Below are 69,927 nucleotides of genomic sequence, written 5' to 3'. Positions count from 1 at the left end.
AGGATGGAGCTGGCGGTGGGAAGAGAAGGGGGCTCTGGGCGGCGGGCCAGGGGGCCAGAGGCCGCCTTCCCCATGCCGTGGTGTTTCCTGTTGAACTCCAAAGAGTCCAGGAGCTCCAAAGTCACACTGGGCCTTCCAGATTCTTACGACAGACAGACTATTTATCAAAGTTGGAGGATACAACAGATTTCATCTAAGGGCCTGTTAGCGTTTAGTTCCCCAGAATTCAGACACACGCAGGTGAACCTCCATCTGTCCTCTTGCCCCAGGCCCTGCATTGTTGGGGTGGCCCTGGTTTCCAAAGCCCCTCTCGTGGCCCCTCCCACCTGCTTGGTCACCACAGCAAGCCCGTGAGCTGGGTCTGATCATCTTCACTTACAAGTGAAGATTCGGAGGCGCGGAGGTCTGGGACCCTGGAGAGCGTCTGCCACGCTGGGAGGTGGCCCCTCCAGCTCCATGTCTGGCTCTTCCTCCTCCCCCTTCCCGCACAGGGAGCGTTAGGAAGTGGTGCTGCGCTCCGCTGTGGGTGGGGTACAGTGGTCAGCCGGGCGGAAGGGGGCACCCGCAGGCTGGTGATGTAATAGGACAGACTCACCCTGGGAAGAAGAGGCTCTAAACTGGGGTCAACCAAGAAGAGCGCCTACTTAGAAGAAAGAAAGTGAGAGCCTGTCGCCCTTCAGATTGGCAGTTCCTGACAGCTCCTATTTCAAAACCATAACCTCATCAGATTCCCCCCACCAGCCCCCCTAAAGGCTCCCCTCTCCCAACTTAGAGTTTTCCATTGTAGAGAAGGGAAGAAATGCGGCTCTAATCCTCTTTGTTCCATGATTTCATCTCCCTCTCTGTCTTCCCAGGGGACTCCGGCAAACGGAGGAGGGAAGGTGGGGCAGGGAGGATAGCCAACACTCTTTCATGGTCTGGGGGGTGTCCTCCCAGACGTGCAGGGAGGGGGGTGGCGGTGGTGGGTTGGAGCAGGAGGGAGGGGAGCAGGAGGGGATAATCTACTCCTCCTCCAACAGCCAACAGGAGCTGGAAACCTGGGAGGCTTCCTTAGGCCACCCTCCCCTTCCCTCCACTGCAGCTCACACACCACTGATTTCACCTCCTCGACTCTGTCCCCAATGATCCATCACGAGTACGCTCGCTGCCTGAGTGCAGGCGTCATCATTTCTCACCGGATTTTGCAACAGCTGCCTAAGTCGTCTCCCGGACTCCAGTGCTGTCAGCCTTGGGCCCGTCCTCCACCCAGCTGCCCAAAGGAGCCACCAGGCCACCGCTCAGTGGCTCCCCATCAGCCCAAGCTCCCGCAGGGTGCTCCCGGTCCTCCCGTCCTCTCCTCGGCTCCTCTCCCACCGCGGTTGTCCCGGGGTCCTCTTGGCACCGTGCTAGTCAGGAACCCGGGAGCCCTTATGGTGCTGTCCTTCACCTCTGAAATGTGGCTCCTGCTGCTCTTCCTCCCCCAGGATGCCTACACACACACACACACACACACACACACACACACACACACACGCACACGCACACAATCTCTCTCTGGCTGCACCAGTCCACTCATGGGCCTCCCGTAACCCTGAGCTTGTGTCTATCATGTACACTGACCACTGGGAAAAAAAATCGTGCCCTTATCTCTCACCCACTAAGCACCTTGCGGGGAGGATCTCCTTGTTTTTTCATATTTTGGCTTTCCCAGGCCCTAGCAGAGCCCTCGGCCGATCAGCCCTCCCCCCACTCATGTGCTTCAGGGAAGCCAGGCAAGCAGTCCACTCCCTAACCCTCCGCCTCTGGTTTACCTCATTCAGTCTCTCCTGCTGCCTGATGCGACCCCACCGTAGAGCCCTTCTTTTCACCTTGGAAAGAGGGCAGATGAGGGGCGCCTGGCCGGTTCAGTCGGTGGAGCATATGACTCTTGATTGGGGGGTCGTAAGTTCGAGTCCTATTCTGGGTGTAGAGATTACTTAAATAAAATAAAATAAAATAAAATAAAATAAAATAAAATAAAATAAAATAAAATAAAATAAAACAAGGCAGATGAATGTGCACACGTCAACTTTTGCTCCCTCCCAAACCAAAATCACAGTAAAACAACAACAAATTTTTTTTGAAGGCATAAACCCACAAGAACAAAGAGACCAGGAGAGGAAAAAACCCACAACCGAAGAAAGCTCAATCTTACACCAGCCATGGAGAAAACTGAGAACCAATCTGATTTTCATTGCCCGGATTTTAGCAGGGGGCAGGGGGACCGTGACACTGGGAAGTCCTGGAACTTCTGGGGAATGAGTGAGGACTCGACTAAGGGAGATTGGTTGGCAACCTGAGAAACAGTGTCAGAGCCCTGCCACACTCTGAACAGCTGGTGGCGCAGGACTTCTCAGGGCCTTTAATAAGCTGCCGTGCAGTGTCTCTTGAGACTGTCCCAAAAGGGGATTCACTAGGCCGTGTGTTATAACATTTGGACCCTCGAAACATTTTGTCTTCTACCTTTTAATGTCTTGAGGGACACAGCTTGGGCAATGCTGTAAAAACTAGGTTGTGGCTGGGAGGGGGGTGGGAACTCCTCTCAGACGTTAGTCCAAGTCACCATTTGAGTCATCTCTTTACTCAGGTCAGCTAAATCCAATAATTGCTTCATTCATTCATTCCAGCCTCCATTCATTCCTTCATCAATGTTCATTAAATACCAGGTTGGGCATGTTTTGGATACAAAGATGAAAATGACACTGTTCCCACCCTCAGGGGGCTGACCCCCTGGTGGGGAAGTCATTCACTGTCTGCTCGCATAGGGTCCCATTCAGGCAACAGAAGGATCTAGCCTTTTACTTTCCTCTCTCTAGAACCACCTTCTTCTAGAATATTCAGGGCAAGCACTCTGCCTCTGTAGGCTCTGGGGTCATTTAGCCGCCTTCTTCTTCTTCTTCTTCTTTCTTCTTCTTCTTCTTCTTCTTCTTCTTCTTCTTCTTCTTCTTCTTCTTCTTCTTTTTCACTGTTTAAGGAATTTTTATTAAGACAAGAATTTTATAATCCAAATTACGTTTCCTTGCTCAGTTATCAATTCTGTTATTTAAAACAGAAGTGGCATTCTGAGCTAAGCCACAGTAAAGAATTACAAAATTAAAGAAAAGAATGCTTTAAATTTTTGTTCTTTGCTGAAAATTCTTTTTCCCAGGGTCTATAAAACATTAATTTGTTTTTATATTTTACTATTTTTTTGTGGGTTTTTTTTTTGTTGTTTTTAAATCAATAAGTAATCTAGGACTAGCATTATGTTTGCTAGACCTGGCATTTGCTCGGTACATAAGGTTCAAAGTTTCCCTTTTTTATTTATTTTATATTTTGCAATGTTTTTTCTCCATAATGTTTAAGTTTTTCGATGTTTAGGTATTTTTCTTCGGTGAAGCATGAGTTTCTTCTCCTGGTCCCTGATCGATTTTAAACAGCTGGAACGCCAGTGGCACCGTTCACTGCTTTCTGGGCAGCCTCTTTAGCTTGGTGGGCTCGTAGTGCGGCTACAGCTTCGTCAGCTTTAGGACGGAGAGACTCTGGAGACTCAAGCATATGAAGAAGTTCTGAATTCTCAGTCTCCAGCATGCCAGTGATTTCACCAGCAAGAGTAGGGTGCACGGCTTGAATTAGAGGAAAGAGCCGTTCACCCAACATTCGCTTTTGCTCTTGAGAGGGGCAGATGCCAACATGGAAGCAGTCAGAGGCTCCGGACCTTGTACGTGAACAGCAGGCTGCTTCACTTAGCCTTCTGTGTGCTTTCCCTCTGCAGCTCCTCGCGCGCTCCCCCTCCCTGAACCTGCCCACTTCCGTCTGGAGCCTCTCCCACGGTGCTGTGGTCCTCCTGAGCTCTGCTAACAGAGCCGGTGTGTCTTTTAAAGACTTTCACTGGAGGCTTGAGATAATACGGGGTTTCCAGACAGGAAGCCGCTTGAAATTGAAAATCATCCATTGCTAAATCAGGGGTCAACACACTTTTTCTGTAAAGCGCCAAGTAGTAAACATGTCAGGCTTTGTGGACCAAAAGCCACAAACAAGCATATTAGGTATGTACTTCTATAACAATAGAGCCAATTTCCACAAATTTTTGATTAATGAAATGCAAAGCATAATAATAGCAGTAAATTTCTTTGCAGTACAGGTTTACTAATGAGAGCAATGGAATTATTTTTGGGGGGGTGGGGAGTAAAACATTTTGCTTAATCAGTGTTCAAAGCCAGTGTTCCCTATCACCAAACCGATTGCAAAATGATCATCCATAAAAACCATTTTTAGCTCACAGGCCTTCCAGAACAGGTGGTAGGTGGGTTTGGCCTGTGGACCACGGGCTGTGAGCTCTGGCTTAGACGTTCATCAGCCGTGCCCTTCCTCCCCAACTAGCTCTCAAGCCGGTCTGTCATCAAATTGTCTTCTTCCGGCTTTTCTTCCCATCTTTCCTCCATCTACCCCTCCCCCACCCCGCCCTCTGTCTTTATTATGCAGAGCATTTAAATCTGGTGAGGCTAAACATTTCCTGTCTAGGGCAGGGGTCTGCAAGGTACTGTCTGTGTACAGTCTGTGAGCTAAGAATATTTCCTTTTAAAACAGCTATGATACCATTCACATGCCATATAATTAACCCATTTAAAGTGTGCACGTCAATGGTTGTTAATAACTGCACAGATACACGCCACCATCACCACGGTCAGTTCTAGGATATTTTCATCGCTCCAAAGAGAAACCCTGTACCCTTTCCCAGACACCTCACTGTTTCTCTAGTCTCCCAGTCTTCAGCCATTACTGGTCTACTTTTTGTTTCTATCAGGAATAGTTCTTATTTATTTATTTATTATGATTATTATTTTTAATAGCGCAACCTTCAATCTTTTTATTTGAAAGATGTTATTTATTTGACAGAGAGAGAGAGAGAACAGAGCGCACAAGCAGAGGGAGCAGCAGGCAGAGGGAGAAGCAGGCTCCCCGCTGAGCAAGGAGCCCGATGCGGGACTTGATGCCAGGACCCTGGGATCATGACCTGAGCTGAAGACAGATACTTAACCTACTGAGCCAGTCAGGGGCCCCAAGAATAGTTTTTATATTTGTAAGTGATTTTTTTATTTATTATTGTTATTTTTAAAGGTAATACACATTTTATTATTTTTTCTTTTAAGATTTTTTTATTCATTTGAGAGAGAGAGACAGAGCACAAGCACGGGGAGAGGCAGAGGGAGAGGGAGAAGCAGGCTCCCTGCTGAGCTGAGAGCCCCATGTGGGGCTTGATCCTAGGACCTGGAGATCATGGCCTGAGCGGAAGGCAGACACTTAACCATCTGAGCCACCCAGGTGCCCGTTTAAGTGGTTTTTTAAGAAAATCAAAAGAAGACTATTTTGTGACATGTGAAAATTATATGAAATTCAAATTTCAATCTCCATACAAATAAAGTTTTTTTTTAAAGATTTTATTTATTTATTCAACAGAGATAGAGACAGCCAGCGAGAGAGGGAACACAAGCAGGGGGAGTGGGGGAGGAAGAAGCAGGCTCCTAGCGGAGGAGCCTGATGTGGGGCTCGATCCCAGAACGCCGGGATCACGCCCTGAGTTGAAGGCAGTCGCTTAACCGCTGTGCCACCCAGGCGCCCCCATACAAATAAAGTTTTATTGGCACACAGCCACACCCATTCATTTACATATTGCTGAGTACTTGTTCCAGTTGCAAGCCAAAAAGTATTGACTCTCTGGCCCTCTACAGAACTTTTCTGATGGCTAATCCAGATTTACGCCCTGGGTGGGGTGAGGGAGGGGGGAAGCTTTTCTCTCCTAGCCTAACGGGCCCATTAGAAGAGCACTTCTCATCTGTAGAGGAATTGACCTGCTCTCCAGGGCCAGTGGCTCTAAGACTTCCTGTGGGGAGCTTGGCTCCAGTGCTGACTCGTGGGCCCCGGTCCCGGAAGCTCTGCTTCTGATAGGTCCAGGGTGGGGCCCCGGAAGCTGTCTTTCAACCAGCACCTGATGCTTCTGAGGCAGTTGGACCCCAGAGACACTGGGGTATGCTGTCCCCGGCCCGTGTGCTCAGACACTCAGACACCAGCTCCTGCCATGGAACAGAGATGCTTTCCTCCTGTTTCAGACGCAATGACCTTGAGGTGTGAGAAATGCCACGGTGACCCAGAGGGGTGGAGTAGGGGCCCAGAGGAGGGCTACTGCATGGGGAGGGAGCACCCCCACCAAACAGCAGCCCTGAAGTGATCCATCCATCTGGTATCCAGAATGCTCGCGTCACATGTAAGGGACCAGATAGGGGCAGTCCCTCTTACCCCAGGCAGGCATAGGCCATAGAAGATTCTGGTCAAACGCTGAGCTTTGGTGGGCTGGCCCGGAAAGCACCTGGTCAGTTCTTGAGGGCCACGGATGTGAGGGTGAGAGGTCACACCTGCTGCCTCCCTGTGCTCCTGGGGAGAGGGGACTAGTGCTCCTGCCAGGCCGGCTCTTCAGAGGGAATCCTCTTCCTCTGTATTATGAAAAATGTCAAATGTACAAAAAACCAGAAAGACCAGTACAGTATGCAGCTCACCACTTGGACCCAACAACCAGTCAACATTTTGCCACATTCACTTCATTTCTGTCTTGTCTCTGAATAGATTTGTTAGAGAGATTTTTAAAACAATATATTAAAGTCGGTGGGGTGCCTGGCTGACTCAGTCAGTGAAGCATGTGACTCTTGATCTCAGGGTTGTGAGTTCAAGTCCTATGTTGGGCACAGGGCTGACTTAAAAAAAAGATTCATATAAAAAAACACATTAAAGTTGGTGCTTGGGTGCACAACTCTATGAATTTTAACACATGTATGGATTTGTGTAGTCACACCACGATCAGGACACAGAGCAATCTGTCACCCCTCCCAATGCCCTGGGGTCTCCCTTTTATGGACACACCTTCTAGCAACTGCTGATCAGGTCTCCATTCCTACAGTTTCTTTGTGAGAGCGTCATAAAGATGGAACCACGTAGTGTGTAACCTTTTGAAACGGGCTCCTTGCACTGAGCGCAATACCTCTGAGCTTTATCCAAGTGGTTGAGGCTGTCAGTAGCTGATTCTTTTTTATTGCTGAATACTATTCCACTGTATGGACGTACCACAGTGTGCTTATCCATTCACCTCCTGAAGGATATTTGGGTTGTTTCCAGTTTTTGAATCATGAATAGAGCTGCTATAAACATTGGGTAAAAGTTCTCATGTTAAGCATAAGATTTCATTTCTCTAGGGTAGAAACCAGAGTGCAATTTCCAGATCCTATGGTCAGTGTATATTTCACTTTATAGGAAACTGCCAAACCATTCCGACCATGTCAAAGGCTTACAAACACCACGACAATTTACTCCAAAATGCTGGAGCATGCATTTCCCAAAAACAAGAATTTTGCCCCCCCAATCACAATGCTAGTATAAGCAAACAAGTGTTTTGAATAGCTGTTTATTGTTTATTTAAATTTATTTTTATTTTTATATTTTTAAAGATTTTATTTTCAAGTCATCCCGACACCCAACGGGTGACTTGAACTCACGACTCAGATTGAGTCACATGCTCTACAGAATGAGTCAGCCAGGCGCCCCTCCAATATTTTTTTGGGGGGGGAGATTTTATTACGTATTTATTTAAGAGAGAGAGCAAGCAGAGGGAGGAGCAGAGGGAGTGGGACAAGTGGACTCCATGCACGGAGCCCGACACAAGGCTCGATCCCACAACCCTGAGATTGTGACCTGAGCTGAAACCAAGACTCGGATGCTGACTGTGCCACTCTGGTGCCCTTCCAATACCCATTTTTTAAACAACTTCTTGACATTGTGACAGGTGCAAGAGGTTGAGCCCCCAGGCAGAAGGCTGGCTGTTGTAGGTAGACCAGCAAACCCATGACACAGAGATGAGAGATTGCAGGGCCCCATACTGCCACGGGCACAGCAAGCACTAGAGAACAGGCATCCCAGGAGGTCCCCGGGAGGACTGAGCACTTGAAGGCCATGTACACCCCCCCCCACACACCATGTCTCTGGGTAAGAGGCTGGCTCTGTGGCACAAATTCTGGGTACCTGTGGGAAAAAAACAGAAACACTGAGGTCAAAGTTCTCTGCAGCCTGTCAGGATCAAGTCTGAAAAGAGACAGTTGAGTTATAGGAAATAGAGTTTTCCTTCTCCCCTTCCGAAGTTTGTGTTCTGACAGTTAGGCCTCCTGCAAAGGTAGATGGTGGAGCTGGGGCTGGAAGCCAGGTGTTTGACTCCCAAACCACAGCTGTTCTCCTGCACCTGCTGTCACTTGTGTTGCAGGTATCTGCCCCGTGTCTCCTTCCTCAGTAGCTGGCAAGCCTCTGAAGGCAGGGTCTGGGCTGTGTTCAGCTTCAGAGGCTAAAGTCTGGAGCATAGCTAGGGTTTAGAGAAGTGTACTGATTTGGTCCAAAAGGGACTGGGCGGGGAGGGGGGTCTTGATGACTTCTGTCTTCAGGCAGGATGGTGACCCTTGGTTATTTATCAGCTAATGTTCAATAAGGAGAGTACAACAGCTGAATTGGGAGCCAGGGAGAGAAGGATCGATTGGTCTCTGCTTGGCCACTGTGCGGTGAGTGGCCCTGCTCATGTTTGGGCCTCTGTTCCCCGGAGATGATATCTCCGGGCTTTTGCCTCCGACATCTTGAATCTGTGGCTGGGCCACGAGGGTGCACTGGGGGGAATGTGGAGGTAGGATGAGAGGCTTAGGAACAGACCTCTCTCGCTTCACTTTGCAGTCTGGATTGAGGGGTGTTACCCCAAGGAGGAAGAGGGGGAGGGGACGGGAAGGAGTAAGGACTGGGGGTGGGTCATTCTTGCAGACTCATGGACTCGGGGGAGAGGACCTGATTTTATTAGAGAAGTCAGAGAGATCCAGAGAGGCCGAGGTTACTGGACCCAAGGTCACAGAGCTCAAGCAGACCAGCCAACTTCAAAGAAGATCTCGTGACTCCCAGGTCAGGGATCAATCTGTAACACCTCACAGTTCCCTTGCGCTCCGACTCTATTCCTGGAATATGGTGGCAGTGAAGTTGAGCCCCAAGATGGCACCAGAAGTACCCGCTGATGACCATACCTGCACCCCAGGAAACCAGCCGCCAGCCTCAGCTAAGGGAAGGCAGGTGGAGGGAAGGACGTTGCATTTCTCTGAGCGTTTTTGTTGCCTACACACTGCTTTCTATTAACGCCTGCCTCTTTTCTTTCAGACCCCACATCTTTGGGTCTGGCCACAGAAAATCACTGAGCTGGTAGAGCATGGATGTGAGGCTTTCAGAATCCTGGGTTCTTAACCACGCCCCAGCACTTTGTTTCATGAAGGGAAAGAGCCTCGGTGGCCCCAGTCATTCCGGGGCTAAGGTCACTGTGTGTTGGGGTGGCCTAGTACAGCTGTCCCGAGCTGGGGTCTCACACACCTGGCTTCGATGCCAGCTCCGCCCCTCGGGTGCTGTGCTTCCATGTCTAGCCACCCTGTGCCTCGGTATACTGATCTGCGAAATGGGGATCATAGTTACATCTCCTTCGTGGTGTTACTGTGACGATTAAATGAAATGAGGCACAGCCCCTGACCCAGAGGGAGCATTTGATGAATTTTCTTTTTTTCAGTTTTACTGAGATGTGATTGACACCTGGTGCTGTTTAAGGTGTGCGGCGTAACGACGTGACGTACATATATTGTGAAATGATCACCACCGTAAGTTCACTTAATGCCCAGCATCTCCTGTAGAGACAAAGAAAGAAGAAAGAAAGAAAGAAAGAAAGAAAGAAAGAAAGAAAGAAAGAAGAAAGAAAGAAAGAAAGAAAGAAAGAAAAATATTTTTGGGGAACCTGGGTGGCTCAGTCGCTTACGTGTTGGACTGTTGGTTTTGGCTCAGGTCATGATCGCAGGGTCCTAGAGGCGAGTCCCGCGTTGGGCTCCACGCTCAGCGGGGTGTCTGCTTGTCCCTCTCCCTCTGCTCCTCCTCCTGCTCGATCTCGGTCTCTCTCTCATAAATAAATAAATCTTTAAAAAATATTTCTTTTCCTTGTGATGAGACCTACTCTCTTAGCACCTTTCAAATACACGGTCCAGCAGTGTTAACTACAGTCATCACGTGCATTTTAACATTCTTCTTATTAGATTTATTACTATTTTTAGAAACAGCTCTGAATGGGAGTTCGTGGGGGTGCCCTGCGGTGTGGTCTATACCAGCTCTGACCACCGGAAGCAGAGCCACGCATCATTCTAAACTGCCTAGTAGTCATGTTAAAAAAGGCAAAACTGAACTGCTGAAATTAATTTTCGTCATCTATTTTATTGAACCCAGTGTATCTAAAATATTATCATTTCCATGCGTAAACAATGAAACCGATGATTAGTGAGATATTAGGCATTGTTTTCATACTTAATCTCTGAATTAGTGTGTATTTCACACAGTGCATCCTGATGCAGACTTAGTCACAGTTCAAACGCCCGGGAGTCACCACGTGGCCAGCCGGACTGCACTGGAGAGCGTGGTCTGTACGTGTCTCCCAGCTCCCTGGGTCCTGATTGCCCAGCTCAGGCAACCGGCCATGACACCCTCTTCACTGACTTCTTTCCCTTCCCTGCCCTAGCCCCCACTTCCCTCCTGGCATTTCCTGGCCTCCCCTCCCCAAAAATTGCCTTCGAAGCCTTGTTCCAGGGTCTGCTTCTGGGAGAATGTGGTCCCAAACAGGGGGGGCTCTTTTATCCTCCTATTGCTTCAGGGAAGCCGGGAAGAAAAGCCTCTTTTTCTTTAGAAGGAATGCTGGGGTCCAGAGAGGGTCTGAGAGTTGCTGACAGTCCCCCAGCAGGCCTGTGGCCCAACCACGTGCGGAAGGTAAATGTTCTCCCTGCCTGCTTCCTCCCACCGTGGACAAAATATTTTTTAAACCAGGAGAACATCGTTCCCATGGTGGTGGGGAAATGGGTTTGTTTCCTGCCTGTGCCCCACGTTGGTACCTTGCAGTGTAGACAGTCCTGCCTGGCTGGTAGTGAGATCCCGTGGAAGCTGTGGTCACAGCCCGAGACACCGTGAGGGCCAGTGGCAGCTGGAGGGAACACGGGCTCCCTCGAAGGGCGTGATGGGAAGAATGCCCTCGGGTCCCCCAGCCTCATATATCCAGCAAGGGCAGCAGAGAAGATCTCCTGGAAGGGGGTGGGGGAGGGGAGGAAGGAAAAAAAATCTCCCATCTGTTGAGTATTAACCTCTGAACCATTTAACCAAACATTGGCTTCTTTTGTCATTTGATAAGGTGTATCCAGCGAAGGGAGATGAGAAAATCGGGAGGTTATTCTTTTAAATGACATCAGCGGGGAGTTTGTTCCTGCCCCTGAGCTCGGAGGGTCCCGTCTGAGCCATCACATCACCACCAGCACACTCAAGGACAGATCTGAGTGTTTTCCTCTGCCTGGGCGTTCAGGCATTCGCAGGGATCTAAAAAAAAAAAAAAAAAGCAAGAAAAAGCAAGAGGGATTTGAAAATAAAGCCCATGCGCGGCAGGCTGTCTGCCCTGGGCCAGCGCTGCAGGGAGGGTGATTATGGAGGAAGGAATGGTTTGTGTCACCATCACATGGAAATGTCCGACGTCTTTTCTGCAGAGACAACACCTCTCAGTCTTTCAGAGACTGTGTGTGCAGACTTCCGGAGCTGTCGGGGACCTCCAAGGCCATCTTGCCCGTCCTGGCCCCCTTAAGTTGAGTTTCTTGGTGGGATGGGCCAACAAGCAGTCTAGACAGATAGGGACCTCCAGGGCTGGCCAGCTGGCTTCGGCTGGCAGATGTGACCTGTCGAGAGGACATCAGGTCCTGGACAGGATAGGAGGAGCCCGGGCTTTGGTTGCTGTTTCTGGTCCAGCTCTCCCTCCTGGCCCTCTCCTGACCTCCAACTGATGGGAGCAGGTTATCTCCCAAGGCCCCTGGGAGGTGAACTGAGTCCTGGAGGGAGTCAGGAACCTGTCGTAAGTGCCTTGTATGACCCTGAACTAGCTCCTCCTCTGTGGGCCTCAGTTTCCCCATGGGTCAAAGATGCTGGATGAGATGGTCTCCACGATCCTGTCATCTCTGCCACGTGGTGGTGTTTGTTCATAACGTTCCTTCAATAGGGAGGAAGCTGCTTTGGCCGGTGACCCACAGCCGGGCGTCAGAAGTCTTTCCACCATCTTTTCTAGACCCATCTCCCTGAAGCTTCACTCTGTCTCTCAGGCCCTCCCTCCTTGGTTGCCAGAGCTGATGGGGTCTCACCTTTTCACCTGTCTCCTCCCCTGACTCACTAGTCTTGTATGTCACATGTCACTTCTCTGGGGAAAGAGAAAGGCGATCTGCTCTCCCTAAGTCCTGACTACGCCCAGGCTCCGGGCTGGGATCTCTCACACATGTTAGCTCATTTAGCCTTCGCAGCCCCTCAGAGCCAAGGATGAGTCTCATTTCAGGGGAAACTGAGGCTCAGAGACCATGGCTTGGCCAAGCTCCCACCCTAGGAAGGCGTGAGCCAGGATTCAGACCAGATCGGTTTGCTTCTAAAGGCCAGATTCTTTCTGCTGCATCAGATAACACCTTTCCTGTGTCGCTTAGCCATCTGGATTCTTCCTGGGCCAGATTCCTTCCTGGGCGAGGCTCCAGGCTCCTTGAGGGCAGAATGGTAGAGCAGGCAAAGCATGGAATCTTCCTCCAAAGACCTACGTCCTCATCAACAGGGGAAGAGGAGGTAAGTAATAAGCCTCTGAAACTGGTCGAGATGTGAAAATAAGTAACTCGAGCCCAAGGTTCCACTGCATGTGACGTCACACCAATTCCATTTTCCACCTCAGGCCGTTCCCAGTGTCGTTGACCAACCTGGCTCGCCAGAGACGACGTCTGTAACGAGTCCCACACAACAGCCCCGATGGCATAAGGCCAGGTGCCATCACTTCTGACACAGGGCAGTTGTGTGACCTTGGGTTCGGCGCCTCCAACTCTTAGAACCTGGTTTCCTCATCCGCATAATGAGCACAATTATCCACCCACCTGAACAGGCAGCGACCGTGAAGAGACTTCATTGGCTCTGACGTAAAAAAAGCTCTTTTTTCCCACTCTGTCATAGTGCCCGTCCCAAGCGTCCCCGTAGCGAAGGCCTGGCAGACATTTGTTGAACGTATACGAGTTACCAACCTTTGGACAGCCCTTTAAAGTTTTCCGAATATTTCCACACTCCAGGTCTTTAAGTCTCCCGACAGACCTTTCGGAAGGCAGGGCTGCCCTTGCTCTGGGCCTTAGTTTACAGTCAAGGAAACTGAGGCCCATCTTTTATGGCTCTCAGTGGGCCGAGGGGTTGGGGCGCTTTTCGCTGACAGCTCTCTGTCTTCTTGTCATTTGGAGAGAGGAGGCCTGGAAGGGCAGCTCTGCAGCCAGCTGCGGCCCAGATGTGGAGGCCTGGCCGGCCACAAAGGAGGTGGTTGGGTGGGAACATCCTGCCATTTCCTTCCTCGAAGACAAATGGCTCAGGGGCCACTGGAGGCTCTGGAGGCTGTGGCTGGATTAGGAGGCTCCCCAGAGCCTCCGTGAGGCAGGAGCTGTGCTCTTCTTGAAAACAGCTCCTCTGCGTGAGGATGCGGTCCGAGGGCCTGGGCTCGCTAGGCTGCCTTCCCTCTCCTCGTGGTGTGGCTCTCTGAGTACGTTTGTTGAGGCGTTAGGTCCTAAAGGCCCTGGCGCTGGTGTGGGCAAAGGCAGGCAGGCTGGAAGAGGGAGCTATCTTGGCCGGCACTCTGTTTAGTTGGTTTTTGTAGGGGGCAGCATTTTGAACTCCTTCTTCTGGCTGTGGAGCGGACAGACAGACACGCACTCACACAGAGAATACATACACACGATGGACACACTCATGCACCCCCCCACACGCGCACATACACACAAGTATGTGGTACCATGCACGTGTGCACACGCGCGCGCTCACCCACACCTCCCAAGAGCAAAAGTGAGCTCCCTTGAGCCCTCAGAGCTCCCTTAAGCCCCTCAGGGGAGGAGGGAAGGAAGCTGGGTGTCATATATCATTTCTCTCCAAACAGGCAGTGTCCTCTGCCCACAGTGGGGGTGGGGATGGTCGGCAACCAGGACCGGGTCTTGGGAAGGAGCCCCTCTGGCCCATATTTCACAGACACCCCAGACAGAGCCTGCTGTCAGGAGCGCTGTCTAATTTCCTCCCCCGACTGCCGGCCCAGATCCCCCCAACAAAGAGGGGTATTGTGTCCTCCTCCCTACCCCTGGCATCTGCTCCGCAGAGATCTGTCGGGGGATGCACGGAGGGGATTTGGGGGATGAAGGAGCCGCATCCCCCAGAAGGGCCACAAATTCTTGAGCAGAAAGAGCTTGGTCCGGGCCGAGGGGGTCCCCCAGCCTCCCAGCCGTCCTCCGTGCCTCCCCCCACCACCAAGCCCTGGAATAGCTTCTCCTTAGGTCTTTCAGGGAAGAGGTGGGTGAGGAAAATCATTCAACGGCTACTGGCTGAGGGTGAGAAAGCATTTTAAGGGGACCGGGCCTCCCCACCCTCTCCCGAAAGAAATGCCACCTTTAGCCCTTAGTCTCCCCTTCTGGGGGGGGGGTGGATTTGCAGGCTTGTGGGGCGGCCTTCACAGCGGGCCGCTGAGAAGAGGCAGTAGTGCTTGGTTTTTCCTGCTCCAGATCTTTCGAAGGTTGGACGTTCAGGGAAGGGCGCAGGGGTCCTGGGAGGCAGCGCTGAGGCCAGACAGAACGAAAGGAGAGTGGCTGGTGAGAGGGGGCTCTGGGGTCAAGAGCCACCGCAAGACTTCCAAGAATGCAGGCGAGCAGTGTCCTGGGTGTCCACTTTCTGATTCCCTCCCGGGGACACCTCCCAAGAGGCCGCTCCTCTCCAGATGCCAGGCCAACGGGTCAAGTCCCGAGGGGGACCTCCCGTGGGGAGTATGTGTGTGTTGGCTGGGGGGGTGCTTTAATAGCTGAATCGCTAGCATAGGGTGCGCCTGGGGGTGGTGTTTGTGGTCACAGCATGGAAGGGGACAGGGCTCTGCTCTGGGCCCACACATCAGAGGCAAACATGGAGCCGGCATCCTCCACGCCCTTGACCTCCATCCCTATCCCCTAGGGCTTCTCAGCAGTTCTTCGTGTCAGGACAGCTTGGTGCTTTGAAAACATTTTGCCCAAAGTGTCTGTTTATCTTTTGTACTCAAGGCAGAGCAAGCTCTTAGAAGGCTCAGGAAATTGGCCCCGAGAGCATAAATGGCTCATTTAAAGTCACACAGCAAACAAGGAGGAGAGCAGATGCTAAGACACAGGCCTCCTTCTCTCTCTTTTGTACTTTGTTGTCACTGGGTTGCAGCCTTCTTATAGAAGGAGAAGAGAACCCTGTCTAGAACATAGGGTGTGTGTGTGTGTGTGTGTGTGTGTGTGTGTGTGTGTGTGTGTGAGAGAGAGAGAGAGAGAGAGAGAGGGACAGACAGAGGCTGCCTCTGTCTCCACTCACCATGCCCAGGACTTCACACGTAATTGACACTCAAGAGAGATGCCTCGGTGGCTCAGTTGGTTAAGCGTCTGCCTTCGGCTCAGGTCATGATCCCGGGGTCCTGGGCTCCCTGCTCAGCGGGGAGTCTGCTCCTCCCTCTGCCTGCCGCTGCCCCTGTTTGTGCACCCTCTTTCCCTCTATGACAAATAAATAAATAAATAAATAAATAAATAAATAAATAAAACCTTAAAAAAAAATTGGCACTCAAGAAGTATTTTCATGGAATGAATGAATGGATGAATGAAGCCAATCCTCCCGTCATCTGGTGAGTAAAACATGATCTCTATCTACTTTATAGAAGCATTTTTCAGCAGTTGTTTTCAAGCACAACTTCTGCAGGCCCCTGGGATGAGAAAACTAGGCTCAGAGCAGTTAAGCGACTTGATGAAAGCCACACAGCCAGGCAGTGGCAGAGCCCGCGTGGGAGCTTCGGCGTGCCCATTTCCGAAGCCCGTGGGGGTGGGGCGCGGAGGAGGGAAGGTGGTAAGGAGGAAGGGCTCCCTCCTCCAGCAATGCAGAGAGCAGTAAAGGAAAGCAGTGTGAAGGGAGCTCGGTCCCGGGGGCAGGCGGCCCGCTCAGACTCAAGCTGCTCTCTGGCCAGGTGTGCTGGGTGCTTTAGACAGGATTTGTGTTCCTGGAAAACAGGCTTTAAATCACTTTTAAAAACACAAATAAAACCATCCTTTACAGGCACCGGGGAAGCCTGCAGCACGTTTTCTTCTCTTCCGTGAGGGATTCTGCAGACCTTGAGTTTGCCCTAGTGGCCTTTCTCAAAGCGTGGTCCGTCTGTGGGATGGTGCCGAAATCCCACCGTGGGGCTCCGGCCCCGATGAGCACCGCTCTTCGTGGGGGCCCTCAGGCTCAGCTGAGCCTGCTCCCTTCCCAATAACCCTGGAGTTGAGCCCAGCCATGGGCCCCAGCTCCCGGGACAGGCTGGAGTCCGGAGCCAGCAGCTCCGGTTAGGAAATTAATAAAGAAAGAGAAGCTCTTGCAGCCAGGCCCACGGTGAGAGACGAGTTAGGTCATGTCTCTTTCTGTTCAATCGGATATTAGTCCCGACCCTGATGTCACCTTCAAGCTATTAAACATCACGCTCAGAAATGAGCGTGCATTGCTCACAAGGCTCTTATCAGGCATGCCTCTGAGCTTGCTGTTGTCCGGGGCCAGGCCATGATGCTGCTTCCCTGCCAATGGCAGGTCAAAGGGGAGAAGTTCCTTTAGACTTCAGACAGGACTCAGGGCTGGGAGTGGGGGAGTGAGTAACAGACAATCTCGTTCCTTCGGCCAGAATCAGAGATTGTTCCCTTGGGCCACAGAAACAGGGTGGGTGCCCAGCGTCCCTCTTTTGGCATGGCATGCCAGACCCGGTGGGCTCAAAAGACCTGGACTGCATCAAGCCAGCCAGTCTAACCCACTTCTGGACCACAGCTTCCCCTACGTAGGCCGTGAGGCCAGCCATGGGCACTCATGAGCTGAGAAGCCAGGCAATGCCAGTAGCTTAACAACTCCCTCTTCCATCCATCTATCTACGCATCCATGCACTCCCTTGTCCGTCCACGCAACAGGTGTCTATTGAGTCTTTGTTATGTGCTGGGCATCATGCTAGCAGCTGGAAGTAAGACTCCTCTTTGCCTCTCTCCAGCTTGCAAATCAGACCACAAATGATGACACAAAGAGGAAATACAAAGAATTATAAATCATGGCACTAGCCATCAAGGAGGAAACACAGGTGGGAAGACAGAGATAAAAGGGTCGTCGTGGCCAGGACTGATGTGGCAGTGGAGAAGGGTGTCAAGATATTTTTGAAGGTGTCTCTTTAGGGTTTACAGCAAATGCGACTGAGAGGGTGAGACCAGTGAGAGAAGGAACATGGTGACAGCCTGATGCTGTGGTGGCCAAGAGACGACTCAACTGGCAATTGGCGTGTTGGTGATGATAAGGGATTGGCTGGGCCAGGGGCCTCTGCCTGGCTGGAGAATATATAGCTTTCAAGGGAAGGAAAGAAAGCCACCCACCGTGAGCTCTCCTGGTTACTGGAACTATGGTGCTTTAGGAGTTCAGATAGAAAAGTGTGGATCCCTGCCTGACATCCGTTCTTTCCTCTGAATAGAAGAGCCATCAGAAATGCGTGCATCCCTCCCAGGGCCCCGGCCCCGGCAGGTAGATCTCTGAAGCCCTGAGCCCCACCGAGGCCCTTTCACTGGGAAATGGATCCCCTATTCGCTTCGCTTCCTCTCTGCCTCTCTCTGAAGGACAGCTACCCACTTGCTTGTCCTTGATGCTCTCTCAAGGATGGAGAAACCCATTACCGAAAAGTTACTGGATGGGAATTCTTGGCTGTTTGGATTCCTACCAAGCCACCATCTCTGTCACAGTCACTGGTTCACATCAGGGAGTCGCCGGTGGGTGGCCTTGCTTCTCTTGTACAGCTTTGTACATGAGGCAAAGCAGAGGATTTTTACTCACTTGAAGAGAGGCCGGTCCCAGCTACTGTTCTCTCGTCAATCAAATGCCGATGCTGAAGCGTGGGAGGAGCGCAATGAGCGTCGCAAAGAAGCCAGAAAGCGCTTGATTGAGGTGTGCGGGCACCTCGAGTTTCTCCCTGAGACTCTCCTCAACACACTTCTTAACCGTGTTTATTGGGGAAATTCAAATGCTCACATTGAAAGAGACTTTGTTTTCCAATTGATTTTAGAAATTAATGTTAATGTTGCTGCCTGATGTTGCAGATTAGTTGGCCCATTCTTATACATTAAGACGTACTCAGTGTTCCTTTCCGGTAGTGGCTTTAAGTGCTCCCAGATGCCTAAGTCCTTGAGAAGGGAATGGACAAGGAATATAGGAGAATATAGGAGAGAAATCACGCGTGAGGCCAGTGTGTGTATACAGAAGGGGAAGTAGTTTGGGGTGGCTAGAGCACAGTTTGCGGCAGGGGTGGTGGGATGAGCTGGTAGAGGCAGGCAGGGGCTAGGGCAGGGAACCTTGGAGGCGGGTGAAAAGTTTCGAACTTTATTTTGCGGATGATGGGACGTCATTGAGAGATTTTTTAAATCTGGGGTGACAAAGTTGGATGTGTGTGTGTGTGTGTGTGTGTGTGATTGCTCTAGGGGATGGACTTTAATTCCAGTGAAAGATGTTGACAGCCTGGACAAAGGCAGTGGTGGTGCGAAGACAAAGAACGCAGTGGAAATGAGGAGAAGCTACACAGGAAGTGAAATGAGCAAGGTAATAGATTGGCTCTGCAAAGCCAAACAGTATCAACAATGTGTCCCAGGTCTCTAGTATGTGCGAATGGGTGGGTCGTGGTGTCACCGACTAAAATGAAGGATTCTGGGGCGCCTGGGTGGCACAGCGGTTAAGCGTCTGCCTTCGGCTCAGGGCGTGATCCCGGCGTGATGGGATCGAGCCCCACATCAGACTCCTCCGCTATGAGCCTGCTTCTTCCTCTCCCACTCCCCCTGCTTGTGTTCCCTCTCTCGCTGGCTGTCTCTATCTCTGTCGAATAAATAAAATCTTAAAAAATAAATAAATAAATAAAATGAAGGATTCAGAATACAGAATCTGGAGTTCAGAATATTGGGGTAATGGAGATTTTTCCCTTGAATAGTTTGAATTTGAGATGCCTGTAGTCACCCAGGGGGTATGAGCAGTGGGGAGTGGAATATAAGCTCCCAGATCCCGGTAAGGGAGTGTTGGCCTGGTGCCAGAATACCTGGATTCAAATCCTAGCTTTATCACTGGTGGTCCGTGTTCACAAGAGGGTACAGAAGTAACAAACGATCCTCGTATCTAATGGCTTACAACCAACTTTTCTGTCCTCGCCGACATGTATGAAGGTTATGGGTTTGGCTTTGTCTTTGTCCCACATCTATATCATCCTGGACCCCGGGCTTATGGTGGAGTTCCTACCCCAGCCTTGCACAGAAGGAAAAGAGCAATGGCAGAGACACGACAGCTCTAAAATTTCTGCTAGACTGGGCGCCCGGCTCTTCTGTTCACATTCTATGGGCAAAAGCCAGCCCCACGGACAAGCCTGGGGTCAATGACGTGGGGAAGTTCACTCCTCCCGTGGGAGGTATGGCATATGGCAATGATCAGGGAGCCATATTCTCCCAGTGGAGAAGGGAGGAAATAATTGGGCCCGATCGTATGCTCTACCACAACCACTAACCAGCTATAAAACCTTGGTGGCTTATTCAACTTCTCCCTGCTTTGGTCACCTCATCAGTAAGACAGGAATACTGGTACGACCTCTTAGGATCATTGGTAAAGCACTTAGAATAGCGCCCAACACGGCGCAGAGTAAACGCTATATAAATGTAAGTGGTTGGAAGGGAGGAGGGAAGGATGAGTTCTTGCTCCATGGCTACAGAGTTTCAGTTTGGGAAGATGAAAAGGTCCTGGAGAGGGATAGTGACAACGGTGGTACAACAGTGGGACAGTATTCAATGACACAGAACTGTACGCTTAAAAATGGATAAATTTTGGGGCGCCTGGGTGGCACAGCGGTTGAGTGTCTGCCTTCGGCTCAGGGCGTGATCCCGGCGTTATGGGATCGAGCCCCACATCAGGCTCCTCCGCTATGAGCCTGCTTCTTCCTCTCCCACTCCCCCTGCTTGTGTTCCCTCTCTCGCTGGCTGTCTCTATCTCTGTCGAATAAATAAATAAAATCTTGAAAAAAAAAAAGAATAAATTTTATGTTATGCATATTTTACCCCAATTAAAAACCTATAGGTAGATGGGATCACCCGGGCAGAGTGTGAAGAGTGGGGAAGGCAGCAGGCAGAAGGCAGAAAGCTCGGAAACCAGCAGTGGGGGCAAAAGCATGGGAGACAGAGAAGGAATGTTCTGGATAGACAAGGAAAAGCAGGAGAGGTTGATATCCTCTGAAGTCAGGGGAGTAGGGTTGGGAGGGAGTGTTGGAACGCTCGAGGGTGTCTGTTTTGCTTGTCTTTGAATCTGAACCTTCCTCTCTGGCACCTGGATTTTGTGGGTCTGCCCTCCTCTGCCAGCTCCTGATGATGTCATTTCTGGTCAATGCCCACGCTGGGCCCAGACCGCCTCAAGGCCGAACCCTGGCCTGGCCTCCTCTCTTGGCTCCCTCCCTCCCCTCTCTGTAGCCAGTTCTATTTTGTCCATGGCTAACATCTTGGTGAGACAAATCTTTTTTAATTAAAAAAACATAGGATTGAGGACGTTTCTTCCTATGGCATTTTTTATAACTATTGGTGTGTATTGTTTTATCCTAAGGAAGAAAACCCTCAAATTCTAAACTTAAAAATTACGGGGGAGGCACCTGGGTGGCTCAATCAGTTGAGTGTCCGATTCTTGATTTTGGCTCAGGTCATGATCTCAGAGTCATAAGATTGAGCCCTACATCAGGCTCTGCGCTTGGCATGGGGTCTGCTTGGGATTCTCTCTCTCCCCCCTCCCCCTGCTCCTCCCCCTCCCCCCCAAATTAGGGGTGGTTAGTTTATGGCCGAGATTCCTTTCTTAACAAAAGAATTCCTCTTTTGTTTACAGAACTTCAATGATTTGATAAGCCGTAGGTTAGGGAAACTGACAGCTAGCATTTTATAAGGGGAAACGAGGACAATGCAGTTGCAAGGGAGAACAACATAGTTTTTCCAATGATGACATTTGCAAACCCACATTTTGGTTTTTTTGTGTTTTTTTTAAAGATTTTATTTATTTATTTGACAGAGAGAGGGGCAGCCAGTGAGAGAGGGAACACAAGCAGGGGGAGTGGGAGAGGAAGAAGCAGGCTCCCAGCGGAGGAGCCTGATGTGGGGCTCGATCCCAGAACGCCGGGATCACGCCCTGAGCCGAAGGCAGACGCTCAACGACTGCGCCACCCAGGCGCCCCTGCACCCCCACATTTTGAAGAACCCAAAAGGGGATGCCTTGGTCTAAATGATTTCATCCCTTTTTCTCGTGGTTTTTGGACATTGTCCGGGTGATCGTCACGCGAGCATCAGAGGGTCGCACACAGAGGGAACGCAGGGCTTAGCTCTGCGAGGAAAAAGGCCTGGGAACGATGCTCTTTTATTGCTTTTATTTCTCCAAGAGTTTTCTTACTAAGTGAATTAACCTTGCGCCGTTAACTTGACGTAATCTTAAGAAAATACATGAAATATGCTTTAGAAAAAAATGACACGTGCGCTAAGCAGCCATGTCACTTGGTAATCATTTTCCAGGGCGGTTGTCCTTTCGGGCTGGGGAGGTAGGGTTATTTTTACATGTGAGCGATTAAATCTACACTCAAGAGCTCCAAACTCTTGCTGGCCTCCCTCTGCAACACCTGCTCGTGTGGGGAGACGGAGTACTGAGGCCGGCGGGGGTCTCTTGCCAAGGCTTGGGTCACCCCAGGCTATTTGGCCATTAGTCCCAGAGTGTCACCCCAGAAGATCTGGGCGGTCGCCGTACATACACTTAGCAGCTCGTCCTGTCATAACAGCAATCGTGGAACACACTGGAAGGGCTCAGGTGCACCCCATGGAGAAAGGGGGATTGACTTTTTTGTCCCCATTTGCAGACAGGGTCCCTTGAAAGCACAAGATGGTTCCACTGCAGGCTTCCACATTTCTAGGCCTTCACTCACTGGACCTGGTACGATCTCTTCATCGTTGGAACACGGGGGACACTTTCCAGCCCTCGACTCAATGATGGGAGGCTCTGGATAGGTTTTCAATCCACAAACTGTGGATTTAAAAGGAATAGCTCCTCCATGGCTCTGGGGCTCAGCAGTCCCAGCTGTATCCTCGAATCGACTCCGAAGAGGCAGGTGCGGTCCTGGGTCCCTTCTCAGCCACCCAGTCAAGCCAGTGCGAACGGGCCCGTATGGGGAGCACCTACCCCAGGCTGTTTTTCCAACAGTCTTCCTCCAGCCAGTGTTATAAACGTGCCCACTCAGCCAACAGCTCTGGGAGACAAGGACTGGGTTTCTGATTGGCCGCAGTGGTGTTCTGTCCTCAACTCTCCTCACACTGCTTCTCCCTGGGGTTTGGGGACCACTGAAGGCTCCCCAAAGCCTCCAATATGGAACCCAGAAAGGAAGGGTGGTCTAGGATATGTGTGTGTTCTAGTCATTTCCTTCCTTTGGAGCATGTGCTTTCACGGGTCACTAGCTGGTCCCAAGGCTCCTCTCCCAGCAGACCAGGTGGTGTCCAGACCTGGAGGATGGCTGGCTGGTGTCGGAGGGACGTGGTAGCAGGAGGGGTGGGCAGCAGCCAAGACCCCCAGCAGCAGGGTGCCTGGAGCTGTTCCCCAGATCCGCTTGGGTCTAGTCGGGCTGCTGTAGGATTCCATGAGAACTGTGGGAAGCAAAGGCCTTGGGGAAGGGGCTGCGGAGACAGAGCAAAACTGGATGGAACTTTCTGGGAGACTTTAAGGCTCCCAGGGATGCTGGATAGCTTTGTGTTTAAGAGTCACTGCAAGACGTGGAGAGGCTGCCCTGGGGTGGGTGGGAGAAGGTAAAGGTCGAATTGGGGGTCACGGTAACTGGGTAGGGGGCTCAGTCCTCAGTCCTTCTCTCTCCGTGGAGAATCTCACTCTGAACTTGGAGAGGCGGCAGAGTCCCCATCCTCGGGGTCCTGCCCAGTCGGGGAGATAGGCTGACCCCCTTTCACACGCTTCCACTTCATCCTTCGGTTCTGGAACCACACTTTGACCTGGCGGAGGAAGCAAAGGAACCTGGTCACTTCAAGGGAGGTGCAGCTACCCTCCCCATATTGAGGCTGGAGACAGCAGTTGCAGCTCCGGGGACCCCAGCTTGCACCTCCGCTCGTCCTGCCCCGCTCCTCCAAAGGCACCAGGAATTGAGGCAAAAGGGAGGACACATCAATCTGCCCAGAGGCCTGTCTCATGCGTGTCTCCCTGTCTTTGTGTCAGAAAGCCTGCCCATCTGGGGACCGCGGGGTCTGAAAGTCACTGGGCATTTGGCCCCACCCCCTTGCACATGCACCGCCCCTCCAGGGCCAACACCGCCTCTCTGTAGCTTCTAGGACCCCAGGGTCTGGGAGCAGAGGCTCACCAGCCTCATCCTTAGGCACATTCATAAAGCAGGTGTCAGTTCAGATAGCTCTGGTTTGTGTGTTTTCTTATCAGAACTTCAGCATTGCCTGCAGGGTGGGGTCATGACCCCGTGTTACAGATGGAGACCCAGGGAGGTTCAGAGACATGTCCCAGAGGTCACAGGGCTAAGAAGTGGTAGAGGCAGGATCTGAATCTTAGCTTTCTAAACCAAGCACTCTGGCAGAGCCCCTCATCAACTGAAAGCTGCTATCAAATTATTATTATTATTATTATTATTATTATTATTATTATTATTATTATATTTTACTCTATGTTAGAGCATGGGTGTGGGTGGAATGCTCTGAGGGAAAGCCCCAAAGGGGCTAGGTAGTTTTTTTTAGAGGAGTCCAGGAACCACCTAGAGAACTTACTAGAAGTGCAGATGCCCAGTCCCACTTATTCTCACGGCAAAGTCGCTCTCCAGAGTTATGGAATCTGCATTTTATTCTTTTTTTTTTTTTTTAGTGTTCTATTTTATTTTTAAAGTAGTCTCTACACCCAACATGGGGCTTGAACTCATGACCCCAAGATCAAGCGTTGCCTGAGCCAGCCAGGTGCCTCTTCGAATCTGCATTTTAAACAAGGGCCCAGGTGATTCCAGCGCACACCCAAGTTCGGGAATAACCCGATCAGAGGTTCCAACCCTGGCCGCCCCTGAGAACCATCTAGGGGACCTTTGAAACATGCTGATGTCTGGACTCCATCCCAGACCAATGAAAATTTCTAGGCGGGGGAGAGCCCCCCGCTGGAGATTCTCAGGTGGAGCCACAGTTGAGAACCACTGGACTGGGCAGAGGGAGGAGACAAAGGAGAAGGTTCAGGGAGGAGTGGTGGGAAGGGAGGGAGGGCCAGAGGAGGAGGGCCCCCGGGACGCACCTGCCGCTCCGAGAGGTCCAGGTTCACGGCGATCTCGTATCTCCGGAGCCGGGTCAGGTAGTTATGGTGAGCAAACTCGGCCTCGAGCTCCCGCAGCTGCTCCTTGGTGAAGGCCGTCCTCTCCTTGCGAGCCTTGCTGCCGCCCTCAGGCTTCCCTCGGCTCTCCTGCGTGTCTGCAGAGAGAGCGTCCCAAGCAGGACCACGTGAGCCGCAGAGGTTCCCTATCTTTTGTCCTTAAGAGTAAGGCCACCTTTCCTTGTCTCTCTTGTTTCTATTTTTTATTTCATTTTGTAGTAAAGATTTTATGTATTTATTTGAGAGATAGGGTGCGTGAGCAGGGTGGAGGGGCAGAAGCAGACTTGCCACTGAGTAGGGAGCCCGATGCGGGGCTCGATCCCAGGACCCTGGACCCTGACAGGAGCTGAAGGCAGACGCTTAACTGACTGAGCCACCCAGGCGCCCCGGTCTCTCTTGTTTTTAAAGGATATTGAGAAAGAACCCACATTGTCCCTTTATCATTCCTTCTAGTGCTTTAATCCCCTCTTCTGGAGAACTGGGGAGTCTTCTGGCTCCCAACCTCAGCGGCATTCACACCCCCTCCCTCCCCCCACCCCAAACTTTTTTTATCCCCAAAGCATGAGAAGCTGTTCTTGGCTGTTTAATGATTTCTACTATTCCAGCCTTCACCCCCACCCCGTGCCCCCCACCTGCCCCCGTTTGACATTAGTAGCGGCTATAAGTTTGTGGGGCAAGAGGTTCTAACGCTGAGGCTCTCTGTCCCGGCGATGTCACCATCACCTGAGAACTGTCACAAATGCATATCCTGAGGCCTCATCCCAGACCTGCTGCATCAGACACTCAGGGGGTGGGGCCCAGCTATCTGTTTTAACAAGCCTCCAAGGTGATTGTGACACACGGGCAAGTTTAGTCAAGTTTACAGACCATCGCTCTAAGACCTCACTTCTCAGAGGGTGCCGTGGCCACAGCAGCAGGGCCCGGAAGTTGGTCAGACTTGCAGGATCTCAGGCCCTACCCCGACTTGCTGAATCAGAATCACATTTAGCCAGATCCCCAGGGGAGCTGTGCGCATGTAAATTGAGCAGGCTGCCTTAAGCTTCTTTTCCCCTTTGATACGGGGAGGGGCCAAGTCTGGAAAGTTCTGGGCTCCCCGTTAGACCCAGCAGGGGCTCAATCATAACTGCTAACGGGTGCGGGGAGCAAGCACCTTACTTGTATCAGCCACTTAATCCTCCCAGTAACTCAGCCAGGTGAGTTCTTATATTAGCCCCACTGCATAGACAAGAAAACGAAACACAGAGAAGGTTTAGCAAGTCGTTCAAGTTCATCCAGTTCGACCAGCCTGTGGCTGGCAGAGGCAGAAATCAAACCCAGGCAGTTTGGCTCACATGCTGTTCAAGTAAACTCCACGTCGGAAGGGTTTACAAACTGTAGAGAGATGTACAAACGACATATGTGTTGTCTCCCGAGCAAGCCGGGCGGCGGCTCTACCCTCACTTCGGTGGTGGCGCTGGGCGCGGAGGCGGCCGGAAGGAGACCAACACACCGACACAATTAACAATGCGGGCCACGTGTCCGGGGAACGGCTACAGGAACCACTTTTCCTGCAGGGCTCTACAATTTGGAAGTCTTTCATTTCATTGTCCTTTCACAGACCTGGGGGACCTTGGCTCAGAGTTAGCTGCTTTACTGAAAGCGGCGCCCCCACCCTGTGCCCCTTAAGGACCCCATCCCCGCCGGGGTGTGTGTGTGTGGGGGGGAGGAGTCCCTGTTGTGGGGGGCTGACCCGGGGGGTGGGGGGCGCTGGGTGGGGCTTTTAGACGGGGTGGGGGAGGGCAGGGAAGCTGTCCCCACTACCCACCCCCCGCCCCCCAAGCAGCCACACTGCGAGCGGGTGGGGAGGTGGAGCTCCCCCCCCTCCCGTCAGCCCCGGTCCAGTAAGGAAGCTCAGCCCGCTGGTTCCCTTCTCCGCAGTTCCTTCTCTTGCTTTCTATTCAGTCCCTTGTGTTTTAGTTTCCAGGCCCTCCGTCCCCGCTGGGAGAGGAGGGGACAGGAGCCGGGGTAGCGGCTCTCGGCGCAGTGGGGGGCGCACGGTAAAGCAATCGGGGCGTCCCGGAGGGAACCGAGAAGGCGGAGGGGCTCCGTCCCCCCTGCGGGCTCCCCGGTGCCCACCTGCCCGGTCAGGGTTGGCTGCCCGCGGGGCGCGCCCGGGGGCAGGAGGGGGGCGCGTCCGATGGCCCCGGCTGCCCGTCGCGCGGGCTCGGGAGAAGGCTGGCCCAGACCCCTCCGGAAGCGGGAGCGGGAGCGTGGGCTGGAGGGAAGGACACGCAGCCCCCCCGGCGGGGATCCCCAGGAGTGTGCGGCCTTGGCCGCCGCCGGAGCACCTCCCCGGCGGCTGAGACCTGGCTCGTTTCCCTCCCATTCCTGTCCCAGGGCTCAGGGTGGTTCCCAGCCCTTCCCTTTCACGACCGAGGGGGTGTAAAACCAAGATGACTTGTGTCAGGGTTTGAGGGCTCGCTCTCCTTGCTGGGGGCCTTTGAGGAAGTCACTTAACCTCTCTGGGCTTCAGTCGCCTCATCAAGAAATTGCGGAAAATAAAGCACCTACCTCCCGGGGTTATTGGGAAGCCTGGACCAGCTCTTGTGTGTGGAAAGTGCTTTTAAAACTTTAAAGCACTTGAACAAAAAAGGATTCTTCCAATTCTTCGCCTCCGGGAGATGCCATCTGAGGGGCTGGGAGAGTACCAGCTGTGATTTCTTGAAGGCTTCTATGTACTCGGATCCATTTAATCCTTTCCACAAAACACCCCTTGGAGGAGGTCGGCTTACTGCCCCCTTCAGCATTGTCATGTGGAGCTGTGTGATAATTTGATGGCGCTCTTTCTCCCCCAGGGATGAAACTGCTTTTTCTCACTTGCTGCTGTACCTGGCACGGTACTTGCTAAACGTTTGCTAAATCCGACTCAGTTCTACAGAAGGGGAAGCAGCGTCAGAGAGGCCCAGGAACTGGCCTGGTGTGCCCAGCAGTTTGGGGGGCAGTGGGGGCAGAACTGGGCTCGGGACCCAGATTCATCCGACTAGAGGTGTGGTGGTCAACGCTGGCCTCAGTTTCCCCATCTGCATCCAGCATGCTCAAGGCTGGCCCCAGAATCTCCACACCCAAGGCTCCTGGAGGCCCTGTCCTGGGTCGATGCCCACACCCCCACTCCCCTCCTCCCAGGCCTGCTTCGGTGCACACGAGTGCCTATGAAATCCCAGAAAACAGCCCCCCCCTCCGTCCTGCACATTATCCTCCCAAGAGAGACGAGGGGAGGTAGGGAGAAGACCCCTTTGAGGCGCCTGGGTGGCACAGTCGTTAAGTTCTGCCTTCAGCTCAGGGCGTGATCCCAGCCTTCTGAGATCGAGCCCCACATCAGGCTTCTCCACTAGGAGCCTGCTTCTTCCTCTCCCACTCCCCTTGCTTGTGTTCCCTATCTCGCTGGCTGTCTCCCTCTGTCAAATAAATAAAATCTTAAAAAAAAAAAAAAAAAGAAGAAGAAGACCCCTTTGAGCTGGCCTTGGACTGGTTAGTGGGTCCCTCCCTGCCTACCTGCTCTCTCCTCTTACTGTCCCCATTTAGGCACTGGGCCTCGGAATGGGGAAGAAGAGGAAATGGGACAGAGAAGCTGGAGCTGGGACGTTGGTGAACCTGGGGAACACCCTCGAGAGGGGGTGGGAGAGTGACACCCAGAGGACACCTGTTCCTCATCAGCTTCTCAGGCAAGAAGCCCTCTCAGCACCATTAGGAACGACGAGAGGGCCTGCAGTACGGCAGGCAGGAAGTTCGGGTGCTCTGTTCTGCGACATTGTCACCAACATAGAAAAAGAAGGATGAAGACAACCGGGAGCCATTTGTGGCTGGGAAGGGGGTGGGGAGGGGGGCTAGTCTGCCCGCTCACATGCACACTACCCCCAGGATGGTGGGCTCCCAGAAGAGTACAGCTTTGTTGGGGTGCCTGTCTCCTACTCTGGGCCTCAGTTTCCCCATGGATAGAAGCATGGGGTTGGGCTGGGTCTTCCCTCCCCCCCAGGGAAGCTGGTGTCAGAGTCCTTTCCCAGTAAGCAGCCCTGACATCCTCTTCTCCTCTCCCTACTCTCTCTTCTGTTAAGAACCCGTGGCCTTGAACTTGAGGCCCCTCCAGGTGCAAATATTCTTGTCTGGACTCCTAGATCCTCCCTTCAGTCAGACCTGGGGTCTTGCTGTGTGCTCTGTCCCCAGGCCCTCCCTGGGCTTCCCAAGGTCCTCAGCTCCAAGGTCAGGGCTGTGCCAGGGACTTCCTGTCTCCCGCTGATGTGCAAAGCTCCCCACCCCGAGCTGAATGGAGGAGATGTGTCTGAGGAGCCCTTGGAGAATCTGGGCTGTAGCAGGCTCCCAGAAAGAGCTCTCTGACCTTGGGCAAGTCGCTCACGTTCTCTGAACTTCAGTTTCCTCCTTTGTAAAACAAGAACAGCTACGTGCGCTGTGTAAGGCTCGGTCTGAAAGAACCGCAAGAAGAGGTTCCTCCCGGAGAGGTCATGCAGCAGTGACCCACGGGAGAGGTTAGCGACGATGCCTGTCAAGGTACCACGTCTCCAGAGCTGCGTCAAAGGGATGCCTTTTCAATGTCTGGCCTTTTAACTCTTTTCCCGTCTCCGCTGCTGCTCTGTGTCTCTGCTGGGCTCTGTGTCTGGTCACTCTTATGTCAGCCTTCCAGCGGCGGCAGGATGCCAGGCACAGTCACTAGCAGGGACCAGAGTCGCATCTCAGCCGTCCTGGTCCTGCTTCTCTCTCAGGGGCAGGGGTGCCTCTTCCAGGATGGCAGAGAGAGGAGGCTGGTGCTCAGCGGGCTGCCTCCGTCCTGCCCCAGCCCCCGCACGACCCTCCGACCCTCCGAGCGCCAGCCATCGGGGGCCGTGATGGAACCCTTGTGCCCCGAGAAATGCAAACAGGATGTAGTGTGATTGCGGTTTGCACCGTGAGCTTTTACACCGTCCAAGGTAAATTATTTCATAAATAGCTGTCAGTTTTGGCAGGCCTTCCTGAAGTTAGCAGACAGCTTTATCGGAGCTACAAGGAAGTTCAGACAGACTCTGGGGAGCACGCCTTTTTGGAGGCCTGTGTCCCCCCCCCCCATTGTCACCACGTTTTACATAAATTTCTGTCCGAGACCAGATAGAAAGCCACATGTGGTGCGTTCAAATAACACTTCCACAGTTGACAATGGATCTCTTTTCCCCAGAGGTAAACATCTTTGGGGCTTCCATATATACTACGGAATCACAGAACAGTAGGAGTCATAGAACAGAAGCGTTGGAAGAGGCTTAGAGCTGGTCTCTGGGCACCTTTCTATTTTACAGGGGAGCCTAGGGTAGGCGAGAGAGGGCCTCAAGACAGGGCTGGACCGCAAACCCAGATATCTGTGGCAGGAAGCTATTTCCACACATTAGGCTGCTTCCTGTGGCCTCTTAAGTATACCGTAGGGTGGGTAAGGTACGCATCAGCCCATTGAACAGAGGAGGAAATGAAGACCCAAAGAATGAAAGGCTTGCTGGAATTCCCTGGGACCAGTCCAGGGCTGCAGCCACTAGGGGACACTGCCCTGGGAGGGGGGTGGCCAGCATGGAGGCTGTGCTCACCCCAGGAATGTGTCCGTGTGTGTCCATGGCGGGGAGGGGGAGGGGATCCCTGGGGCATGATGTCAGCAGGTGAGACCTTGGCAAACCCTCTGAAAATGGTGTCTGGGGCTTCCTGGCCTGTCCCAGTGCTGGCCTTTGACATCCCTGTTAACGCTGATACTTTCAAACTCAGGAGTCAAAGCCCATCAAAATAGACGGGACCCAGATGGAACCAGCCTGAGAGCAGTTGGGCGTTTGCACGCGGGACCTCCCAGACTTTCCTTTCTCACTGGGCTCCAGTGAGGCTCACCTACCTCGATGTGGGGGCCCCATGTCTCTCCAGACATGGGGAGGGCTCCCAGCCTCTTTGAGGAGCCCAGCAGCGGGGCTGGGGAATTGAAAGTATGTTTTCTGGGAGAGAATCAGATTGTTCTGAAATGGAAAAGCCTGGTGCTACAGTAGTCTTTGCTGAGGGTCCCCTGGGGGGTGGGGCAACGAGGCTACGTGGTACTGAGGGAGAGTGGAATGGATGGGCGATGACATGGGGGGTGGGGGACCGTGGAATAGGGGAGCAGAGAGGTGAAGGTGAAGGGAGGCAGTGGAAAGGAGGGTGGGGAGCAGCAGCAAGCCTCTGAGATGGGTTGGGGGGAGGCATGGGCGGCTCTGGACTTTGTTTGTGTTTATATGTTCCAGATGTCGCCCCCAGCTGTCACCAAAGGAAGTGTGGGCTTCAGGACCAGGCCCCACTGCGCACACGGTTCCTCCACGACTGTGTTCAGGGAAAACATGAAATAGAAAAGGCTGGGGTGGGGGGCGGGGGAGGGATCCCGGCCAGAGGCCAGGGAAGTGAGCAGAAAGGGTGCTGGGGGAAAGGGGCTGCCTCCTGGGGCCTGCTGGGGCCTCGAGTCCTGCCCTCAGAAAGAAAGAGCTGTTCTGCCCCTGGGATCATCCCCACGTCCCTGGGCCCAGACGCCCCGACTGACTCAAGCCAGAGAGAAAGGCGAGTAGGGCGGACTCCTGAGCCCCTAGCCTGGCAGGGCGGTGGGCAGGGCCAAGGCTGCCTCTCCATGGACCTTCTTAGAGCCCAGGGGCCCTTTGGACCCTTATGTCTTAGATGCTGGTGAGAATGTTGCTGCTTTGGTGGGTACTGACTTTCTGCAGAACTTCCAGACTGTACCTGGGTGGGGCCTGAGCGGGCTCGGACACAGGTCTTGTGCTGATACCTCTGAGTTCAGACAGTGGCCAAGGTCTCAGGTCCTGATTTGGGCCCCAGGCTCTGCCTGACGGTGAGGGGCCGGAGCTCTGACCAGGAGGCAGGAGGGACGTGGAGTTCCTGTCTCTCCTTCCACACTGGCCACTCCGGCTCCTAAGGCTTCTTCCTCCCTGGGGGTTCTGGGGTTGGAGATGGAACGAGAGGGGCTGCTGCGGCTATGGGCCCCTCACACCCCACCCTGCCCAGCCCTGCCGTGACCCTGGACCAGTGAGCCTGCAGACACAGGCCGGCCCAGCTGGTGACAGGCTTCCGAGGCTCCCTCTGACCTCGGGTCACTGCCTTGTCAGTTTTGAGTGCAGGCCACCTGGGATGCAGCCAGGATCAGGGAAGACTGTGAGCAGAGGGGTGCTCCTTTGTGGGTTTGGGAACAATGGATTGAGGGACTACCACGTGCCGGCTGTGTCTTTTACATCTGTGACGCCCCCTTGTCCCACAGCAAGCCTGTGAGGTCAACACCGCAATAATTTTTCAGGGAGCAGGACTCTGAGGTGTGGGTCTCCCCGAGCTCACACAGAATGGAAGCCGTGGTTGGGGACTGGGTCAAGGTCTGCCCTGTCAGTGCACTTGACATTAGGCCCTGAACCCCGCCCCTTCCCCTTTACGAGGCTGCGGCCCAGCAAGGAGGGTGGGCATGGAGAAGAGATCACCCAGCGTGTCACCCGGTGTTTCTCTGCGCCCCCAAGTGACACTGACGTTGCCCATGGATTTCGTTATCACCTCCTTTCCTTCTTCCTCTGCCAAACAGCCCACGTCTTTAGATACATTCCTAAAAGTGTCTCTCCCTGTAGGCCTAAGATAAGAACGGGGGGATCTGTTTGTAGCCAGAAACGAAGCTCTGGGTGGGGAAGTTTGAGCAGCCCATGGGACCCAGGGCCAGGGAAGCTCTGAGGTCATGCACCCCTGTGAGGTGCTGCTTTCAGTGGAGGAATTTTTTACTGGGGCGTTGGTGTCACTGCCACAACCTTGTCCTTGTCCCTATGCCTGTTGTTTATGGGCAGGATTGCCTCCCCCGTGAATGTGTTGAAGTCCTAACCCCCAGGACCTCAGAATGTGACTGTATTTGGAGACAGTGTTGTCGAAGAGACGATTAGGTTAAAATGAAGCCCTGATTAGGGTGGGCCCTGCTCTAGTGTGATGGGTGTCTTTTTAAGAAGAGGAGATTAAGACACATTGGGAGACACCGGGAATGCCCACACACACAGGAAAGACCGCGTGAGGATGTGGCAAGAAGATGACCATTTGCCAGCCGAGGAGAAAAGCCTCCGGAGAAACTAAACTGCTGACATCTCGAGCTTTGACTTCTAGTTTCCAGAACTGTGAGAAAATAAGTGTCTGTTGTGTAAGCCACCCCGTCTATGGTAGTTTATTATGACAGCCCCAGATGGACTAAGACCCCCCCCAATCCTCATAGCTGGTGCTCACCACTAAGAGGAGGGGGCAAGGCCAGGAGGGGTGCTGGGCAAAGCTGATGCGAATCCACAGGAGACCGCTCTGCAAATTAGAACAAGGTGCCCTTTCCTCTAGACCGGAAACACAGCCACGTGTCCCTAGGACAGCCGGGCCCTCTAGCTACCCAGGCACCACAGCCCCCCTAACTGTCCACCATGGTGGGTCCACTTCATTGCTCAGCCACAGCAGCTGCGGTGGCCCTGGTACTTGGGAGCTGACCCGAGCACCCCGTGGGGGCTCACGCAGAGTCAGCCCAGCCTGCATTTGTGGCCGTTTATGTGTCTTTCTGACCCCAGCACTAGCCCTGACCCGGGCTGGATTTATGATCGAAGTCAGGCTCTCTGCACACTGTTTCGTGAGTGAGACTATAAAGGTCCTGATGCAGTTTCCAGAAGGACATCACAGCTGGTGGAAACCCTCAGGCCAGCTAGTGGAGCCCCTCTCGGAAAGAAGGGGAGAAAATGAATGAATGAGCACCAGGCTGTAATGGAGACTACTGATCAGACAGTGAATGAGCTCGTCCTGGGGTTCTAGTAGGTGTGAGGGAGATTGCACAGGTACACCAGGTACCATTCTGATTCAGGGAGAAAGGCAGTCATACGCTGTGACTCTGGACGAAAGGCAGACTGGGTTTGATGTGGGGATGGAGGGGTACAAACAGAGGCATGTTCTGTGTGTCAGGAGAGGGAGATCAGTAACGGACCCTAGCACGCACACCAAACTGGAAACAGAGGGAAATTATCCCAACATAATAAAGGCCATATACGAAAATCCCAGAGCCAACATCATACTCAATGGCGAAAAACTGAAACCTTTCCCTCTAAGACCAGGTTACAAGCGAGGATGCTCACTGTTGCTTCTTCTGTTCAACGTAATACTGTAGGTCCTAGCCAGAGCCATCGGGTGAGACAATGAATAAACAAATAGCATCTAAATTGGAAAGGAAGGAGTAAAATGATCTCTGTTTGCAAATGACATGGTCTTGTATATGGAAACCCCTAAAGATTCCACAAAAAAAACTCTCAGAGCTAATGAGTGAAATCAGCAAAGTAGCAAGATACACCATCAACACACAGAGATCAGCTGCGTTTCCATCCATAAACAATGAACAACCTGAAAGGGAAATCAGGGAAACAATTTACATTGACAATGGCATCAAAAAGGAAAAAAAAAAAACCACCAAAACACCCCACTTTGGAATAAACTTAACTAAGGAGGTAAAAGACTTGTACACTAAAAACTGGAAAACGTTTTGAAAAAATGAAAGAAGACACAAAGAAATGGAAAGACATTTTGTGCCTATAGATTAGAAGACTTACTATTGTTCAAATGTCCTTATGACTCAAGGTGATCTACAGATTCAGAGCAATGCCTATCAAAATTCCAATGGCATTTTTTGCAAAAATAGAAAAGGATCATTCTAAAATTCATATGGAATCTCATAGGACCCTGAGCAGCCAAAACAATCTTGAGAAAGAGAGACAAAGATGGCGGCCTCACACTTTCTGATTTTAAAACATATTACAAAGTTGCAATGATCATAACGGTATGGCATTGGCATAAAGTCAGACATAAGAGAACAACGGAACAGAGTACTTACGAAGTAAACCCTCACATATATGGTCAAATGATCTCCAACAAAGGTGCTAAGGCTATACGTGGGGAAAGGACGACCTTCGATAGATGATGTGGGGAAACTGGACATCTACACGCAAAAGAATAAAGTTGGACCCTCACCTTACAGCTTATAAAAAATTAATTCAAAATAGTTTAAAGGGGCGTCTGGGTGGCTCGGTCAGCTAAATGTCTGACTTGATTTTGGCTCAGGTCATTATCTCATGGTCGTGAGATCGAGCCCTGCATAGGGCTCCACGCTGGGCGTGGAATCTGCTTAAGATTCTCTCTCTCCCTCTCCCTCTGCCTTTCCCTCCACCACGCACATTCTCTCTCTCTCTCTAAAAAAATAAATAAATAAAAGTTTAAAGACTAAGGATAAGATCTAAAACTATAAAACTCCTAGAAGAAAACACGGGGAAAAATCTTCATGACATTAGGTTTGGCAATGATTTCGTGAATATAACACCAGAAGCGCAGGCAACAAAAGCAAAAATGGGTCAAAAAGCAGAAATGGGACTACATCGAACTTAAAGACCTCTATGCAGCAAAGGGACCAACCAGCAGCATGCAAAGGCAGCCTACAGAGTGGGAGAAAATACTTGCAACCCATATACTGACAAGGGATTAATATCCAGAATATATAAAGAACTCCTACAGGTCAACAACAAAAGTCAAACAATCCAACTGAAAAATGGGCAAAGGACTTGAATAGACATTTCTCCAAAGAAGATCTACACCCGGCCAACAAGCGTATGCAGAAATGCTCAAACTCACCAAGCATTAGGGAAACGCAAATCAAAACCACGATGAGATATCGTCTCATATCCATTAAGGGGCTACCATCAAACAAACAAGCCCAAACCAAAAAAAAAAACCAAAACACCGGAAAAGAACAAGTGTTGATGAGGATGTGGAGAAATTGAAACCCTTGTGGCCTGTTGGCGGGGTGTAAAATGGTACAGTAGCTATGGAAAAGAGTAGGGGGCTTCCTCGAAAAATTACAAGTAGAATTACCATAGGACCCAGCAATTCCACTTCTGGGTATAGACCCAAAAGAATTCAAAAGCAGAATCTTGAGGAGATATTTGCACACCCATGTTCACTGTAGACTTATTCACAATAGCCCACCTGAAGGCAACCCCAGTGTCCGTCCATCAACAGATGAATGGATAAAGAAAATGTGGTCTATGCCAACCATGGAATATTATTCAGCCTTAAAAAAGGAAAGCCTGTTCTCTGCCACGGCACAGATGCACCTGCAGGACGTTATGCTAAGTAAACTAAGTTAATCATGGAAAGCCAAATACTGCATGATTCCACTTATCTGAAATATCTAAAGTAGTCTAACTCTTTTTTTACATCAGTCTTTAATAAGACTTGCTATAAAAAGGCAAAGTGAGGGGCGCCTGGGTGGCACAGCGGTTAAGCGACTGCCTTCGGCTCAGGGCGTGATCCCGGCGTTATGGGATCGAGCCCCGCATCAGGCTCCTCCGCTAGGAGCCTGCTTCTTCCTCTCCCACTCCCCCTGCTTGTGTTCCCTCTCTCGCTGGCTGTCTCTATCTCTGTCGAATAAATAAATAAAATCTTAAAAAAAAAAAAAAGGCCAAGTGAGATGGGCTTATCTTTGGCTTAAAATGACTCTGTGTTCTGTTTAGATTTACTCCTCAGCCAATATAATGGTCGGTCCCATATTAGCCCTGCTCTGGCCAGCACCCCTGCTTAACCGCTGTGCCACCCAGGCACCCCGAGCCTGTGACTCTTGATCTCAGGGTCGTGAGTTGGAGTCCCATGCTGGGTGTAGAGATGACTGAGAAATAAAATTTTTGAAAAAAGTAAATAAATAAAAATGATGATACAAAACATATAACACAAAATTTACCATCATGATCATTTTTTTAAAAATATTTTTAAAAAGTTTTATTTGTTTAAGTAATACTTACACCCCACATGGGGCTTGAACTCATGACCCCGAGATCAAGAGTCTTGTGCTCCTCCGGCTGAGCCAGCCCAGTGCCCCAAATCATGATCATTTTTGAGCGTACAGGTCAGTAGTGTTAACTACATATGCACATTGTCCTGCAACAGATCTCTAGAACTTTTTCATCTTATAAAACTGAAACCCTACATCCACTGAAAAACAACTCACTTTTTCCCTCTCGCCCGGGCCTGACCAATACCGTTCTACTTTCTAGGACTTAGACTACTTTAGGTTGCCAGCCTGCCATCAGGCTCCTCCGCGATGAGCCTGCTTCTTCCTCTCCCACTCCCCCTGCTTGTGTTCCCTCTCTCGCTGGCTGTCTCTATCTCTGTCGAATAAATAAATAAAATCTTAAAAAAAAAAAAGAAAAGAGTCACAGGCTCCCCCGACTGAGCCAGCGAAGTGCCCCGATCATCATTTTTAAAGAGGAGATTTCAAATACAAGCTGTCCCATGGTAAGGAATCTCAGAAGAGCTCCTTTATGAAGTTACGAGCTATCTATTTAGAAAATCAACACAGGTTTCAGTAGATACTAAAACCTGCAACAGCTTCACTACAGCTTTCACTGAAATGATGCTACGGGCAAGTGGAGCCTCGAGCTGGATGTTAAGAAAGGACTTGAGGGGCGCCTGGGCGGCTCAATCAGTTAAACGGCTGCCTTTGGCTCAGGTCATGATCCCAGTGTCCTGGGATCGAGCCCCACATCAGGCTCCTTGCTCAGCGGGGAGCCTGCTTATCCCTCTGCCTGCAGCTCCCCCTGCTTGTGCTCTCTCTCCCTCTCTGTCAAATAAATAAAATCTTTTTTTTTTAAAAAAAAAAAAGGACTTCAATAGGCAGAGGGGGGGGGGGAGGGAAGGAAGTTTGAAGCAAGGGAAAGTGCTTCAGTGAATGTGGTTGGGAGAAAAAAGTGGGGTGCATTTGCAAGGCAAGTGAACTGGTGTGGCTTGTGGCAGGGCTGGGTGGGGGACGTGGAGGTGGGAAGAGGGGGGCTGAGAGGCAGAGAGCAGGTGGGAGAAAGAAACCCTCCCCGATCTGGGGAGGGTTTATAAACCTCGGGAGAAATTGGGAGTTCGTGTGGCTGTGCAGGGGCAGGCGGGGTCATATCTTGCAGGGGAGAAATCAGGGAAGGATAAGCCCGGGGAGGCACACGTGTTGGAGGCGAAGGGGACGGGACAAGGTGAGTCTGAGGAAGTCAGAGGGAGTACGTGAGAGCACCAGCGAGCAGGGCTGAGCCCAAGCACGGGGGGCTCTCCCAGGCGGGCGATCGGATTCACCTACAGCCAGGCAGATCACGCGCGACCTTCCCTTGAACCCCGCCAGGAAATCACCGTGAAATCCCTCATTCCCATAAATTAAAGACGACCACGGTAGCAAGACAGATCGACAGATCGGGGGCAAACAGCAGTGGCCTCGCAGCTGTGCCTGCCAGCAGGGGTCTTTAACACCCATGGGCCTGGGGCTGGGAGTGTTTGCGGTGAGATAATATCACCCTGGTCTCCTAAATCAGTTCTGTGCTGTGAGCCAACAGAAGGGCTTTGAGTGGGAGCCAGGGACCCCTGCTTTCCTAATCATTTACTTGAGCAAATCAGCTCTGCTTCTAGTGGGAATGACAGGGGAGCAGCTGGGACTGGCAGAAGGAGAGGGGAGAAGAGAGGACGTTCCTCTAGAACCGAACTTCCAGTGACTTTCTGTTGCCGGAGCCTCTCTGGCCAGCCAGTACGGGACCCTTTCGCCAGGCACACCTCACCCCCCAACTTCTCCAGCAAATCACTGGGCTCCAAGCTCCTAAATGATGACAACTGGATTTGAGGACCAACGATAATTGCAAGGAGTTCCCACGTCTTATACCCCAGATTCCGGAATTTCTGAGTCAGTGTATTTGAAATAGTCAATTCCATTGACAGCCCCCGCCCCTTATGTTCTGGAGACTGGTTCTGGAAATATGGGCCTAATAACACTCACAGCCGCCATTTATTGAACTCACGTGCCAGGCACCGTGCTGATCTCACGGGTCACTGCCTTTAATCTTCCCAGTGACTCTGTAGGGAAGGTGCTTTTGTTAGGATCCCATTTTACAGCTGGGAAAATGGAGGCTCCAAGAAATTAAGAAGTTTTCCAAAGTCACGCAGCCCAAGGTTGTGGTGCCGACGTGCCAACCTGTCGGCCTGCCCGTGAAGAACTACGGAAAACACATTTCTGATCGATGGCTGATTAACATTCAGAGACAGCTTAGCAAGGGCCAGGGTGAGGCACGTGAGGCGCTCACATTGGTCGCAAAATGCAAGTGGTGTCAAAACCCTGTCATCAGGAGGAATTATATTCTTAACGCAATGTTTTAAGAGATCGAAATTAATGCAAACAATCCATGATGAACAAAACATCAAAAGTTTAAACAGAGACTCCAGGCAGTGGGGTTGGTGGACGGGGACGGGGGTTCTCTGTGGGCTTGTCTCTTGGATACCAGATTCCTAGAGGTGGTTGCGGGTCCCGCTCCTCTGCTTTTCCCTTTCTTCAGGCTCTCGTGAAGCTAATCTTTCCTGCCTCCTCCCTGTTCCAGATCAATTCCAAAGGAAGACTCAAGCAACCAGTTGGGACAGAAAGAGTCCCGTGTTGAACAGAGAGCGGGTCTGGAACCCCAGAGAGTGAATGAAACTCAGCTTGTCGTGCCCTGCTTGACCCCTGCCATTGGTGCTGCTCCTGAGGGGACCCGGAAGGGGAGCCCAGGGCCACTCCTGGATAAGAATCTCCCCCCCCCCCCCAGAGGCTGACCCTATGAAGAGTTGCAGGACATTCAGTGGAGGCTGTCCATGGGCTCTTGGGAGGCCCAGCTGCTCGGCACGGGAGCTCACTCCCTAATGCGGTGCCACGGGTCACTGGCCCCAAGGAAAGACGGCACATGCGGGGCTTGCTGGAAGACAGAATGATTGCACCTAAGCCCAGCCCTTTGCCCGTGCCTTCCAGTGCCTCCGCTCCCGGTTCCCTGGAAAGTGGCTGGATGCGGCCGAGGGAGGTGTGGGCAGAGAGGGAATTGCTATGAGGGTAGGTGCCCTGGCGGGGGGGCGGAGAGGGAATTGCTACGAGGGTAGGTGCCCTGGCGGGGAGAGCTCTTCAACCAGGCGCAGAGCCCAGTCGCTGAGAGCCCCTTGGCGAGGAGAAGCAGCAAAGCGCCCCATCTTGGCACATCCCCAGCCGGGGCTAGGAAGAGTTGAGGATTTAATCAGCCGGGGGTTTAAAGGCCCCTCCTGTTAGGCTGTGGCCATCCATTGTGAGCATGGGGCCGGGGCGGGGTGGGGGGGGCTTCTTTAAGTGTGGAGACCAAATATTTCAAAATGAGGATTAAGCTTGCAACCTGCTGAAGGGTGCGGGGTTTGGGGTCTGAGGTCCAGAGTTTGAGATTCATTCCAGGGTTACCAACTGTCCTGATTGGCCCTGGGGCGGAGGGCTTTCCTGGGATGCTGGACTTCCAATGCGAAACTCAGAAAAGTCCTGGGCCAATCCAGAGGAGTGGGGCATTCTCTAGACCCTGCTCTGGCAGCGTCCTCCTCAAATTCTCTGTCCCTCCTTTTCCGCACGTACAGCAGAGATATGGTAAGACCCGTGTACTTCGCACATTGGCGGCCCCCAAAGAGCTAACGTGTGCTTCCGGCAGCACCTGGAACCCCTCCCTGACCACAGCAGATCCACTGCCAGACAGGCATCTGCAGGCCTCTCCTCCCTCTCGGCCTGAGCCCTCTGGGGGTGAGACCTCCATATTTGTCTCTGCATCCCCCCGCCGGGGGCCTTGGCCAGTGCTCTGAGAACAGACTCGGGAAATCTGTGCTCCCTTGAAAGCTCCCTGCAAGGCAAAGCACTGAGTGTTCTCGATGGTTGGTTGGCACTCTCGTTTTCTGCCTGCCCCTGGTTAGCCCTGTGAGAAAAGTCCTCTATAGGTTCAGACAGACAAATGCTGCTCCAGGGGCAGCTGTCAGGAGGACACGGTGGGCAGCGAGGACAGGAGGCGTGGACATTGCCTTGTTCTGGGCAAGGTGGGGACAGGGAACCAGACAGAAGGTGAATGGGCAGCGCAAGAAGCCAGGAGGGCCCCATGGAGAGATGAGGAAACAAGGGAGGAGATGGACAGTAGCTGGGATCTTCATAAGCAGGCCGCTCCATGTCTGGCCTCTGGCGCTCCTTGGCTGCCTGCCTCCCTGACTTTCCCAAGGCTGGTGATCCCTCAGGAGGACGCATCGTGGGGATGTCTTCCCTGGGGGTCGCCCAGACCTTAGCACGCTGAGCTGCCCTCTTGGCCCAGGCATGGGCAGAGTGATAGACACCTCGTGGGCAGTCTGTCTGTCCCAAATCTCTGCAATTCATCTCCTCCTCCACTGCCCCCCTCTCCCATCCCAACCCTAAGCCTGCTTCTCTGCCTCCAGGCTCCTGGACACAGAGGGTCCTGGCTCTGCTTCATGCCCCGGGGGTCCCAGCCTTGCTCCTAGCCCTCCAAGCTCCCATCTCAGCCGACTCCCCCTGGTGAGCAAATCCTTCGGCTCCGGGACCATTTGGAGCCTGCTGGGGCTCGGTGGGGAGAAGCGTGACCCAGAGGCAGCCCAGTTACTGGAAAGCCCTCTCCAGCCCTCGCCTGCCGGCACCGAGGCTCCATCCCACGGATCCTCCCAATCTCTGTGGCTCTCATTTCAGTCACTTTGCTGGCATAACCTTCCCGGCGTCCGGAGTGCTGGGTGCACAGATACAACCCCCATGACCAGAGCCTCCTAGAACTCTGAGTAGAAGAAACCCCAAAGGCGACTCGTGCCCTTAGGTAGATTAGATAATATTGTTTGCAACTCAGCGTCAGGGCAGCTCGGCTCAGAGAGGGCAAGCAGACCCAGAGAAGGAACGCCCAGCCACTCCTCGGCCACGTACCTGAACTCTCCTTTTTCCGTCTGGTCGACTTCTTCTCCGTCTCGTGGGCCGTGCTCCCGAGGATCTCGTAGTCCTCGCCGGGGCCTCCCGTGGTGTCCATCAGGCCTGGGCTGCGCGCCCCCATCTCCCTGGAGCCCCCAGCTGGGCCCGGGTTGAGCCTGCGCCGGGCCTCTGAGACGGGGAAGTTCCAGTCGGGGGGCTGTGGGAAAGCGGGGTGCTGCTCAGTGAAGATGTGCTCCTCCCGGGGAAGGCTGTGTGGGGTGGCTGCCAGGCAGGAGGCCGAGAAGTCGGGGTACGCTGCCGCTGCTGTTGCCGGGAAGTCTGGTTTCTGGTGGAAGGAGAACGGTGTTGGCGGGTAGTGGGGCAGCCCTGAGGCCCCACTGCCTTCGGCGTGGGGATTTCGAAGGCAGCCCCAGCCCGGGGCCGGGGGGTGGGGGCTCCTCATGCAGCTGCTGGCCACGGGATCCATCTGCCGTCCGCTGCTACGCGCCTCAGTCTTTGCAAAGTTTTGATTCTCACACTTTTTTATATTCAGATTTTTTGAAAATGCAAAAAAAAAAAAAGTATAAATAAATAAATTAGAGGGGAAGATGTTCAGCAGAAAATGCACCCCAGGGACCAAAACGAAAACCAAAACTAAAGTCTCTCCTTGAAGCACACACACGTGTGGCCAGCTACACGGATGCGTGCACACACCTATGTCAGACTGCACTCCTGGCTTCCTGCCCCCACCCCCGGCGCACCAGCCTGCCTAGTGGGGTCCCCCGGACGTGTATTTGTCGCCGGTCACACTGAACATGTTCACGGTCGCAGCCCAGGGCGCTTGTCTTGGAGCCCGCAGCAAATGCCTGCAGAGGGCTGGCCCGGGGCTGGGAGACACACTTTTAAATCCTGCGGTGGGGAGAGAGTGACAAATTTCTGAAGTGAAACGTGAGAGAGGAGAGGGAGGGGTTAACCAGCACACACACGATCCCCTCCAACCAAAACCCGAGCAGGCAACTATTAATCATCAGAAACCTTATATGCACATCTAATGGGATTTGCAGATGGAGACTTTTAAAGAAACATTGTCTGTATTTCTTTTTTTAATTTTAGGGAGAGAGAGAGCAGCACACACAGAGCCCTGCTTTAATGTGCCTCCTGTACGCTATGAAGTTATTTTATTGCACTGTTAACAAAATTCCCCAAGTCTTGGATTTGGAAAAAGCCTCAAGTCAGATGCAGAATCCGTCAAGTGCCAAATTCCAGGGAGTGAAGAGGGAAATAAGTGCAAGAGACAAGTTTGCTGATTGCATTTGATTTAAAGGCCCTTCTACTGCCGCTTGCAAAGAGGAAGGTGGATTAGAAGAAATCTTTTTTTGCAAGTCTCAGCGGCCCACTAGGGTCTGTAGCATAAAGAAAGACACAGGCCAGAAAAAAAAGTTTTTCTCTCTGCCCAAAGTGACATTCTCACTTTCCCAGTAACTTAAAAAAACAATCAGATTCTTCCTTCCATTCTTTAACCCCGACTTACATGCCAATTAGCCACACTCTTCTCTGGGGGGCGGGGGAGGGGGCGGTTCAAGTCGTTTTTCTCCACAGGAAAGGGAAGGCTCTTCGATAAGTTTCTTGAAGTTCTTCCAGGCACCCTCACCACCACCCACCTGCTTCCCCTATCCTGGCCCTCCAGGTCACGGCTTCTGTGGAATCTGGGGCGTGGAAATAGGAATCAGGGGGGTTCTCGTTCCCAAAGGAGTTCTCTTTGGCAAACAATCGCATGGTCTTGCTGGACGGGGCCTGTCCCAGGAGGGCCAACCGCCATTTCAATCTGTCAATCAGTCGACTAGATCCCCATGCTCTGCTGGCCTCTCAGGAGGGTTAATATAATTTCTGGGAGGACGACATTCCAAGCACACGGGCCAGAGCTCCCCTCCCACTGAATCTTTCCACGGCCCAGAGCAGCGGGATCAGGGCTGAAATGGGCACGGACGTAACTGTGTGCTGGCTGGTTCCAAAGACGCCAGGAGGGCCCACGGGCCTCAGCCCTGCAGCTTGGAGGCCGCACACACACTCTTCATGCAACTGGCATCGGGCTTCTGGAACGGGCAGGGTGTTGGAGGCCAGGAGGGGAGATGGGATCTCTGCCACGAGCCAGACTCATCTCTCTGCTTTGCCCGGGACTTAGCTGTTACACGCACATTTCTCCTCTGGACCTCATGACTCTCCTATTATGGGTAAATTAAGAATTACGTTCTATATTTTACAAATTTTAAAGGAGGCTTAGCTCAGAACGACACAGCTAAGAAAAGGCAGAGCCAGCAGTCGCCCTGGGGCATCCCATCTAGGGCAGCCTGACACAGAGGAAGGAACGTGGACTGTGGGGTTCGACAGGTGCGAGTTCAAATCCTGGGTCTGCCGCTGCCCTAGACAAGTCACTGCATCTCTCTGGGCTTCTGTTCCCTCCTCTGGGATGACAGTCCTCCCTGACATTCGCCCAGTGACCTCAGCGCCTCACACATATTCCCGCAAGGGATCCCCACAAAAGCACTGCGGGGCAGGTGCTTTTCTCATCAGCCCCGTGTTTCAGGAGAGGACTCGGAAGCACAGACAGGCTGTGTAGCCTGCCCGGGGACACACAGCTGGGAGGTGGAGGACCCAGGATTCTTTGATCCGGGCAGCCTGGCCCCCTGCATCAGAATGCCCACCCCACAAACATCTGAGAATCTGAAGGAGTCATTTCTGGGAAGTGGAGCTCTGAGGAGGTGACAGATAAACACGGCCCCTTCCTCGCCTGTCTCGTCCTCCTTAACTCAAGGATTCCAGAAACAGACTGTGAGGGAGGAGCGCTGAGCAAATTCTACCGCACAGCCTTGTGCGGTCTCTCGAGGGGCTCCAGGCTGTGGGGGCTCTAGAAGAATCCACGGGAGGCTGGGAGGAAGCCCTGGCCTGTCAGCTTCCCCAGGAAAACCTTCCCGGGGGCCTGGCCCGGCGGCTGTAACCAGACTCCTGCTCCGGCCTCTGCAGCTGGCCCGGGGAGCCCGGCCCTGGGAGGCCCAGCCCGGGGAGGCCCAGCCGCGGCCCATGGCCCCTGGAAAGGGTGGGCCGAGGGGTCAGGGGGGCAGCGAGAGGGGCGCGGCAGGGGTGCGGTGCGCTCCGCTGTGCCCTGCACCCCCCTGCACCCCGGCGCCCCCGCAGCTGCCCGCGTCTGTCAGCCGCCCCGCGGGGCGCGGCCGGGGGCCCGCTGGCCTCTACATCTTCCTGACAGGCCCCTCTTCGGAGGCCAGGAAAAAACAACAGTCCCTCCCCTCACGGCAGCCCATTTGTTAGATGAAGGCCGGGCACCAGCACCTTTAACCTCCTCCAAGTCAGCATTTCCCCCTCCGGGCCCCGCAGGCCCCCAGACAGAGATGGATGGAAGTGGCTGTTGGTGGAAAAAAGCCCCGCGGCTGCACGGACAAGGGCAGCGGGGCTTTCAGGAAGGGAGGGGACCCCGCTTCTGGTTGTTGTTGGGGTGGCAGGAGGAGGAAGAGGAAAAGCGTGCGTCAGGAGGATGGTCGGCCAGCCACACCTGAGCCATCCCAAGGAACTTTTGGAATTTCCCCCATTGTGCGCGACGAGCAGGCGTGTCCTTGGCGCCACAGACCCGCTTCCGTGCGTGCGGCTAGGCCACCCCGCCCTCCTGGGCCTAGCGCTGTAGGGCGTCCGAGGGGAGCCTGGGGCCTGCGGGCAGAGGACTGGGCGCGAGGTGGGGCCTGGCCCTTCATCAGCTCAGCAGTCTCAGGCAAGCCGCATCCCTCTTCCGAGCCTCAGTTTCCTCACTGGCAAGAGGCAGGTGACAGTTCCAGCCTCACGTGGCTGTTGTGGGGATAAATGAACGGATGTCTGTGACCACAGTCGGTTGGCAGTAACGGGAGGTGCACGTGAGGACCACGATGGCTTCCCTCTCCTTACTCTGCGGGGACACTGGGCAGCTCACGTCTGCTTGGAGGATGCAGATGGCCCAGCCTAGCCCCTCAATACCTTCTCTCTTTTTCTTTCTTTCTTTCTTTCTTTCTTTCTTTCTTTCTTTCTTTCTTTCTTTCTTTCCTTCTTCTTTCTTTCAGATTTATTTTATTTATTTTGAGAGAGAAAGAGAGCAGGGGGAGGGGCAGAGGATGAGGAAGAGAATCCCCCAGCAGACTCCTCACCGAGCGTGCTGCCCAACGCAGGGCACCTGAGATGATGACCTGAGCTGAAACCAAGAGTCAGAGGCGCAACTGACTGAGCCCCTCAGGCACCCCTCAATACCTTCTTTTGTAGCAACACAACAGACGGTCGTGATCTTGTCCTTGGGAACCAGGAGAGTCTGGGTTCAAATCCCAGCTCAGGCATGAACCAGTGGAATGGTTCTGAGCAGCTCACTTTATCACTTGAGCCTCAGTTTCCTCATCTGTAAAGTGGGGATAAACTTGTCCTTCCTTCTCCATTAACTTGCTGAGAGAAGTGTTTGAAATGACCTAGGAAGGCTCTCTCCATTGCCTGGCTTACAGTTTTTAGTGGCAGTACCTGGATGATGATGATGGAGGACGACCCTGGGACTGTTGTCTTAAAGACAGCTCCAGAAGACCCTGGGACGTATTCATACGCCACTCCGGGGTACGAGATGAAGCCGTTAGCATTCACTCACATAGTAAAACATGTGACTTAGACAATTGAGGGATGGGACAGGAGACAGACAAGTTCTGAACATGGCAGAAATCGTTCTGAATATGGGTGTTTACTCCTGGGCCTGGGATTTATCTGGAATGTATATACCTTTTACTTCTCAGAAAGCTTTTTTTAAAAATGATTTTATTTAATTTGAGAGAGAGCGCGTGCAAGTGGGGTGGAGGGGCAGAGGAGGAGGGAGAGAGAGAATCTCGAGCAGACTCCCGGAGGAGCGCAGAGCCCACCCTGAGATCATGACCTGAGCTGAAATCAAGAGCCAGACGCTTAACCTACTGAGCCAGCCGGGCGCCCCACTTCTCAGAAGGTTTGCTCAGCACGGTTACTCTGCCCTTGGGACTTTGGTGAGACTCTAATAATAGGATGGTTGGGAGAGAAATGAAGAAGGCACAGAGTAGAGTTCTCATGACTGTCACAGATGTCCCTGTGAAGCCTGCAAGGTGGGACCGAGACATTCCACCCTAAGGACCCATCAATGGGGTCTTTCCTTTAAGAGAGCTAGGTAGCACAGAGGAAAGTTTTCTCTTGTGTGCATATCTTTTCAACCTTTGATGCTGCCCATCATTTGTCTGCTACCAAGACTGTGGGTGGAAGACTGGAAAACACAATAGTACACAGGGCGGCCTGCACGGGAGCCCTGGCTCCTGGTGACCTCAGTTTCCCCAACTGAAAAGTGGAAGCTCATCGAACAGACCCCTTTCTGGGCTTCTGTTCCTGAAGGAGTTTGGGGCCTGTTGACTCGCACAGGTGCAGGACGGCACCCCTGGCTGGGAGGGGACGGGGACCTTGTGTCTCCTAGGAGTAGAGGCGGCTTTATCAGAATAACAGAAGGGGAAATGCACACAGGGTCTACTCTTCTCCCCAGGGAAAGGAGTCTGAGGTGGCAGTCCAGCCGGGGATGGCCATTCCTCCAAGTCAGCAAGGGCACAAGAACTGTCCCTCTTTCGGGCTCCTGCCCCAGAGGGCCTCCTCATCCAGCTGGCAGCTCACGCTCGGCTATCATGTTGGCATTTCAAGTGGCAGGAAGGAGGAAGGACCAATGAGACTTCCTCATCTCTCCACCCCATGCAAGGGGGCTTTCTGGAAGTCCTGGCCAACAAATGCTATTTGGACCCATTGGCCAGAACTCGTCACTTGGCCCCCCCACAGCCGCAGGGGAGGCTGGCCCCCCCAACCCTGGCCTCTTCTCCCCAGCAGAGCCCCCCCTTCCTCAGAGAAGGGCGCTAAGTAGAGCAGCTGGAGAAAATACGGGGTGCCCAGTGGTTCTATCCCCTGCAATACTCGGGACGTACTGAGGCTAAACATTATTTGTTGCTTATCTGAAATTCGAATTCAACTGGGCATCCTTCCTGTGCCCTCTGCCTGCCCCGCCCCACTCTGGCAACCCTCCTCTAAGGCGAAACTCATCTTTGGGCTGGAGAGGGCTCTGGCCTTACCTTCTGAGCCAAGAGATGGGCACTTTGACAGAGGGCTCTGGAAGGAGCGCTTCAGGGAGCATGCGGGGGGCGGGCCATCAGGTAGGTCTGCCTTTGGCTGTGGCTATCTGGTAGTTGGAGCCCAGGGTCCCCCAGGAAGTTCTCCCTTGGAGGCCTTGGAGTGAGACAAAGCAGCAGGGAGGAGGAAGGGCATGCAGGTGGGGGGGTGAGGACAAAGGTGAGCGCCCCTGGGCAGGAAGTGCTGAAAGAGAGAAGGAGGGAGGCCTGGGGCTGGGCCGGGCGCCAGCCTGGGAGACTCCAGAGCCGCCCGCTTCCCACTTCCCGGGGTGCGCTCTTCCAGCCCTCCCTGGTGAGGCAGCAGTGCCATTATTTGGGGGGGAAACCAGCTAACCAGATAGGACAGCAAACTGGGGATTTATGTGGTGTGGGAACAGCTCGGGTTTCCCTCACTGTTTATCCAGCAGTATTTTTTAAAACAGAAATCAGCGCGCGGGTAACCACAGCTGTGAGTTACTGGCTCTGGCTGTGAGGGCTGTGCCGGTGGGGGGGTCTGCTCCGCAGTGCTCTGCTCTGCATGGGCCTGGAAGTTGCTGAAGGAATGTGCCTCTCCCCAGCCAGGGTCCAGGTGGGAAGGTGGCTCTGGGCAGGTCCCTGATGGCTCTCCCTTCCCTGGGATGAAGGCCAGCATCCCTGGGGCAGCTGGGATGGGTCAAGGCCTAAAGCCTTACAGATCATGTGGTCTAGGGGTCGTGAACCCACTTGGGGCCAGGTAAGTAAACACAAACTAGGGGAGCCAGCCGAGGGGGAGGGAGAGGGGTGCCATGAGAGGTGGAGGGGCCGCCACAGCTACTTGGCACTGCCAATTTTGCCTGGCAAGAACGTAGTCCGATATTTGCCATTAAAAAAAAAAAAAAAAGAACCATAATTCTAGATTTTTACAGGCAATCTCTCCAGTTGTAAATGTTGCTAATGAATTTAAAACCCTACTGGTCAATTAAGAAAGGCCTTTGGGCACGATTTAGTTCTCGAACTGCCAATCTCTGGTCTTCTCCAAGTCTGCCTGCTTCCCATTTTACAGATGATAAAACTGAGGTCCAGGGTGGCCTAGGGGCTCACCTAAGGCTGCACTGGTTGCCCTTGGGAAAACCGTAGGTCCAGGAAACCTGTCCAGAACTCTTTGCTCAAGCTAGCAGTCTTGCTGGCCGAGGCCGCAGTCTTCCCAAGTAGTTCTCAAGTGCTTCCTGAACACCTCTCGTTTGTCTGGACATGCCATTTACAAATACACCCATAACCTCCTTGCTTTTGGCAATGACCCCAAAGGAGCAGGTCTGGCATTCTTTTTTTTTTTTTTTTTTTTTTTTTTTGCAGGTGAGGAGACCGAGGCCAGAGAGGTTAGGGGACTGGGAGAGCCACGGTGTCAGGAAGGGCCGGACCCAGAGTCTCCAATTCCAGATCTACAATTTTCCATCCCCAAACCCTGTCATCCTTGGGCGATACATCCTGAGATGGATAATAAACTCCTCCTACAAGGAACAGAAAATGGATGGGGTACTTGGGTAAACGGAATATTCTTCGTAACTTAAAGTTAATTGAAAATCCATAGGTTATCAATTTTCCAAGCAAGAGAATAGGAGGTATTTCAAAGAGCAATTATACGAGGCATGGTTTAATCTTTCTTTGATGATTCTGACGGAATGTAATGCCTCAGGGCATCGTTATGAACACCAATAATTACTGCGTAGGGCTGGGAGAGGAGCTCTCATCCATCCCCCCTGGCTGTTTGGGGCGGAGAGCACATGTCTGTTTCACGCTGCTCTCTCCGGCTTTGTCTGTTTCAGGGCCGCGTGGTGGCAAGCGCCGTGTCCCAGCAGGGATCTTGCCAACCTTCCCCTTCTTCTCCTGTACAATGGGGCTAATCCGCCTTCCTTCCGTACTCGCCGTGCAAGCTTCTACCTAACAGAGGGCCTCCGATCTCAAGCAGCAGCGTGGGAAAGAGCTTCCCATCATAGCGTGTACTAGCTTTACTTTACCACAGATGAGGCTGAGGCCCAGAGAGGTGAAGGTCTTGTCCAAGGTCACGGCTAGAATCTGGGTTTTCGGCTTCCTAGACTTTCCCCGAACACCACGCCGAGGCCAGAGAGACCTATGAGAACAGAAAGATTCACCTGGTGACAGATGCAAACAGAGACCCCCCGGGAGCTCTCTGGCCACAGAGAGGCGAAGGTCAGAGCGCCCCAGGCCTCAGGAGAGGGGCTGCTCAAGTCCAGAGAGGAGGCAAACCCACCATGAGGTTTATGGTTTCATGAATGTCAGAGCATTTTAAAATGTGGTAATTTCGAGTGTGCAGCCTCCCAGGGCCTCTCTTCTTTTAATTGAAGAAATAAACAATCCCCCCCAAGGCATGCTCGGCCACGGAGAAAGGCAGGTGCAATGTTTGCCAAGGAGAGCGCCAGCCCGGCAGGACGCTGTGTCACGGAGGAAGAAATAGAGAGCAAGCTAGCTTTGCCTGAGCCCCAGGACAGGCAGGTCGCAAGGGGTACGCCACACACCTAAGCACGTGTACAAACGCGCACACCTCCTGCCTGGGCCCTGAGAGCCCCCAGATAGAGCCCAGATGTTCAGGCCACACGTCACACAAAATCGAATACAGAAGGGCTCAGGGCATCAGCGCCTGCATGTGTGTCCATGACAGACGCTCTGGGAGATGCTACTAAGTGTACTTGCTCACCCTGATGGCAGCGGCCCTGTCACCTGGGCAGAAAGACCCCTGCAGGGGCTGGGATACACGCGCGCGTGCATACTCACACACACACACAGAGCACAGCCACCAATGCTCCATCAAGATCCTCCCAACCACACGCACACACAGCTGGATGTGCAAGGAGGCACAGCAGGACAGAGGTGTCCCCACATCCTTCTCCCTCTGCACAAGGGAAGGTTCGCCGTCACCGGGCGCCATGGGGAACTGTTTCATCAGTCCAAACGCTCAGACAGTGGGACACAGAGATGTGCTCTGAACCTCCGACGCGCACGGGCTCTCCAGTCTCTCACACGCACATGCACACACACACACATGCACACACCGAGGCTCGTCCTCAGCCTTGGCTTAGTCTGAGCGCTGATGGGAGGTTACATTCTCCAGCAGCATTTCTGTCCGCTTAACTCCCATCACAGCTCCCACATTTGGTGCCCAGTCAATGCCCCAGTTCTTGGACCTTCGAAGCTTCTCACACCCTGGTCAAAGGGTCTTGCCTGATAGCCTCTGGAGGAGCTTTCACCTACACGGAGAAGAAGAGGAAGAAAAACTGGTTCCAGGGTTTAAGGCTGAAACATTTTAGCGCGAGGAACAAAACGATGGGCCCTGGGGCGCCACCTGGTGGTCTGAAGCAGAATGGCAGCACATTCGGCCATGAGCCCAGGCCTAACCTTGAGCCTCTTCCCGAGTGTGAGCCCCTGCTGGTGACCCTAGGATGGTGTGGGAGGGACGGGGTGTCAAGCTTCTATGGCCCTGTGGCCTCAGCTGCCTGAAGACATGGAGGGTGGGGTGGGGAGAGAGCTACCTGCAGGTTACCGAACCCTCCCCTCCAACACAGTCTCAGACTTCCGTCTGCCCCAACTTCTCTTTTCTGGATTTTAAGTGGAAGACATGTGAAAGCCTGTGGGCTGGACTGGCTGTCCTCACTACAGGCCTTTGATGTCCCCTGCCAGTGAGACCCAGTGGCACAGCTGGAAGGCAGATGTTCTCAGAGCCTGCCTTGGCCCTGTTCATGCCCACGCAGGCCCAGGAAAGCCCCTGCAACAGTACCTACCATAAGCAGGCAGCTCTACTATGGAAAATAGGAATTCCTGTCCCACTAAATTCAAGGACCAGGTCTGAGAATTAAACATGATGATGTATTTTTCTGTTTTAAAATGCTTCAATGTGACCAAAGGAGCCTGGGGGGTAATCTCTGCTTTCTTAGGTAGACCATCAAAGGGTAGCCGCATCTTCCTCCGGGATCTTGCAGTGATCGCTGCCCAGGGCAGACTCTTGGGCTGGAGGAAGTCCTCCTGGACTTTCTTGGGTACAGCGTTGGCTTGGCCAGGGAGCCCCCAATCCATGCAGACAGCTTGAGATTCTCTGACTCCTTCTTCCTTGATTCCAGAGCCCCATTCCTGTCGGGGTGGGCAAGGCGTGATCAGATCTCCATGCTGGAAAAATCTGGCAGTATTCCAAGAACGTTGCCATGTTAGCAAGTTGATAATGACCGTCACGCTGCTGAGCTCCGCGTGTCGGGTGTAGAAGTCTCAGGGCCCAACTCAACTCAGTCTGAAAGGCTCCAGCGGCTAGTTTCCCTGGGCAGCACTGGCCTGGGAAAGTCCGGGGAGGGTGGGGCTGGAGCAGGGCCAGGAAGGAGGGGTAGGACCCAGGAGGCCCAGAGGAGGGAAGAAAATATGTGAGCTCTAGGTGGTAGGGGTGTGTCGGGAGGGATGGGAAAGAACAAAGCAAGAATGCACATGGGGCAGCCTAAGTCAGGGCAGTGGGGAACAGTAACAAAACCAGAAGGGAAGGTTCAGGGTCCCCGAGAGCCAGAGTGCAGGATGGAGAATTTGGATAAGGAGTCCGGGGCGGGGGGTGGGGGGCAATGGAAGGGGCTGAGGTTGTGGGGATGGGGGGTGAGTGTTTGCACCAGGGCACTGGGCTGCCCCAGGGTGGGCGAGGGGAGGCAGGGCCTGCAGGGGGCCTGGGAAGGGAGGGGCCTCCCAGGCGAGAAGGCCGTTGGGGAATCAGAGAGAGAAATGGCCTGAGGTGGGCTGCTGCAGGGGGGGGAGCAGAAGGCAGCGGGGAACGTAAGGAGCTCAAAGGACTCTGAAGGAGGCTTGGAGCGCTGTATTTTGCTCCCTGGGGAACCAGCTACGGGTTCAACAGGTCTCTAGGATTTGGCACTGGAATGCCCCAAGCTCCTTAAATGACTGCCAGACCCAGACTATCTGGATTGCAGGGTCTCATATAAATTCAGGGGCCAGGGGGCACCTGTGTTTGGACCACAGCAGTCCAGCCTGCCCTGAACAGAGTCACTGAACAGCACACCAGGCTTGCAGAGCAATCAAATCCAGGCAGAAGGAGGGGCCGGAGGGCAGAGTCAAACCCCCTCGCTCCCAGCATGAGAGGGAAGACTCTCGAAGGAGTCACTGGTGCTCCTCTGGCCTCTGACTTGTCTTGCTTTTCTTTTTTCACTATCTCCTTCCCTCCCTCCTTCTTTCTTTCTTGACTTGGGAATAAGTAAAGAAACTTCAAAGCCTGGGCGCCTGGGTGGCACAGTTGGTTAAGTGACTGACCCTTGATTTTGGCTCCGGTCATGATCTCAGGGCTGTGATCTTAGGCTTTGCACTCGACAAGCGGAGTCTGCTTGAGATTCTCTCTCCCTCTCCCTCTGCCCTTCCACCACCTCTCTCTTTCTCTCTCTCAAATAAATAAATAACTCTTAAAGAAAAAAAGAAAAAGAAAGAAGAAAGTTCGAAGCCTGGCTTTGCCTGTCACTGGGTGTGTGACCAGGGTCAGGCCCTGCGACATCGTGGAGCCTCCTGACTCCCGGGAGCCTTGCTGGCTGGGGCTGGAGGAAATACAGAAGGCCAGTGGCTGCGCAAATCCAAGAGGCTCTAACCCGCTCCAGCGCTCTTTACCTTGCTTGTTTAAAAACCTTCTCTCCTGGGCACCTGGGCGGCTCAGTCGTTAAGCGTCTGCCTTTGGCTCAGGGCGTGATCCTGGGGTCCTGGGATCGAGCCCCACATCGGGCTCCTCCACTGAGAGCCTGCTTCTTCCTCTCCCACTCCCCCTGCCTGTGTTCCCTCTCTCGCTGGCTGTCTCTCTCTCTCTGTCAAATAAATAAATAAATAAAATCTTAAAAAAAAAACCACCTTCTCTCCTCTGATAGACATCTTCTCCCTTGTGCTTCTGTGCTCACTCTCGCCTCAGGGGGTTCAGGCTGCTATGAAAGGTCAAGGTGAAAGGTTATAATAGTCATGCTGCTCCTGCTTCCCTGGGGTGAGCCAGGTTCCCAGGCAGCTCCCGTGGGAGGCTCAGAGGCCCCGGGCAGCCCAGGGTGTGACAGGGGGTGCTGGAGGTGACCAGAGCATTCGCCTCTTTCTTCCACCAGAGGACGGCATGGCCACGGCTCCTGGGTCCCAGGCCACATTCAATCCCTCTGCTGGAGAAGAGTTTATGCTGTGAGTCCCTCCTCGAGCAGCCGGGTGAGGCTGGTGAAAGTCTGTGCCTGGGGGCCCTCGTTGGCACAACTTGGCCTCCAGTGGAGGCCGCGTCTGAGGGACCCCACCCTCCAGCCCCATTTTTTTTTTCTTCTTCAAACAAAGCCCTGTTTCCAGTAATTAGGTTTGATGGCTTAGGCAGTAGGGAGGACACAGAACCCCGAAGCTTAGGAGACGCATGCCAATTCCTCCGTAGTGGAGAGAGAAGACAGCCGGGACAAAGACTGGTAGGGCTGGAGGAGCTGGAAGGGAACCTCGCCTCTGCAGACCACCAGTCCCAACCCCCACCTCCCACGGACTCGGATTTAATATTCTTATTTACCAAAGCTTCTGCATATACTTGCATCTGATTTCTTCCCCCCCGTATTGGGCCCCTGCGACGTTTCTTAGCCTTGGATGAGAGACCACCAGTGTCTGCAGGGTGGCCAGCCTTCGGCCCCTCAGTTACTGTAGGCAGATTTCTAGAGGGTAGATGTGTCCCTTCCCTTGGGTTTTCTGAAATGGCAGAGGACGACCCCTCCTCTCCTCCACACAGACTGCCTTGTAGGGACTCAGGGATCCGGGGCACCCTAATCCTGCGAGTTCAACAGCGGCGCCGAGAAACCCTCAGCCTTTCCATCACCGACTGGGACCAGAACCTGGGAGCCAGGGCCGGGGAAAGGCACCTCCCGTTTTCAGCCGCTGGCCTGATATGCCCAGGGGCTGCGTGCGTCACTATTTGGGGCACTTCCAGTTTCTAGATGCAAGAGAAACGCCCTGGCAGTGTTTGGCCCCCACCTGCCCACAGACTGGCTCCAAGGTGGCCTCCGAGAGAGGAGCCCCGCGTCCCAGCGGTCCGGGCTCCAGGCAAAGCCGCTTTTAGGGCGAGTCCGCCGACTCTGGGCCCCACGGCCACCCACAGCCCCTGATCGCCCTCTGTCGGCCTAGACTAGAACTGCAGCCCCGCCGGGCCTCGATCTGAGGACAGACACGGCCGAAATCAGCGAGCAGCCCCCGAACCACGGGAGTGAGGACCCACCTGGACCATTGCTGCTTTTAGCTGCACGACCTGGGGCAAGCTAATTGACCTCTCAGAGTCCTACCTGTGAAGTGGGAGTAATAGTTGCACCTTTTCAGGGTCAGCCTGAGGATTACATGGAACTTTCGAAAGGCGCCTAGCACACAGTAGGTGATTTTTAATGGCAGCTATTATGAATAATGCCCATCTCACGTGTTGGCTGTGAAACAGATGAGGTCCCAGAAGACTCCTTATAAAGGTCAAATAATAAGCGAATGTTGATGTAAGGCAGCTGGTGTGTTACTAACCTTCCTGAGGCGGTGGGCCCTCTCTTCCTCTCTTCTATTATGGACACTGGCCTGTTCTTGTCGTCTTCCTTTTATTTGCTGCTTATTCTGGGGATGGAGGGGGTGGGGAGGGCACGACTCCGACAGGATAGGGTACAAATGCATCTCACCTCCCAGGGAAGGTTTGAAGACCAGCCCCCCCCCCCCCAGCTTTTAGGGAAGGGCAATTATCTGCCACTAATGATTTGCATTTGGCTTTTAATGGGCCATCAAGATATACCGAGAAAGACACAGAAATGTGGAGGGTCAAGAGGATGTGTGGTGGGACCTCAGAGGAGAATAAGGGGAAGATGAGTAAGCAAGGGGGTGCTGAACTTAGGGACAGATGTGGTGAGCTGGTTCACGAGGCCCTTTCCTGAGTCAGGAAGGGCTGGTGAGTGGACAGTGAGAAGGACCAGTGAGGACACTTTTGCCAGAGTCATCACCAGCCAGGGCCCACGGCGGAGACTGTCCCACGGCCTGTGCCCAGGGCCCTGCCATTGGACTGTGCAGTCAGAGCCCAGGATGGGACGTTGGCTCTATCTCCACCCATTACCTGGACCCCTAGAGCCCTAAAGCAGGCTGTGGGTGTGGAGAGCACGCTTGTGCTTGGCACGAGGGCTCCGGGGAGCACAGGGAACCCTCTTACACGCAGGTCTTCTGGAGGGTCTTCCTCAAGGGCTGAGCCCCCTGGGGAGGAAGGCTCATGCCTCTAAAAGCAGTCCCACCCCAGGGAAGGGCTAGAGGGTGAAGGGGGGCCGTTGGGAGAGGCGGAGAGCGTGAGGAAGGAAGAGAGGGGAGAAGAGAGGAGGGAGGTGGAGGGAGAGGGAGGGAGGGTGTGGGGAGAGGCCAGGCCAATTTGCTGCTCCTCCACCGTTTGCTAGCTCTGTTGGGGTAGGCAGATGGTCCGGGCTGGGGCCACACCTGCCCCTCCTCTGTGTTCCTCGGAGAACTGGCCCAGAGAGACTTTCCTTCAGAGAAGAAAATGGCTGCCTGAGGGGGAAAGACATTGCAGAGGGAAGGGAGCACAAGCCTGCCGCCCTGAGTATTAATATGATTTAGGAGAGACACAGGTCACCCTCTCATGACTGAAAGCCATCCTGAAATGAAGGTTTGCAGCTATTCTAGGCAGAACTGTATGAGGAGATAAAATAGCTCAACTCCTGACCGTTAAGTCATGAAGGCCATGGCCATCGTAAATCTCGGTCTCTGCAGCCCTCTCTGTCCTGCCTGGAAGCACAGCCCAGCCCGTGCCCGCTGCTGTGAGGGGGGCTCTTACCCATCCTGCCAGTGCCTCTGAGGACCGGGCAGACTTCAGTGCCGAGGATTCGAAGGGCCCCTGAAAGCCATCCTGACATTCATTATTTTTTCCTGGGTGATCTAGAAGTCTTCCTGATCCGTACCAGCTCCAGTCCTCCACAGCTCACGTCAGACAAGCTGGCCCTGCCACCTACACGTCCCATCACTTTGGGTAGGTAAGCTGATCTTCCTGAATGTTAATTTCTTTGTATTAGAGCACGAGCAGCAATAGCTCCCGGGCCAGGTTGTTGGGGAGGGTGAAACGAAATAACCAGAGTACCTGCTGCTACAAAACATGCCTTGTGTCCTTTTCTTACAAAGCCTGGCTCAAGTTCTGTCCCCCTTTCCTGTACGTCCTTCCCCTATTGTCTCCCTGGCCAAGCCCTATCCCATCTGAAAGGGCCTCCTTCCTCGTGGGGACGGGGTTTTCCTGACTTGCCCAAGAACTGCTGAGCTCCTGCTTCTTTCCATGATGGCATTTAGGACCCTTTGCTTTGGTGGCTTTAAGATTTAGAGGCAAGGTGACTCTGAAGAATGAAATGACTGGGGTTGCTTTGTGTTGGAGGAGCTAGGAAAGGGAGATGGAGTTAGAGAAGGTAGTGGTTAGGGGCAATTTCAGACTGAGAGATTTGGGATTAGGGAAGATGGGTTCATGGGAGCTGGGAATATAGCTTCTCTTCCCGGCTAGCGACTAGCGACAGAGGCGCCTGCCTGACACCGACCCCACACTGGGTCTGCAATTTCACTGATGGCCACCAGGTGTCAGTGGTGCCCCCAAGGCCAAGGCCTTGAAAGAGGGAGCCCAGGAAACAAATCATTGCTTTTGGAAAAAAATCAGTGCTGGTCCAGTCTCATATTAACGTGGTTAGACCTGCAGTTCTCGCTTCTACTACCCTGACACGCCTTGTGATAGTCTTCACTGGCACCCTGCTGGGAGTAATCCTAGTCCTATCTCCTGGGGTCGTTGGGAGGATTAAATGACTTAATACAAGGTCAAGTGCAGAATCAGTGCCTGGCACACGGTGAGGGCTACCTGAGCATTCATTCGCTCTTATTATTATTAGAAAAGGCCCAACCCACGCACTTATTGTTCACTTGCGTCAGATGCTGGGTTCAGAGTACTATTCTTTTAAGGTCAAACAAAAAGAGACGGGCGGGAAGGAGCTAGTCAAAACAGACCTCTCATCTAAGCCAGCAGGGCCGGTGCCATGGGTGGGGACCCGTGCAGGCAAACAGTCCCCCCTTAGAAGGACTTAGTTTAATGCTCGCTGTTGCCATCTTGATATTCTTTTTTTTTTTTTTAAGATTTATTTATTTGAGAGAGAGAGTACATGCAAGTGGGGGGTGGGTGGGTAGGGGGAGAGGGGAAGCAGATTCCCCATTGAGCGTGGAGCCCAACGCAGGGAAGGGCTCCATCTCACCACCCCGAAATTATGATCTGAGCCGAAACCAGGAGTCTGTTGCTCAACGGACTGAGCCCCCCAGGGGCCCCTTGATATTCTTAATAATGAAGAAGGGACCCTGCATTTTCATGTTGTACTTGGACCAGCAAATAATGCAGCAGTTCCTGTAAGCACATCCCTCTGGATGCTGAAGGCCCCTTGTCTTCCTCCTCCTCTGCTCATGCCAGTTCCCTTCTGTCATCACAGGCAGGCCCCCCATGTGAGGGATTTCCTCCAGCCTTCCCCCCACCCACCAACATTTTAATTAAAAAGTTCAAGCACATAGCAATGTTGGAAGAATTTTAGAGTCAACACCGTACCCCTGCCACCTACCACGAACCTACCATGAACATTTCCTGTGCTTGCTTCATTGCATATCTGTGGTAAGGCTTTTGCCACCTTATCGATGCTCACTCTGGACTCTTCTCCATGAGGTCCTGGACTCTCGTCCTTTGCTGACAGTTCTCAAGCTGTCTGGTCCAAGAAAGACCTCCTGGGCTCCAGGGTGAGATGGTGGCCTGCAGGAAGGGGCGCTGTGGATGAGGAGCGAAGGCGGCTGGAGACTCTGGAGAGCCCGCTGGGGAAAGGCGGGGGGCCAAAGTTCCACCAATGCTGTGGAATGGAGGTGCAGAACAGATTAGGATAGTTCTAGAATAGCAAGGAAGGTGTCATTCTGGAGTTTGTGGACTGAGATTCCTGCTTGTGAACATAGTTCCAGTTAGTTTCCTTATGTGGTTTCTGAGGCCTCGCATGGGGTTCTAAGCATCTCCAACAAATGTGGTCTGCTGGGCAGACCCCCCCCACCAGCTCTGTGAGGGGGGCAGGGGGGAGTGTCTTCTCCCCACTTTGCAGTGAGGGAAGCAGAACCTCAGAGGTCCCTTCAGGGACCTGCCCAAAGTCCCAGGGCTCAAAGAGGCAGACCTAGGAACCATGTGTAGGTCCTTGGACCCCCCAAACCAGCCTTTCTTTTGATCCCATGGGGGGAGGGCAACAGTGTCACATTACCCCTGGGGAATTTGAGAAAAACCAAGCCACACCAAACCAAAAAAACAAAACAAAATAAAAAACAAAACAAAACAAAACAAAACAAAACAAAAGAACCACCCTTTCTCTTCAGGAAACAAGAGGGTGTCTGCTCTGTGATTCACCTCTGAGAATTTGATTGAGCACATTTCAAAGGGTTAGAACTCATTTCTCTACTTTTCTAGCTTGGGCCCGGAGCTCAGAACCTTGGGCTTCTCCCTGCCCCTCCCTCATCCCCGCCCCCTCCCAAGGGCTGCAGGCAGGTGACACCTGTATTATTGCGAAGGGTTAAAAAGCCCCCGAATCAATAAAACCCATTAATGAGTGTTGGTACCGCGAAGGCTACAGATAAACCCCTTCTACTCAGTGAGTTCAATCCCATAAAACAGCTCTCCCCTTTCGATCCTGGCATTCATTTGATAGAAAATGTGGAGAAATTTTTAAAAGGTGACTTACTAATTGCCTGTAAAATAAAAAGCAGATGGAAGCTTTATTACAGTTGAAGGAAGTCGGGAATATTAAGGTAAAATGTCAAATAACAATTGATTTTCCTCAGACATAAAGGAGCGATTTATGGCTTCCTAGTTACTACAAATGAGAAATTATTTGAAGTTCTAAAAAGTATGAGAAGAAATAAAGATTAAATAGAAGATGAAATCATAGGGAATTCTCTGGGAGGTGACCTCAGTGCCCCCTGGGGGCTTGAATTCATGTGGCGGAGGGCCCAGGCAGCCGGGGCTTTGCGTGGCAGCTTCAAGATTTATAGGCGAGGTATCTCTAAGGGGTGTTTGCTTTGTTGGAGGAACGAGGAAGGGGCGATGGGGTGAGAGACGGTAGCGGTTGGGGGTGACAGCGTTCAGGATGAGGGCAGATGGGATTATTAGAGCTGGCACAGAGCTCTCCCCCCTAGCTAGCAGGTATTGGGGATCTGGGAGGGGAAAGGGCCAGTTGGCTTGCCTGGGACCACGATGGCCATCTTCCAGTCAGGTGGGGGCCCAGCCTTGCTGATCCCTGGACAGCCGTGATCACACGCCCCTCTCCGTGAGGCCACAGCACTAGCCAAGGCTCTGTGGTGACTTCCTGGTCTGGGCTAACCTGGTCTCCACACTGAGAGCCAAAGAGGACTCACTTCCTGGCTGTCAGACCCTGTGTGAAGGCTTCTCTTAGCCTGAGGTCCCCCAGGAGCCGAGCTGAGACACCTATTTAAGGGCAAGCTGTTTATCTGAGAGATACCACAGTAAACTCCAGTAAGAGAGCGGGAAGTGAGGCAGGGAAGGGAAGGCGTCTTACAAGGGCCTGGTATGAGGCAAGTTGCCCCAGTGGGTGATGAGGGCTTCACGACTGGGGGCTCAGGGAGCCGGTGTGGGAGCCTTCCCTCTGAGTTATCCCGCCTGAAGGGTGAGGGAGCTGGGGTATTTATACACCAACTCCACTCTGTCACTGGGTGAGCCTATTCGGTGGGATGGGGGCATTCATTCTCTGGCACTTCCAGGCCCGCGGGGAGTCAGACGTTTGTTTGGTCCTGTGGGTTCCACCATGATGGGGTCCCGGGGATAAGGGCAAGGCACCCACAGCCTCGGCCTCTGTGCTGAATGGATTTGTGTTAATCCTCATAATTCCTGTCCCATGCATATCAGAGCTCCGGCTTCGTGGAAGAGATGCTGGGGCTTAGGGAGGTTAAATAACTTCCCCGCTAGTTACTAGGAGGGTTCAGGCCAACTAGAGGGTGCTCCGTAATCTCTGCCCTTTCTGCTCCGTGATTTCTTCGTAGTAAGACCCACCCAGGGACCATGTTAAGCTGCATGCTCCCGCTCCCCTCCCCGCAGAGACTGCGCTCTGACAAGGCATGTACGGGGTAGCAGGGGTGTCCAGGGTTATGTACCTTAATGAGCTCCCAGCCAGGCTAAGCAGGCCACCAGCAGACTTCTAGAGCCGACCATACCACAGCCACGGCTGGCCTCTTTGTCAGAAGTTTCCACCTTTCTTCCTTCCTTCCATTTGGGTCCTTCCCCGGGTGCTCCCCTTGGGCACTCTCTGAGCCACCTGTCTGCCCCCTGAGGGCCCGGGGATGGAGAGAGGAATCCAGACCCCCAAAGCTGAACTGAGAAGGGGGCGGGGGGGAGGGGGGGTCCCACTCTCTGGCTCCCAAGGCCATGAGGGGCAGTGGGGACAGTGGCTGAGAAGGGAAGAGAGTGTGGGGGAAGTGCCCTTGAACAAGGCTGCTGTTCCTAAGACTTCTCTGGGGTAAGAGAAGTACTTGGAAAGAAGTGGGAGAGGTGAGGATGCAGTGATAACCCTTGGGGGGAGTGGCTTCTTCTCCCAAGACTGTGGTGGGTCCGGCTGCTGAAAAGCTGCAAAAGACCAAGAAAATGAGAGAAACCCCCCCACTGCAGCCAGCCCAGCACGGAAGGGGGGGCATCACAAACTCTGGGCAGCAGGTGGGAGGCAATGGTCTCATGCATAGCCACCCCCTTCCCCCCCCAGGAGGTGCACCCTTGCCAGGGATGATATGGGGTGACCTCTGGGGATAGGGAGTCACTCTCTGGCATTGTCTGCAGACACTTTGCTGTGACAAAGCTTCTCTCTAACCCCCTTACTTTGCTCTTGCTGCGGTAACAGATTGCGGCACGTTTGGGGGCTGAAAACAACACGGATTTAGTAATTAATGGCTCTGGAGGTAAGCAGTCCTAAAATCCAGGTGTCACCGGACTGAGCTCCTTCCCCAGGGGATTCATATGTGGTCATCTTTGGGGGTGGGCCTTGGTTCCCCCACCTGGGCAATGACAGTGGGCCCCTCCAGCTCCTTCGCCCTGGGTTTTTCATGGGGGCGCTTCTGGGGGAGGGTGCATGGTCCTTCCAGGTCAGGGCCGGGCCGAGTCCCACAGCGGCGCGTGCGGTCGGGTGTGCGTGTGTGTGTTTAATTCTCTCCATTTGGATGTGGTCCTAATCTAATAAATGCTTAGGAGATTTCTCTAGAATAGATTAAGTTTTACTAGAAAAAAATATAATTGGTTGATGTTAAGGCTACCGCCCTGACAAATGTGCCTTGGCCATATATCCGAGAAAGTAAAAGTCCCCATAGACTCGCACATAAATATACCATCCTCCCTGCAGGCCCGGGCCAAGCACTCCGGGGAGGTTTCCCTCTGTGATTTATTCTTCATTAATAAGCTCTATGCTATATTAGGATCAGATTTATGACTCTGCCTTTCCCATATTTCTGACATTTCATCTGCAAAGAATTACAAACGATATCTCGAAACTTTACTGCTTCTCCCAACTGGTGCCCGGGCACCGCAGGGCCAAGGGGAGCCGGTGGGAGGGACAGGCCCCCAGGAGAGGGGCACAGAGGCGTGTTTCCAGGGGAAAGGAATGTTCAGCTTGATTTCGGGTGGCCTGAGGTTTTCGAACAGCTTGGGATGTGAGCAGTTCAGGCTCGACGGCTGCAGACCACGGCCCCACGGTGGCAGCAGTGATGACAGGGACATTTCTCTGAGGCCTGCTGGGGCGCCCGGCACGGTGATTCTCTCATTCATTCGTTCTTTCGACACATATTTATTGAGTGCTTACCATGTACCAAGTGCTGTGCATGTGGCTTGCTGATTGGGACACGGCACAAAACCCAAAATGAAGCAAAGACCGCGATCCCAGCCCTCACACGAATGACAGGGATGACGTTCTAGCAGAGGGAGGGGGCTGCCAGGCAGGAAAGCGTGAGCACCACAAATGAGGAAAATAGGGAGTCTGTTTGCAGGCTTGAAGGGCTTTGGTGAAAAGGGCAGGGTCAAGGGGGCCGAGGTGCCGCATGGGGTGGGCTGTGGGGCTCATCAGGGGAGCCCTTCAACTCGCCAGCTCAGGGTAGTGGGACTCTCCCCACTTCACCAATGAGGAAAGAGGCTCAGGGCAGATAAGAAGCTACAAGGTGACATGTGACCCGTAGGGATGGTTTGCAAAATGCTGTCTCAGCCCTCGCTGTCCGTTCTTCCCTATGGCCGGGGACCTTAAAAATCCTGTCGCCTGGGTCCCCATCCCCCCAGGGACTTGGGGTGTTTAAAGCTCTCCACCCGTACCCCATAATTCTGTTGTGCAGAGAACCCCTGGCCTCAGGGCCAAGCTCAGGGCAGTAAAGGCAGGGAGAGCTGCCTGTGAGTTCCAGTACTTCCTCTGGGCCCCATTTTCTCATCTGTAAGACGTGGGCAAGAATATCTGTCCCTGTGCTGTGAGAGCGGGGTGTGAGCACGTCGAGTACCCATGTCCCAGGCTCCTGAGCGCCTTCCCCCCAGCCCCTCACTCCCGGTCGGCCCCCCTGGCCCCATGGTGGCTCTGATGATTTCGCTCCCACTTCGCAGCTTTGAAGCCACTTGCTCAGAGATGCGGAGCTCCCACGTGGCAGACGGAGACACAGACCGGACACCGCCAATGCCACCAGAGCCGGCTGTCTCTGGAGAAACGGAGCACTCAAGCTCCCGAATCACATCGAGTCGACGACCCCCACATTGGAGGGCAGTGGAGCCAGCCACCACCCCCAGTATTTACCTGTGCGTGTAACCCAGAGAGCCCCGTGGGGGCTGGGGCAGGAGCCGAAGGGCGGGCTTGGGGACCGTGGGCTACAAGGAAGACCCAGAAGGCAGACCCTCGGGTCACTCTGTAGTGCAGCCAAGTGCCCCTGGAGGTCACAGTCACCAGCAGGGATGGCTGCCAGTGCCTGGCAGGTAGGGTGGCAGGAAGGTAGCGCTCTGTCGGTCACCCCCATTCTGTTCATGGGCTCCCAGTAGGTTCCGGCATGGAGGGACGGGGTGCTCACTCTCCATCCCACTCCCTTATTTGACAGATGGGGAAAGTGAAATAACTCAGGAAAAATTAAGGCGCTGGGCAAATGGCAGGTGCATGTGTGAGGTGTCTGTGTGAGGCAGAGAGGAGCCCCAGAGGGGCTGCAACTCCCCTGCTGAGCAGTGGCTATGCAATCAAGGCGGGGAGGCTTCCTGGAGGAGGGGGGCCTGACGTGGTGAGGGATTAGAGGGGATCTACCAGCAGTCCTCTGCCTCCATTCCTCCAGGCATTCTCTTTTCTCTCCAGGGGGTTCTCTGCAGGGGAAGAGCTTGAATACAAGCAGGGAGGATGCAGGGCAAAGGGAAAGGCCAGGAAACACAAGTGGAGGCGAAGGTGCTTTCAGGCTGTGTGGGCCTTGAAACCAGCCCCGTGCACTTGGACTTGACCCATGGGGAGCCAGAATGGCAGAAGGGCGGGATGAGAATCCAGCTAGGGGCTGAGGGAGGAAGCAAGAGGTTGCAGGTCCCATGAGATAATGGGCACAGATGTCCCATTAACTTGCTGGGTGGCTGCGACACTCAAAACCGCCCCAAGCCTCGGACTCTTGCGGGGGCGGGGGGGGGGATCATGATGCCGATGCTTCAGGACCGCTGGGCGGGATCAATGAGGCAAAGTCGGTGAGAAGTGATTCGAAAGCTATAAACCTCAGTGCGGGTTCTGTTGTTGCTACTGCCCGAAGGACTTGCTGAGGCATGCGGAGGCCGTGAGGAGGCCGGCGGGTGACAAACACACCCACCCGACCAGTGGGGACCGAGAGAAAGGATGAATTCGAAGGACCCGCTGGGAACGGGACATCTCTCTCGTATAGAAGATAAAGGTGGAGACCAGCAATTGTCGGAGCTAGAGAAGGGGAGGGGTGCCGCTGCCATCTCCTGAGTCCTGCCGGATGCTACAGTAGTGCTGGGAAAACTGAGGCACAGAGAGGTCAAGTGATTTGCGTAAGCTCAGCCAACCAGTAAGTAGCAGAGTCTGGATGTGAAGCCAGGCAGACTCATTCCAAAGTCCTTGTAAAGCCAGATTGCTCAAATTTGCCCAGCGGCCAGAGTCTCCCGGGAGCTTATTACAAATGCATATTCCCAGGTCCCCTCCTGCAGGGGTTCTCTATCAGTGGGTGCAGGAGCCTTCTTCCACCTGCTGCATTTGCTAGTAATGCTTCACTATTACTCAGGTTCAAATACAATGTGGGTGATAGCTTGTCTCCGGCAGCAGCTGCGTACAACCAAGTCCGGACATGAAGAATAGTAACACCTAGTAACCTCTAATGAGCGCTTACAGGGTCAGGCTCTAGGCTAAGCATTTTATTTTATTTTGTTTTATTTTATTTTATTTTATAAAGATTTTATTTATTTATTTGACAGAGAGAGACAGCCAGTGACAGAGGGAACACAAGCAGGGGGAGTGGGAGAGGAAGAAGCAGGCTCCCAGCAGAGCAGGGATCCAGATGTGGGGCTCGATCCCAGAACACTGGGATCACGCCCTGAGCCGAAGGCAGATGCTTAACGACTTAGCCACTCAGGTGCCCTTAAGGCTAAGCATTTTATGTACATGATGCCATTTAACTCGCAGGACAACCTGTGAGGAGGTGTGTTCGCCTCATGCTACAGCAGCCTAAGGCCCAGAGAAGTTGTGTGACTTGCCTAAGCTCACACAGCTCGGAGAACCTGAGATCAAACCTGTTTTATCCTGGGTCAGAACTTTCCTTATCACTCCACTCTACCCCAACTCCCAGGTAGTATGTGGTCTAGTTGGGCACTGCCCCCCCTGGAGAATGAGATTTTTCAGCTTCAGGAAGTCTGTGTCCTGTAGAAATGCATCCAGAATTGTCCACATGTCAAGGAGGTTTTCCTCAAAGTAACTGTCCCTCCCCTCCAGCGTGTACTGACAGCCTGCCCCTTGCCAGGTCCCGGTGGGGAGGAGGAAGGAGTCAGAGTCCCTACCTTCAGGGGCCTGCAGCCAAGAGCCTTGTGTGCTCACTAAAGCAGAACTTTGAGCCTTGGCAGTGCTGACATTCTGGACCAGATCATTCTTGATCGTGGGGGCTGTCCTGTGTGTTGTGGGATGTTCAACGGCATCTCTGGCCTCAGCTCGCTAGATGCCAGGAAACCACCAAAAAATGTCTTCAGATATTATCAAGTGTCCCCTGGGGGCAAAATCGCACGCAGTTGAGACTTCCGTATCTTCTTGCTCATCGAGCACTAAGTTTCATTGACATTGATCTGAAATCAGCAATTCCATTTCCATATTAACTTTTTTTTTAAAACCAGCTTCCTTTTATTTCCTCATAAAGCACCAAACTGAAGGTACAGCTAGATTTGGTAAATAATGCCTAAAGGATTTAGTTTTGTGGGCTGCCTAGAAAGTTCTGGTAGCTCAGACAGAAGTGAAACACCAGTCAGTGGCGCTGTAACTGAGTTCTGACCAGCACTCTGGCACCCCCTTAAAAGCCATCTATATTTAGGATTCTTAGCTAGGCCTCTGGGGCCTGAAAAAGATCCCCCCCCCCATCCTTGAGGTTCTGGTTCTCTAGGTCTGGGGTGAGGCCCTGGTGCCTGTGTGTTTTTGAAACTCTACAAATAATTTAGAGAAGCATCCAAGTCCATAGTTTGTAATAGAATATCCTCCCCCCCCCCCCAAATCTTCATTGTCCTGAGCCAGGCTAGAAATTAAGCCTGGAGTCGTGCTGGGATGCAGTTCTGCAAGTGGCCACGAGATGTCGCTTTTCAGCCATATTTCCCCGCCAGGTGGCCGGTGGACCAGCAAGGAGGCAGGTGCTTTGGCCTTCCCTGATAGGCCTTGGCTAATGGGTCACATCCCTGGCATTCCGACTCCTTCTAGATGTACAGCCTCTCCAGGGTTGTGAACTGTCCCCGCTCCCTGCTTGCCCCTGCCTCAACCCAAGCCCCTCTGCAGACATAAGCTGAAAGTTACCAACTGGGCTCTGACTGGTTCCTATTGTGTTTGGAATCACCAAAGGCAGAATTATTAGTGCTGAAAGGGACCTCAGAACGTCTGGTGCAGAAGGCTGCAAGCTGTTCAAAACGTGGTGTGGTCTTGGACACATTATCTACTCTCTGCCTCAATTTCTTCATCTGTAAAATGGGATAAGAATATATCTTGTGTGGACAGCTGCTAGGAGGGCAAAGAGAAAAAATGCAGGTAAAGCACATGGTTATGTCCACCATAAATGGCAGCTTTCGTTGTTTTTAGAGTTTCACATATGGGTAAACTGAGGCTCTGTGAAGGGAAGCGACTTGCCCAAGGTCGCCTCGTGTGATCCTGCTGGATCCAGGGATCCATCTCAGAATTCCTCTTTCCTCGTCTATTCCCATTTTCGATGTTCTGATTCTTCCTTTAGGGAAAAGTCAAAACCTCAGAAGATAGCACAAAGAATAGTAAAAGATGGCTTTGAGACAGTGAGCTCCACTTGACGTCGGGCAAAGCCCTGATGCTGGCTTGGGGACAGAGTGGTGAGTCCCCTTTTTCCGGCCTATGGCTGAGGATGAGTCTGTATCTGGGGGCCAGGAGGAGAACAATGGCTGAGCCTCCAGGAGTGCACTGAGCCTCCGACCAGAACATCAGGAAGGCACAGCGACTTGACAGGTGTCAACGCTCAGCGTGATTGGAAAGCTACGGGATCCTTCCCCAGCTCCTAAGAGAGGTGGGTCCAAGACTTGGCACCAAACTGGGAGCCCAGGGACCTAGGCCTAAATCTGGTTCTACTGTAATTTGCCGTTGGACATTTGTCAAATCACTTCTTCATTGGCAAACCTGGGGAGTTGGACGAAGTTATCGGGGAGTTTCCTTCTGGCTCTCATCATCCTTCCTTGGACCCCACAAGCTCTTCAATTCAGCTAGCACAGTCCCAGAAAGGGTTAAGCAGCGGGCAGCCCCTCCCCAGAAGTGGCAGCCCCTCTCCTCCTTCAGACAGGAAGGTCAGGGGTGAGGCCAATATGGGACCTGGCCGCAGGCAGTGGAAATGATAATATTTATTTCCTAGACTGCGTTCATTCCCTCTCCCCGAAGCCTGGCCTGCAGTGCCTTCGTAAAGATGTTGGTGTGGAGCGGGAGAGCGGCTCAGCCCCCCTCTGAAATGGATACACCGGTCACACCCCCTCAAGGCTGTTCTCATTTGCCTTCTTCATTTTTAGACACATTCCAAACTTTTCAGCAAATTACAGTGTTTGCCAACTAGCCGTCTGGGGCCCAGGAGAGACGCTATTTATAGCGGTGCTGGGACGCTGCCATCCCAGAGCAGCCTGTAAGAAACTGGTCCAGGGTGGCCGGGAGTGGCGTCCTGTGCCCTGGGGAGAGGCTGGAGCTCCAGGAGCAAGGTGGCAAAGCGGTGCACCCCCCCCCCACACACACACCTGGGCCCTGGGGTCTGCTCTCCATGCCCTGCACATCAGGGAGCTCCGCGGAGATTCCCGAGAGCCCGGGACAGAGAGCGGCGCTGCTCTGACCACTGAGCAGAGTGGAGGTGAAGGCTCACCAGAGATCAGCTGTTGCTCGCGCTGACTGCTGGCCTGTTCCGCTTCATGTATTCCCTCTTTCGCTCACTCCTTAGGTCTGAGTGCTGGCCTGGTCACTACCTAGGCGTGTCAAGTCACCTGAGCCTCGGTGTTCCCTGTCCTGTAGAGGGCGGATCTGAGCACCAGGCTTCCTTCTAGCCACATGGGTGACAGACCCCCCACCACCACCCCAGGGGGGCTAACACCCAGTAGGTGTTAATAATAAATGTGTTTGTATTGCTGCCCTGCCATTGCTGGGCACCAGAGCACACAGAAGAGAAATATGGATAAATGGGGTCCTTGTCCTCGAGAAGCTCAGTTCCCAGACCAGCTGCGGGACACAGAGCAGGGCCTCGTACCCGAGAGCAGCACGACCTCCCATTCGTGCTGAGCTTTACAGTTTCCAAAGCATTCTTGTGGTGCTTGCTGTACCCTACGGAGTGTGGCGATGCCCCTTCTGGGGCAGCATGGCCACTCAGTGAGGCCAAGAGACTTGCTCATGGTCACACATTCCATAAGCGAAGAAGGAGCTGGAGCCTCCTGGTGCCTTTTCAGGGCTCTGCTCTTCATTTTAACCTGCTCTCTCGGATTTCCTGGACTCTGGGTCTCCCCCCTGTGGGACCCCCCCCTACTTTCCATGAGGAACTCAATTCTCTTGTTCTCTTCTCTTCTCCATCCCTGGAAAACTTCCCACTCCAGAAAAAGCTTTGATTTGGTCGTAGCCCACACCCAAATTTCTGAGGGGTCCCTACTGCCAGCCTCGTCTCCCACTGGAGAATGAGGGCCACCTCACCCTCCTCTGCTAGGAAGGAGTATGGAAGGCCAGCAGCTGAAGATGCCTTTTTTTTTTTTTTAAAGGAAGCCATAAATGTTCTTAGTCAGATTATGCAGGGCTTTTTCTTTTCTGTATTTTTCATATTTCCACAATAAGCATGCATTCTTTCTACAATTAAAAAAAAAAGTAAACCATCCTCTTAAAGAATAAAAAAGGCAAATATGCATAAGTGCCAAATGGCCAAGTGGCAGGAGATGCATTGGTCACTGAGGCCCTGAGTGGCCCAGCCTTGAGGGAGGGGCAGGAGGAGGAAGAGCAGGGAGGGCAGTGGAGGCACCCTAGAGGGCTCTGGAGACTGTAGACTCCATGAGGACAGGGGGCTGCCAGGAGCCCCTCTGTTCCTCAGCACCCTGGACAGTGCCTTGCACACAGTAGGCCCTCCATAAAGATCTATTAATTGTAAGGCAGAGCAAAGACCTAGAGGCAAAGTGCCCTGAGGCCAGGGCAGGAGGAGTGGGGGACCCAGCTAGGCTGGAGGGAAGGGTTTACCCAGGGAGCAAAGGTGAGCAGAGACCCAACTGGAGAAGCCCTCCAGGGGGTTCCTTCATCCCACAGAGAATAGCAGCCACCCAAGGCAGGGGCTGAGGAGTGACATTTTGAAATCAGCATTTTAGAAAAATGGAGCTGGTGGCCCAGCCAGTGCTGACCTGTGAACTTGAATGGACTCTGGGAGGGGTCTACGGAGCTCCTAGGTTTCAGACAGTCCCTGGAGAGCCCCTCGCCTGCTGATGGGCTCAGTTTAAGCTGAGTCCAGTGTGAGAGGACCACGTCAGGGACATGTCTAAGCAAGGAGCCAGTGACAGAATGCCTCAGGGTCTCAGAAACAGGGTGGAGCTCGAGAGCTGGGAGTTGTCCCTACCTCAAGGGCTCAGCTGGGGCTGGCTGGGAAGAATGGAAAGCTAAGGGCTGGGCATTGGGGAAGGTCCATTTAGGGGTGGGGGGAGCAGAGAAGGCAGCAGGG

At 53.1% G+C, this 69,927-nt stretch overlaps 1 protein-coding gene across 3 annotated transcripts; it reads right to left on the bottom strand.

The window, feature by feature from the left end:
• Nucleotides 1–21,175: 21,175 nt before the first annotated feature.
• Nucleotides 21,176–42,266, bottom strand: MEOX1 (mesenchyme homeobox 1). Of its 3 annotated transcripts, XM_026512719.4 has the most exons (4): nucleotides 42,085–42,229; nucleotides 41,342–41,669; nucleotides 24,472–24,644; nucleotides 21,176–23,192 (listed from the first exon to the last, which is right to left on the bottom strand). In XM_026512719.4, the coding sequence occupies exons 2-4, from the start codon at nucleotides 41,463–41,465 to the stop codon at nucleotides 23,070–23,072; spliced, it is 420 nt and encodes a 139-aa protein (XP_026368504.1). In that variant the 5' UTR covers nucleotides 41,466–41,669; nucleotides 42,085–42,229; the 3' UTR covers nucleotides 21,176–23,069. The 3 variants fall into 3 exon arrangements, with proteins under 3 accessions (XP_026368504.1, XP_026368503.1, XP_048068456.1); XM_026512718.4 differs by having other exon boundaries at nucleotides 41,342–42,266; XM_048212499.2 differs by lacking the exon at nucleotides 24,472–24,644 and having other exon boundaries at nucleotides 41,342–42,229.
• Between the last annotated feature and the right edge of the window lie 27,661 nt (nucleotides 42,267–69,927).

Source organism: Ursus arctos, unplaced genomic scaffold (assembly GCF_023065955.2).
Source record: "Ursus arctos isolate Adak ecotype North America unplaced genomic scaffold, UrsArc2.0 scaffold_24, whole genome shotgun sequence".
Taxonomy (NCBI): Eukaryota; Metazoa; Chordata; class Mammalia; order Carnivora; family Ursidae; genus Ursus; species Ursus arctos.
Note: the sequence above shows the minus strand (reverse complement) of the source record. Positions and strands in the feature narration are given on the sequence as shown.

Coding starts and splice junctions, on each gene's coding strand:
- MEOX1 (XM_026512718.4), bottom strand. CDS start 41,810: ATGGATCCCGTGGCCAGCAGCTGCATGAGGAGCCCCCACCCCCCGGCC. Junction 24,645..41,341: donor ACGGAAAAAGGAGAGTTCAG/GTACGTGGCCGA, acceptor CTCTCTCTGCAG/ACACGCAGGAGAGCCGAGGG. Junction 23,193..24,471: donor TGGACCTCTCGGAGCGGCAG/GTGCGTCCCGGG, acceptor TTCCTCCGCCAG/GTCAAAGTGTGGTTCCAGAA.